General features: G+C 51.5%; 3 protein-coding genes and 1 pseudogene across 4 annotated transcripts in view; 2 read left to right on the top strand and 2 right to left on the bottom strand.

Moving 5' to 3' along the window:
• The first annotated feature begins 15,366 nt into the window (after positions 1–15,366).
• LOC128820906 (olfactory receptor 6M1-like) lies at positions 15,367–22,874 on the top strand (annotated as a pseudogene).
• An 11,550-nt stretch (positions 22,875–34,424) lies between these two features.
• Positions 34,425–37,766, top strand: LOC128820893 (serine/threonine-protein kinase pim-1-like). Of its 2 annotated transcripts, none has more exons than XM_054001734.1 (6): positions 34,425–35,242; positions 35,440–35,490; positions 35,696–36,062; positions 36,706–36,885; positions 37,141–37,290; positions 37,519–37,766. In XM_054001734.1, exons 1-5 carry the CDS (start codon positions 34,679–34,681, stop codon positions 37,245–37,247), a joined length of 1,269 nt encoding a protein of 422 aa, XP_053857709.1. In that variant the 5' UTR covers positions 34,425–34,678; the 3' UTR covers positions 37,248–37,290; positions 37,519–37,766. The 2 variants fall into 2 exon arrangements, with proteins under 2 accessions (XP_053857709.1, XP_053857708.1); XM_054001733.1 differs by having other exon boundaries at positions 37,481–37,766.
• A 2,724-nt stretch (positions 37,767–40,490) lies between these two features.
• Positions 40,491–45,490, bottom strand: LOC128820924 (uncharacterized). The gene is made up of 14 exons (XM_054001765.1): positions 45,370–45,490; positions 45,003–45,067; positions 44,412–44,560; positions 43,942–44,089; positions 43,509–43,696; positions 43,284–43,421; positions 42,894–43,008; positions 42,580–42,720; positions 42,209–42,385; positions 41,920–42,075; positions 41,659–41,760; positions 41,310–41,412; positions 40,981–41,037; positions 40,491–40,690 (listed from the first exon to the last, which is right to left on the bottom strand). Exons 1-14 carry the CDS (start codon positions 45,488–45,490, stop codon positions 40,491–40,493), a joined length of 1,860 nt encoding a protein of 619 aa, XP_053857740.1.
• A 15,020-nt stretch (positions 45,491–60,510) lies between these two features.
• Positions 60,511–69,716, bottom strand: part of LOC128820923 (olfactory receptor 14J1-like) — an 18,003-nt gene continuing 8,797 nt past the window's right edge. Inside the window, exons 2-3 of the mRNA XM_054001764.1 lie at positions 62,913–63,772; positions 60,511–60,555 (exon numbers count right to left, since the gene is read on the bottom strand). Coding sequence (XP_053857739.1) covers positions 60,511–60,555; positions 62,913–63,749 — 882 coding nt within the window. The 5' untranslated portion in view covers positions 63,750–63,772. The remainder of the gene's footprint in view (positions 60,556–62,912; positions 63,773–69,716) is intronic.

The raw sequence follows: 69,716 nt of genomic DNA, 5'->3' as shown, positions 1-69,716 counted from the left end.
ACTGGTGATCTTGATAAAATGGGTTCCTAGGATATGGTCTTGGGAGGGGCAAGATAGGTTGTTGAATTTGTGGCTAGTGGGGACAGTTCACCTGGATGTGACCCAGCTGACCACAGTTAAAACAGCACGTATTTTGTAAGTTTATCATGGCCTCTCCCACCCCTTTGCTGACAGCCAGGGCCGCCGTGTGCTCCATTGACATTGCCTTTGTGCAAGCCTCCACCATCTGAGAGATGGTGGGCATGGGGTCCTGAGGTAGCGCACGGAGAATCTTTTTTGTTTCCAAATTAGAATTAGAAATGGCCATCTTTCGTAGAAGCTCTGCACGAGCTTCTGCGTTGTCTATTTGTCTCTCAATGGCCTCTTTCAGTCTATCAACAAAAGTAATAAAAGTCTCCTCAGGCCCTTGCATGATAGAAGAAAAGTTTTGGAGGGGGGTCTTACTGTCCGGTATCTTCAGGAGTGCCTCCTTTCCTGCTGCTGCTACGTCCTGAAGCAGCTCCTGTGCTAGTAGAATTTGGTCCTCCGGACGGCTGAACTCCCCTTCTCCAGCAAGGGCTTCCATTGCCTCGTCCCCCTCTCCCACCACCTCTGCGAGATCATACTTGCACAGGAGTGGTTTCAACAGTTTTTTCCAATGAATCTCTCAGAGGTCGCATTCGGTGGGAGAAAACAGTGCCTTAGCAATGTACCTTAAATCATGGGGGACTAGCAAACGTCCAGCAAATGTTAAGTCCAGCACATTTTTAAAGAAAGGCGAGTTTCTGCCATAATCTTTGGCAGCCTTCCTTAACTCCTTCACCTCAGCATATGGAATTTGCTCCCACTTTGGCTCCCTCCCCCGCCGGAGGATGACCGGTGCCGCAAAGCTGCCCAAGTCCCATGCCAATTCCAAATCCCCATCCTTAATTGCCTCCTCTCTGATCTTTGCCCAACCCCCCCCCCCGACTTGTTGGAATGCTGGGGGCTGCCACTCTCCTCATCCTCTTCTGAAGATGAAGCAGGCCGGGTTAGGGCACGGTGCCTCTCCCTGGCCGGTGGGTCCCGGAGACAGTGGGCCCGGCAGGCCAGGATGGCCTGCTTCCGGCCAGGCCTCCTCCCGGTTCCGGCAGCATGGGAACTGGCAGTGGCAGGAGAGGAGGAGGCGTGTCCTGACCCACCCACTGGGGCGTGACCTTCTGGTTGGGGGTTCCCACCCACAGGGGCTGGGCCCACTTGGGGGCTGGTCCCAGCCACAGAGGGCCCACCCAGGGGTGTGGTCAGAGGGAAGGAGGGAACGGGTCCTGACGCAGGGGCAGCACTCAACGGAGGCGGGAGAGGAGGCGGGGGCAAGACAGGGGGAATTTTCTGGGGTGAAGGAGAAGGAGGGGCGCCATCTTGGGGCTGGTCTTTTTTCGCCATGAGGCAGGCGCCATTTTGTCCTATTTGTTCAGTTAAGTCCTCTAAAGAGCAACAGGGTTTCAAACTAGGATTAGGGTCTCTGGTATGAAGGGAACAGGAATGACATGTGTTGAGGTGGCCAGTCCCAACACACGAATGGGACAGGGAGGATCGGGAAGCAGCAGAGAGACGGCAGCAGCTCTGTGCCGATGCAAAGCAGGATCTGTCTCCCGATCCGCCCTTAGGGGAAGAGGGAATAGGATTGGGGGGGGAGGAACACGAGGTAGGTGAACTGGGGACCCAACTCTCTCCCTTCTTTTTTAACAAATTAAGAATGGAATGAAAAAGCGGAAAAAAACGACCGACTGAAATCCTCCCCTGAACTTGTAAATCGTAAATCTTTCTCCCAACTCTTCCCCAGAAGTCAGGCACCAAAACATCTTCCCGTGTAGTAGCAGGAAAATGTTCAAAAATAAATTTAACAAAAGGCTTTAAATCTCTCTTATTAAAAGAAATGTTCCCTAAAACAAGGTGGGACTTAATTTTGATATAAAACTCCCGTTGAGCTGGAGACAGGCGGTTGCCCATTATATCAGGTCTCACAGCTAAATCACCCTCTTCGAAAAGGAAAAAAAAACAAAAAAACAAAAAAGGGAGGTGAAGCCTAGTCAGGCGTAAGAAAAAGCGAGATAAGCATACCTCTGAAGGACTCAGGCATAAAATGGGGACATTGAAGAGGGGTCTGGTGGAACTTCTGCTGGTCCGAGGCCGTCGCCGCTGCCACGCAGCTCGAAGGTCCGTCAGTTATCAGCAGAACCCAGGAGACAGAAGCCTTCCGAACTGAAAGGGCGACTGTCCCTGGAACTGGTCCCGAACGCTGCTTGCAATCCTGGAGAAGGCTGGTCACAGAGCAGGCAATCTCCAGGAGACGGTCAAGGACTGGACTCGCTGGTGTCCGTCCCTGTTCGGGGAGCCAGTTGCCAAGTCGTGGGGGCTTTTAGCCACTCGGCACGAAGCTCGGATAGCTGGTACATCTGAGGGTCCACCAGAAGAACGGGAGGGACACTCGGGCTGCTGAGTGTCTACCAGCCCTTGGAATACCCCTGTCTTTGTAATTAGAAAACCTGGCACAGACGGGTGGCGCCTGCTCCAAGACCTGCGAAGGGTTAATGATGTGATAGAAGATATGGGTCCCATTCAACCAGGCCTTCCGTCACCTTCTATGCTCCCCAGAGACTGGCAGCTAGCAGTGATAGACATCAAAGACTGCTTTTTTAACATTCCGCTCTACCCTGGGGATGCTCCCAGGTTCACCTTTTCTGTATCATCATTGAATAGGGCTGAACCTTTTAAAAGATATCATTGGACATCCCTGCCTCAGGGGATGAAAAATTCCCCTGTGCTCTGTCAGACTTTTGCAGCGCAGATTTTATCACCTGTGTGCCGGCTTTTCCCTGAGGCCATCATCCTGCATTACATGGATGATGTGCTAGTTTGTGCTTCTGACTCGACATACCTAAAGGCAACACTGGATAAGGCTATCAAAGCTGCAGGGCTCCAGATAGCGGAAGATCCAATTCTCAGCACCATGGAGGTACCTCGGATTCCTCATCACGGGAAGGACAGTGACGCCACAGACATTGACCATCAGCGAGGATCCGAAAACTCTGCGAGACCTTCAGCAGCTGTGCGGAACGATCACCTGGATCCGCCCCCTCCTGGGACTGACGACTGAGGAGCTGTCACCTCTCTTCTGTCTGCTTCGAGGCGATGGAGACCTCGCCTCACCGCGCGAGCTGACACCTGCCGCGCGGGAAGCCCTGCAACAGGTTGCTGTTGCTCTGAAGTCTCGCCAGGCACACCGCGTGGTCCGGACCCTTCCCGTGAACTTTGCGGTGTTGGGTAAGTGCCCCCACCTCCATGGACTTCTCTTCCAGTGGGATAACAGAGCATCTGATCCCCTGGTCATCTTAGAGTGGCTCTTCCTACCACACCAACCCTCTAGGACGATCACGACCCCTGCAGAATTGCTAGCCACTTTAATAATGAAGGCACGACACCGCCTCCGAACCCTCGCAGGGTGTGACCCTGTGTGCATTTCCTTACCTGTTACATTAGATCAATTGGACTCGTTGTTGCAAACTAATGAAAATTTGCTCATTGCTCTGGAGAGCTTCCCCGGACAAATTTCGGTTCACTATCCTAAGCATAAATTCTTTAAGGATACATTGCATTTGACACCAAGAATGTTAAAAACTAAAACACCAATTCCACGTGCTCGCACGGTGTTCACCGATGGGTCGGGCAGATCCCAAAAATCGGTGATCACTTGGAAGGACCCGGACAGTCAGAAGTTACCGTCCAGAATTAAAGAGACCATTGTGACATCATGGAACCTCGTGGAACCAAGGCCTCATTGTTACACTCAAGAACCAAGGAGACCATTGTGACATCGTGGAACCTTGTGGAACCAAGGCTCAATTGTTACTCTCCAGAACCAAGGAGACCATTGTGACATCATGGAACCTTGTGGAATCACGGCTCCATTGTTACCCACCATAACCAAGGAGACCATTGTGACATCATGGAACCTCGTGGAACCAAGGCTCCATTGCTACTGTCCAGAACCGAGGAGACCGTTGTGACATCATGGAACCTCGTGGAACCAAGGCTCCATTGTTACCTTCCAAAACCTAGGAGACCATTGTGACATCATGGAACATTGTGGAACCAAGGCTCCATTGGTACCATAACTGAGGAGACCATTTTGACATCATGGAACGTCCTGGAACCAAGGCTCTACTGTTACCCTCCAGAACCAAGGAGACCATTGTGACCTCATGGAACCTCGTGGAACCAAGGCTCCATTGTTACCTTCCAAAACCTAGGAGACCATTGTGACATCATGGAACATTGTGGAACCAAGGTTCCATTGTTCCCTTCCAGAACCACGGAGACCATTGTGACATCTCGGAGCCTCGTGGAACAAAGGCTCCATTGTTACCCTCCAGAACCGTGGAAACCCTTGTGACATCACAGAACCTCCTGGAACCAAGGCTCCATTGTTACACTCCAGAAGCAAGGAGAACATTGTGACATCATGGAACCTCATGGAACCAAGGCTCCATTGTCATGTACAGAACCAAGGATAGCATTGTGACATCATGGAACCTCTTGGAACCAAGGCATCCTCGTTAAAGTTCATGTCTGGGGAAACCATTGTGACATCATGGAACATCGTGGAACCCGGGCTCCATCGTTACCCTCCAGAACCGAGAAGACCATTGCGACATCATGGAACTTAGTGGAACCAAGGCTCCATTGGTACCCTCCAGAACCAAGGAGACCATTGTGTCATCATGGAACCTTGTGGAACCAAGGCTCCATTGTTATCGTCCAGAACTAAGAAGACCATTGTGACATCATGGAACCTCGTGGAACCAAGGCTCGAGTGTTACCCTCCAGAAGAAAGGAGACCCTTGTGACACCATGGAACCTCGTGGAAGCAAGGCTCCATTGCTAACGGTCGAGAACCAAGGAGACCATTGTGACATCATGGAACCCCGTGGAACCAAGGTTCCGTTGTTACCGTCCAGAACTAAGGAGACCATTGTGACATCATGGAACCTCGTGGAATCAGGGCTCCATTGCTACCGTCTAAAATCCAGGACACCATTGTGACATCATGGAACCTCGTGGAACCAAGGCTTCTTTGTTACCGTCCATAACCGAGGAGACCATTGTGACATCTTGGAAGCTCATGGAACCAAGTATCCATTGCTACTGTCCAGACCGAGGAGACCATTGTGACATCATGGAAATTAGTGGAACCAAAGCTCCATTGTTACCCTCCAGAACCAAGGAGACCATTGAGACATCATGGAACCTCGTGGAACCAAGGCTCCATTGTTACCATCCAAAACCTAGGAGACCATTATGACATCATGGATCCTCGTGGAACCAAGTTTCCATTGTTACTGTCCAGAACAATGGAGACCATTGTGACGTCATGGAACCTCGTGGACTCAAGGCTCCATTGTTATAGTACAGAACCAAGGAGATCCTTGTGACATCATGGAACCCTGTGGAACCAAGGCTCCATTGTTACCCTCCAGAACCAAGGAGACCATTGTGACGTCATGGAACCTCGTGGAACCAACGCTCCATTGTTACTGTCCAGAAGCAAGGAGATCCTTGTGACAACATGGAACCTCGTAGAACCAAGGCTCCATTTTAACCCTCCAGATCCAAGGAGACAATTGTGACATCATGGAACCTCGTGGAACCAAGGCTCCATAGTTGCCCTCCAAAACCAAGGTGGCCATTGTGACATCATGGAACCTCATGGAACCAAGGCTCCATTGTTATAGTCTAGAACCAAGGAGATCCTTGTGATATCTTGTAACCGCGTGGAACCAAGGCTCCATTTTTAACAGTCGAGAACCAAAGAGACCATTGTGACATCATGGAACCACATGGAACCAAGGCTCCATTGCAACCCTCCAGATCGAAGGAGACAATTGTGACATTATGGAACCTCGTGGAAGCAAGGCTCCATTGTTATCTTTCAGAACCATGGACACCATTGTGACATCATGGAACCTCATTGAACCAGGGCTCCATTGCTACCGTCTAAAATCCAGGAGACCATTGTGCCATCATGGAAACTTCTGGACCCTAGGCTCCATTGTTATCGTCCATATCCGAGGAAACCATTGTGACATCTTGGAACCTCGTGGAACCAAGGCTCCATTATTACTCACCAGTAGCAAGGAGACCATTGTGACATCATGGAACCTCTTGGAACCAAGGCTCCATTTTTACCCTCCAGATCCAAGGAGACCATTGTGACATCATGGAACCTTGTGGAGTCAAGGCTCCATTGTTACCGTCCAGAATCAAGGAGACCTTTGTGACATCATGGAACGTCGTGGAATCAAGGCTCCATTTTCATGTGCAGAAACAAGGAGACCATTGTGACATCACGGAACCTCCTGGAACCAAGGCTCCATTGTTACCCTCCTGAACCAAGGAGACCATTGTGACAGCATGGACCCTCATGTAACCAAGCCTCCATTGTTGCCTTCCAAAACCTAGGAGACCATTGTGACATCATGGAACCTTGTGGAATCACGGCTCCATTGTTACCCACCATAACCGAGGAGACCATTTTGACATCATGGAACCTCGTGGAACCAAGGCTCCATTGCTACTGTCCAGTACCGAGGAGACCGTTGTGACATCATGGAACCTCCTGGAACCAAGGCTCTACTGTTACCCTCCAGAACCAAGGAGACCATTCTGACCTCATGGAACCTCGTGGAACCAAGGCTCAATTGTTACCTTCCAAAACCTAGGAGACCATTGTGACATCATGGAACATTGTGGAACAAAGGCTCCATTGTTACCCTCCAGAACCGTGGAAGCCCTTGTGACATCACGGAACCTCCTGGAACCAAGGCTCCATTGTTACACTCCAGAAGCAAGGAGAACATTGTGACATCATGGAACCGCGTGGAACCAAGGCTCCATTGTCAAGTACAGAACCAAGGAGACCATTGTGACATCATGGAACCTCATGGAACCAAGGCATCCTCGTTAAAGTTCATGTCTGGGGAAACCATTGTGACGTCATGGAACCCTGTGGAAGCCGGGCTCCATCGTTACCCTCCAGAACCGAGGAGACCATTGTGACATCATGGAACCTCGTGGAACCAAGGCTCCATTGGTACCGTTCAGATCTGGGGAAAGCATTGTGACATCATGGAACCTCATGGAACCAGGGCTCCATCGTTACCGTCCAGAACCGAGGAGACTATTGTGACACCATGGAACCTCGTGGAACCAAGGCTCCATTGTTACCGTCCAGAACCAAGGAGACCCTTGTGAGATCATGGAACCTCGTGGAACCAGGACACCATTGCTACCGTCTAAAACCCAGGAGACCATTGTGACATCATGGAACCTTGTGGAACCAAGGCTCTATTCTTTCCATCCAGAACTGAGGTGGCTATTGTGACATCATGGAACATTTTGGAACCAAGGCTCCATTGTTAACGTGAAGAACCAAGAAGACCATTGTGAACATCATGGAACCTCGTGGAACCAAGGCTCCATTGTTTCCCTCCGAAACCAAGGAGACCATTGTGACATCATGGAACCTTGTGGAACCAAGGCTCAATTTTAACCCTCCAGATCCAAGGAGACAATTGCGACATCATGGAACCTCGTGGAAGCAAGGCCCCATTGCTATCATCCAGAACCGAGGAGGCCATTGTGACATCATGGAACCTCGTGGAACCAAGTCTCCATTGTTACCCTCCAGAACCACGGAGACCATTGTGACATCATGGAACCTCGTGGATTTAAGGCTCCATTGTTACCGTCCCGAACTGAGGAGACCATTGTGACATCATGGAACCTCCTGGATTCAAGGCTCCATTTTTACCGTCCCGAACCAAGGCGACCTTTGTGACATCATGGAACCTCGTGGAACCAAGGCTCCATTTTCATGTGCAGAACCAAGGAGACCATTGTGACATCATGGAACCTCGTGGAACCAAGGTTTCATTGCTACTGTCCAGAACCGTGGAGACCATTGTGACATCATGGAACTTAGTGGAACCAAAGATCCATGCTTACTGTCCAGAACCAAGGACACCATTGAGACATCATGGAACCTCGTGGAACCAAGGCTCCATTGTTGCCTTCCAAAACCTAGGAGACCATTGTGACATCATGGAACCTTGTGGAATCACGGCTCCATTGTTACCCACCATAACCGAGGAGACCGTTGTGACATCATGGAACCTCCTGGATACTAGGCTCTATTGTTTCCCTCCAAAGCCAAGGAGACCATTGCGACATTTCGGAAACTCGTGGATCCAAGGCTCAATTTTTTTTCCTCCAGAACCAAGGAGACCATTGTGACATCATGGAACCTCGTGGAACCAAGGCTCCATTGTCAAGTACAGGACCAAGGATACCATTGTGACATCATGGAACCTCATGGAACCAAGGCTCCGTTGTTAAAGTTCATGTCTGGGGAAACCATTGTTACATCATGGAACATTGTGGAACCCGGGCTCCATCGTTACCCTCCAGAACCGAGAAGACCATTGTGACATCATGGAACTTAGTGGAACCAAGGCTCCATTGGTACCCTCCAGAACCAAGGAGACCATTGTGTCATCATGGAACCTTGTGGAACCAAGGCTCCAGTGTTATCGTCCAGAACCAAGAATACCATTCTGACGTCCTGGAACCTCGTGGAACCAAGGCTCCATTTTTACCGTCCAGAACCGAGGAGACCATTGTGACATCATGGAACTTAGTGGAACCAAGCCTCCATTGTTACCGTCCAGAACCAAGGAGACCCTTGTGACATCTTGGAACCTCGTGGAAACAAGGCTCCATTGCTAACGGTCGAGAACCAAGGAGAGCATTGTGACATCATGGAACCCCGTGGAACCAAGGTTCCGTTGTTACCGTCCAGAACTAAGGAGACCATTGTGACATCATGGAACCTCGTGGAATCAGGGCTCCATTGCTACCGTCTAAAATCCAGGACACCATTGTGACATTATGGAACCTTGTGGAACCAAGGCTCCTGTGTTACCGTCCATAACCAAGGAGACCATTGTGACATCTTGGAAGCTCATGGAACCAAGTATCCATTGCTACTGTCCAGAACCGCGGAGACCATTGTGACATCATGGAACTTAGTGGAACCAAAGCTCCATTGTTACCCTCCAGAACCAAGGAGACCATTGAGACATCATGGAACCTCGTGGAACCAAGGCTCCATTGTTACCATCCAAAACCTAGGAGACCATTGTGACATCATGGATCCTCGTGGAACCAAGTTTCCATTGTTACTGTCCAGAACAATGGAGACCATTGTGACGTCATGGAACCTCGTGGAATCAAGGCTCCATTGTTATAGTACAGAACCAAGGAGATCCTTGTGACATCATGGAACCCTGTGGAACCAAGGGTCCATTGTTACCGTCCAGAACCAACGAGACCACTGTGACGTCATGGAACCTCGTGGAACCAAGGCTCCATTGTTACCCACCATAGCCGAGGAGACCGTTGTGACATCATGGAACCTCCTGGAACCAAGGCTCCATTGTTACCGTCCAGAACCAACGAGACCATTGCGACATTATGGAAACTCCAAGGCTCCATTGCTAGTAGTCGAGAACCGAGGAGACCATTGTGACATCATGGAAACTCGTGAACCAAGTCTCCATTGTTACCCTCCAGAACCAAGGAGACCATTGTGACATCATGGAACCTTGTGGAACCCGGGCTCCATCGTTACCGTCCAGAACCGAGGAGACCATTGTGACATCATGGAACCTCGTGGAACCAAGGCTCCATTGTTATCCTCCAGAACCGAGAAGACCATTGTGACATCATGGAACCTCCTTCAACCAGGGCTCCATTTTTACCCTCCAGAACCGAGGAGACCCTTGTGACATCATGGAACTTAGTGGAACCAAGGCTCCATTGTTACCGTCCAGAACCAAGGAGGGCATTGTGACATCATGGAACCTCGTGGAACCAAGGCTCCATTTTTACCGTTCAGAAGCGCGGAGAGCCTTGTGACATCATGGAACCTCTTGGAACCAAGGCTCCATTGTTAACAGTCCAGAACCAAGGAGAGCATTGTGACATCATGGGACCTCGTGGAACCAGGGCTCCATTGCTACCGTTTAAAATCCAGGAGACCATTGTGACATCATGGAACCTTGTGGAACCAAGGCTCTATTCTTTCCGTCCAGAACCGAGGAGGCTATTGTGACATCATGGAACCTCGTGGAACCAAGGCTCCATTGTTACTCGCCAGAACCAAGGAGACCATTGTGAGATCATGGAACCTCGTGGAACCAAGGCTCCATTGTTTCCCTCCAAAACCAAGGAGACCATTGTGACATCATGGAATCTCGTGGAACCAAGGCTCCATTGTTACCGTCCAGAATCAAGGAGACCATTGTGACATCATGGAACCTCGTGGAACCAAGATTCCATTTCTGTGCAGTGAAGCTTCATGGAACCAAGGAACCAATGTGACACAGCAGGGCTGCATGGAACCAACGGTCTACAGAGATAGTGCGGATCCAAGGAGTCCATGGTGATGCTGTGGAACCTCATGGAACCAAGGGGCCATTGTGACACAGCAGAATCTCTTGGAATCAAGGCAACCAGCTTACGCTATGGAACCTCATGGAGCCAAGGGCCACTGTGACATTGTGGGGCCTCATTGGAACAAAGGACATTGTTGATAGGACAGAAGCTCCTGTAAACTATGGGACATTGTGACACTGCAGAGCCTCATGGAACCAAGGAGACCCCTGTGACACTGAGAACCTTATGGAACCAAGCAGCCCTTTTCACCCTACAGAACCAAGGAGACCATTGCTGACAGAACAAAACCTCATGGAACTGAGGGGCCGTTGTTATACAGCGAGGCCTCGTGGAACCAAGGGGCCGTTGTGACACTGTGGGGCCCCATGGAACCAAATATTCATGGTGACACAGCAGGGCTGCTTGTAACCAATTGTCCGTTGTGATACTGCAGATCCAAGAGAGCGGGTGACACGATGGCAGTTCATGGAACCAAGGGGCTGCTGTAACACACCAAGGCCTCGTGGAACCAAGGAGAGCATTGTGGCAGTGCAGAACCAAAGAGGCCATTTTAAGAGTACAGAACCAAGGGTCCATTGTTATACAGCAGGGCCTGATGGAACCAAGGGGCCATTGTGAAACTGTGGGGCATAATGGAGTCAAGGACAGCACTGATACTGAAATGTGCTGGGTAGAAACCTTCTCACACAGTTCTGAGTATTTGAAAGTAGATATTATTCATTACATACAGCATGGCAGTCATTTGGCTGATCCTACATCCATTTGAGTGCAGTGAACATCGCGTGAAGAATTTTTTGCAGACACACTGATTACATAGTCATGAGCTATCCCCACTTCCTTTGACATTATTTGACATAGTTGCACCCCTTATCAGAAGTCTTTATGTGGTTCTTTGGGGTCTGTCTCCAACATCCAGTGTCCTTTTTAGATGGCTGTTCCTCAACTCCTGCTTTTGAGTAAGGGCAATATCATTGCTTTGCATAACTTCTGCTTTGTCAGCCTTGCAGAGCAGAGCTGGCATCCTGCTTGTGCTTTGCATGAGTTACATCCTTTATCTGTTTCTCCAAGGTTGTGCTGTTCTGTTCTACTGCCCTCATCAAGTCCCCCCTTTTCTTGAGACTCAGTTCCTTATGGGCACCGATCTCTCAATATCTCTATTTTGTTTTATAGTGTAGGGCACTATAACACTGAATCGTGATGCAAGCTAAATCCATACAGCAATTATTGTGGTGACCATTATAAACAGATGTTTTAACCAAACCCAGCTGGGTAACCATGAAGGAAATTTGGTCCAGATTTCTTTAAATCCCCAGGAGGTTTCATCTTGAGCTGTGCGTTGAAAGCATTTTTAAACTATAACACTCTGCCCCAAAGTCAGTTCTTTAGCTTTCTGGATGAAGAGAAGAATAGCTGCTACTGCCCTCAGACAGCCCAGCAGCTCTGGCTGACATTGTCTGGTTGCTGTGAAAAGTAGGCACAGCCCTGCTCCAGTCCCCAGGAACTGTGACAGCACTCCCCGTGCTGGGTTTTGTCTCTCACATGGAAAAAACAGATCCAATGGGTCCATGGGGTTTGAGAGTCCCAAAACAGGGCCCGCATGAGGGCTCGCTGGAGCTGTGAAAAGGCAGCCCATGCCACACCAGTCCAGACTATAAAGCCCTGCTGAGCTGCCTGAGCTCACACAGAGGCTTTAGCAGCAGCCCATAATTGCTGATGCACAGCTGACATCATCCCACACCCTGAGAAATGCCTGTGACTCTCTCATTGTTCGTGGCTGTGGGACTTGCCAAATTGCTTCTTTTCCTTCCTGTCCCAACCTCCTTTGTCCCTGGAGGATTTTGAATCCCAGGTAGGGTTCTGTGCTCTGGACTGTTTGTACTCTGTATCCACTTAGTCCCAGAAAATTCCACAATGCCACAGTCTGATCCCTGAACTGCTGCTGAGTTTCAGTTTCAGAGATGAATGCCATCTCCAGACTGGAACAAGACTCCAAAGAGGGTTCTGATGTTTCCATTCCTCCAGTTCTTTTGCCACTTGGTTTCCATATATCATGGGGGTATTTTTAAACTCCTGGGGTAGAACTGGCCAAGTCAGCCGGGCTCTTCTCACTGTGTTTGGACTGTCCCATTCAGAAGTAAATAGTTCTTGACTTTCACTACTCCAAGAGATACAGAAAAAGCCACTTTCAAATTCTACACTCTCAACCATTTTAATTTTTCACTCTAGCTTGTTAGCAAGGTACAAGGATTTGCTACGGACGGGTGTATATCTTCGACTGTCTCATTTATGGCTCTAGGATCCTGTACCAGCCACTAATCCTCTCCATTTGCCTTCTTAACTGCAAAATAAGGCTCTTAAATTTGGATTCATATTCCTTCAACAGGCCTCATTTTATAAACTTTTCTTTTATAAATCTAATCTTTCTTTTCTTTTATAAATCTATCCAAGGGATAATAACCCCTTACAACTTTCTTTTCTCAAAGAGTATTGCTTCTGCCTTACTGGTCCTGCTCAGGGTTTCAATTTGTTTCTCACAGGCTCTGCTTTTCTGGGTCACTGGGGCACCTCTCCAGTCCAGACTAGCAGATTTACTGCATCCTCAAGCGATACAGATGGCAGATGGATCACATCTGAAGATTGGAGTGCAAAAACAGAGGCTTCCACATAATTAGATTTTGGAGTAATAACCTGCATTTTGCCATTTTAATCTTGATTTTAGCATTCAGGTTTTCCAATAAATTGTCCAAGGAGAGGCTTAAGTAAATGGAGTAGATACAAAAACTGGGGAGTCACCCATTGTTTTCCTAATTTAAAATCAATGGGCTGGAAAAATGGCTGAGTTTCATGATTCCCTGTTGCACCAATGATTGTTATAGAATCATTACTCAAGTTTCCTTTTACTGTATTTAGCACAGAGCAACCAGCTCCTGTAGCCACTCAAAATCCTAACTCCTCATTGTCCCAGCTTAGCTGTGACCGGATGTTCTGCTGGGAAAGAATCCTCTGGTCCCCCGCAGTGACCATCGGTGATGGCCCCGAGAGGGGAGTTTCGTGTTGTACCTGCGGACAGTCCCTTTTCAAACGCCTCTCTTTCTTACAGTGTGCACATTGATTAACAGCAAGTCTCTTTTCTTCCTTCCTCTGCTCTTCTTTGATGAGCCCTCAGGGGAAAGATGGACTGAATTGTGGAATAACTCACTTTGGGAGAGTGTCCTTTGCAACAGAGCCTTCAACTGCATCAAATGTGGCTTCACTTACAGCTGTTCCGATTGCTTCTGATAATGCGCCTGCCCTGTGGTCTCTGGAGTGTGGAAGCATCCTATGGAATTGGAATTTGCTCCGTTTTACTCAGCTGTGCGGCAGAAGCTGCTACAGGGGGGTCTCTGAAGCAGTCAGAGCCTCCACCCAGGGTGGGGATCACTGCATTTATGCACAAGAATCAACCTGGGCACAGCAGGATGTGCTCATCTCTAGGGCTGCCCCGAGCCCCCACCTGGAGAGCTCCCAAACATTTCAGTCCCACAGTTCATTTTGAAGGTGACTCATTTGTGCTCATTTTAGAGTTGGTTCATTTTGAGGGCTCTTGACTGAACTCAGTCACTTGGTTTCAAGTTGATGGCCTGTCTCAGACCAGGCTCTCCTCTGCTCTGTGTGGACAATGAGATGGGAGAGCCCTTGGGCCACCCAGGGGACCGATGACTTCAGTGCTCTGGTTGCACATGAACAGAGCTTTGTTTCACTGCTTCAGACCCTCCCTCTCCTCTTCTCCCTTGGCATTTTAAAGAATCCTATTTTCACAGTCATCTGCTCTGCTCTTCTCCATGTTGAAAAGCAAATCAAAAAACCTGAAAAGGAGAACACCAGTCTTTATTGCATATATTTTTTCTCATACATCTTTTCTTAGCTGTGTATTTTGGTTTCAAAACAGAGTAACTTAATTACTTAATTAATCAGGGATTTGAGACTTGAAAAGTGAGTTTCATCTACTCCCCTGCAGGCACCCAGGAGAATTTGTTTTCTCGAGGCTCCCTCTGTAGCCAGTGGAGACAAGAGAACATTTGGAGGCTGGGTACTACCAACTGGCACACAAAACAAAAGTTACAAATCTCTTCCTGGCACTTTTCCCTTGCTCTGCACAGGTTCATTTTGGTGCAGACAGGTGACAGCTCAGATTGTGACACTCTGTGTGGATCCATAATAAATTCCAGTCCTCATTTAGAGTACTAAAAATCCAAGTTCTACTTGGTCCCTATTCTGCCCTCCCCATTCCTTTCCTGAAGAGACAGAGAGGAAAAAGCTGTGGAAGAAAGCAGAGGGTTGCAAAAGAGATACTTGGGATTGCTTCTTTTGGAAGCAACAGTTCCTCAGGGACTCCTGGTCCAAAGGCAAGTACTGAAAAGCAGAAACAAGGAAGTTCAATGCACAGATTTGGTGTAATTTCAGCGTTTAGTGTTTGTGCTGTAGATGAGAGGTGTTTGGCGCATGGGTGTGACAGATGTTGGCAGTAGGTCTGAGTGAGCTGGGAATTTCCCAGGAATGGGGGGAAATAGCCAATAGCTCCTTAGAATCCTCTGTTCTGGTGAAAGAATTCTTTGGGAGTGTTTGGAAAAGGTAGAAAGAACACAAGAAAATCTCAGAGGTCTCTACCTGAAATGGGAAAGAGAACAATCAGGGTGTGAGAATTGTTTGAAGCACAATCTCTGTGCTCTATAGCAAGACTGCAGGAAAAGAAAGCAGCAGAGAAGGAAGGATAGAAATGTTTGTCCAGACTGTGAAATGATCCCACTTGGTTTTGCCATGTTCCTGTCTCAGCAGGATGCGCTGGAATTCAGCATGGGACCAGAAAATGAAACAGCAGTTACTGAGTTCATCCTAGAGGGTTTCCCAGAACTTGATCCGAGACTGCAGCTATTTTTCTCTCGGGTCTGTCACGATCCGCTTATTGCGGGGTGTCGTGATGGTTCTTTTCACCGATCCCAAAAGTGCAACAAAGGCAAACAACAAGGGACTATCAGTTAATCACAACAAATGCACCTTTATTAGGGGCCAAAACAGTAAATGCGATAGTGGGGATCAGAAAGGAGATAGAAGAATAGAGAGAGAGAAGAGGGGTATGGGAAATAGCTACCAACACAGGCGAGATCCTCAGTGGTCCGGACGATGGGGATCCGTCTGTCGTGTCGGGGAAGTCTTCGAAGTTCTGGTCGACTCGGGGGTCCAATTATAGTCCACAGAAGAAAGAGGGGGGAACAAGTGTAACAATGAAAGTCCATTGTAATCGCCCTGAGGGAACAGGTGAGTCCACAGAAACCACCAAAGCAAGATGAATACAATGAAGAATAAGTCCATTTGAATCACTGAAGGGAAACAGGTCATGTCATTTGTGGTCAGACCACCAATTTCCCCTCCTCCCTATAGCAGGGGTCTCAGTCCTTGGGAGGAGGGTTCTCATTCTTTGTTTGTCACAGTGGTAACGAGGCAGATGAGGGGTCTTCAATGAAGGACCACGGGAGTCACCCCAAAAGTTCATTTGGCTTAAGGACGGAGATTAGAAGCAGGCCGCGCATCAGGCTGTCCCGTGCTGGGTCCATGTCAGGTCTTTGCCAAGTCCTTGCCAAGTCCTTGCCAAGTTCTTGCCAGGCCTTGTTGGGAACAGCCAGCATGACGGTTCAGTGGTTGCACCTGTGCTGTGTCCTGTTCTAAGCCGGAACTGCAGTGGAGGAAGGGATTCTTTCTCGTGGCAATCGGAAGGCAGAATGGAGAATGAGGGGCTTCAGACGGGCTCTTACACCACCCCGTGACTGACGATTGCCCTCGAAAGATCTTCATCAGTAGGATTTCATGGGGTCGTTGTGGAGTCTTCAGGACTCGTCAAGTGTTGGCAGCACGTCCCAGGGAAAAGAGAAGAGGAAAAGGGAAAGAAAGAGAAAACAGGAAAACTAAAACAATCACAACATATTAGTAATTAAATAATAAGCAGAAATACAATAAGTATTAATTAAATAATAATCAATATTAATCAATTAAACAATAAATTGATCAAATAATAAACCAGTATAATCAGCATTAAACAATAATCTATATTACTCAGTACAATTTTATAATCAATAAACAAAAAATAATTAAAACAATGATTAAAACATATCTTCTAAGCTTATAATCTTCTTGTGTCTACAGTTTTGGGAACATCTATAGTGTAAAGGATGTCGGCCAAGTGGTGTGCATTAATTATAGATGTTAATTTTGTTAATCGTTTCATCATTCTCCAATTTACAATAAGCAAGATTACTGATAAAACAAAACCAATCATAACTAAAATCAGAAGAACAACAATGGGATGGCACAATTTGTTCAGGATACCGGTGGCGGTGGGTGACCACCCGAAAAGGGTATCCCACCACTTGTGCTCGGCATCACTTTTCACCCTTTCTACAACACGATGTATTTCTTGCACATCATGATGAACAGTTACCAGAGTTTTCTGTCCATTCCCCTTGATTTTTCCTAGGATCTCTATTAGATCTTGATGAAGTAATAATTGCTTTACCAGAGTAAGGTTCATCCCAATTGGAGTAGGCAATAGCTTGTGAATCAACGCGAGATTGGATTCTAAAAGTTCATGTGAAGTAACTGGAGCTACAAAAGAAAAATCACATCCTGCAATTTTAGTAAAGTTGCAAGCACAATAATTTGAATGATTTTTAGTATCTACTACTGTACTTTCTATAAATACAGTATCACAAGCGGTTCTGAAGCAGGCACACCCATTGCCTGTATATACAAGGACTGTTTCAGAAGTCATGTTAGGATGGATGTCAAAATGACAGATATTTTGTTCTGTGTCTAAACAGATATCTTGAGCTATAATTGCATTACCTTCACAGATAAACCCTAGTTGTTCTCAGATGGTACAGGACTCTAAATTGACAGTTTGCCATTTGTCATTAATTTGATGGGCCCATTCTCTATGTTCAGAGGGATAGAAAATGGCTCCGTCATGATTTAATCCTAGTGCAATGATAGGGAATATCAAATGCACCGAGGCATTTCTTATGGTCAACACAAATGCTGTGGCTGTGTTTGTGCTGGGGTCATAGGTAAAATTCACTAAATTCCACCAGGATTGGAAATCTCTTTCAAAGTCAGTGGCACTGTCCCAGACTATTTTCCTAATTTCAGTAGGAAAAGTGCCTTCTTCACCTTCTCTTATAATTGAGGCAGCAGCTGACTGCATCCATAATCGAGCCTGGATACAGCTAAGAGCTAAGGTATCTTTTCCCAATTTGGTAGCAACCACTGATGTGTTCTCAAGGCTGATAAGGACGATTGCAGTGGTTGTTGTATTTTGGTTAAATCTTTAGTCATAGAAGCCAATTTATTCATTAATATGTCTGAATTGATTCCCAATCCTGTTCCCACAACACCAGTTATGTCTCTTGGCACCCGTTTTTTAGGAGGGTTCCACTGTCGCAGCCAGGTTGTCCAACCCTGAAAAGAGGTTTGCAAAAAGGGTGAACAAGCTGGTTGTATTTCTGAGACATTGTTTTGCATCAGCAATTTGACTTGTTTAAGAGACCATAACAGATTAAACAATATCTGTTGTTGGCCAGTTTTCCTGATTATATATGGTCCAACTTCAAAAATTTTCGGGGTAAGCATAACTGGTGGCTGGGCTCGAGTGGTGGTAGTGGTGGTGGTATAAACCGTAGTAGATTGGGCTACAGCATTTATTATAAACTTAAAAGAAAGCCCTTTGGTGTTTTTTTCCCCATAAGCAAACCCCTTCTGCAGTCTGTGTTAGTGTAAAATTGTGCCAACAATCCTGTACGCTTGGGTGCGTGCAGACCTTTTTGTGCTTAAAGAGATCCTTTCACTTTTTCTGCATGCTACCACAATTATTTCAGACCACGGCCACTCAGCTGGTTTCTGGCCATGGGGTTGTGGTAGGATGCAGAAAAATATTACCAGTTTTATCATGGATTAGGTGGTCTTCATGTCCCTCGGAGTTCTTCTGGAAAAGTAAACACAACAGAATTCTGCCGCCGAGAGGCAGAAAAGTTAGAATGATGGAATTATCCAGCATGTATTTGTCCAATGCTCTTTCCCTAGAGCACCAGAGGCTTCCCATGCATATTTATTCAGAGGGGGTTTTAGCACAAGTGGTACTAGTCCTATAGTAAGAGAGGTCCACCAGAACAGGTTGGCCAGGGTAATGAGCTGGATTATTAGGATCATTTGGTACAGAGCATAGGAGTCAGTGTAGATGCAGACCAAAGAGGAATTCTGTGCTTCTTGTTGAAAAATACTCCAGACAGCTATCAGCTCCCCACTGTGTGTACTACCTTCTCCCTCTGTAATCATTTGCTCACCAGAGGAAAAGTGGAGGGCTTCTGCCCTATATTTCCATCCTTTTCCTTCCCCTTTAGCAGAAGCATCAGTAAACCAAGAGTTTGCTGATTGTTCGGGGCAGAAAGGAGGGGTTACTTTGATTACAGAGGCAAGTTTGTCCAAGCTCTCAGTTTCTTGGACTGCTAAAGTTTTTACAGGTCCTTCTGTCATTGAGAAGAAGTTACAGTAATGTTCAACCTGAGCATACCACTTTCTCACTGAGGCCCTCTGGGCCACCCCGTCAGGAGGGGGAGTCCCACTAGTGACTGTCTTAATAACCTTGAAGGGGCCTCTCAATACAATTGGTTGTTTTTGTGCAATTTTTTCTACTTCTAGGAAAGCTAAGATACCCATAAACAATCCTTTTTCCCGAGTAGTGTATCTTTTCTCAGCATCTTTGGAACCACGGGAATAAAAACCAACAGGTCTTGTCAGACCCTCAGGACCCCGCTGCCATATGTGTACTGACAGCCCTGAGGAGGCAAATCCCCATTCCACCTGGAAAGGATCTGTAGGATGGATAGGGGTCACTGCTTGATGAGCTGTTGCTTCAAAAATCAGCAATTGCAATGCTGACTCCTGAGAAAGACTCCAATCCCATTTCACCCCTTTCCTCAACAAGTCATAAAGGGGAACAAATGGGTCGTTCTGGTTACTAGGAAATCTATCTGGTCTTTCTACAGGAGATACAGCTGCTATAGTTTTTTGAAGGAGAATTGCTGTAGGTTTGAGTGATTCTGGAAGCCCACAAATTAAAGGGGTCATTATCTTGGGCTTCACAGATAATTGCATCAGGGATTCAAAGTCAGGAATTAATTTCTTTTTGTGAGTCATTTGCAGGCAAGCAGCTTTGTGCACATTTTCCAAGAGTTGATCGGGGGTACTGATTATAGCTATGGGATCTCCCCTTTCCAAGGGGCTTGTTCCCCTGGCCCAAAAAGCCGCACGCTCTGTCAGGGACCATGTGTCACCTTTCTCTCCTGTTGTTAAGAAGACACCATGTCCCCAATACCCACTGGCTTCCTGTTCAGTTAATTGAATTTGATCACCACCAGTGAGGGACACCCAGAAAACATATTCTGTTTCTGATTCATGTGGAAGGTGTCCATATTCCCTTTTAAGCTTAGCTAGCTCGGTGGCAGTGTTTACTTGTGATGGTATGTGTTTGGTTGTGATGTGAGGTTGGAGATCATCATCACTGAGATAGTTATACACTGAGATAGTTTTAATCAAGGGTCTCAAGTGATGGCAGCAATGTTCCCCACAATTACTTGCTGCTTCAAGTTCTTGATGAGGATAGATTTGTTTAATGTGAGGAGTTTCCTTCTCCTCAGGCTCTGTAGAGGAATCAGCATTATGTGATTTGTTAACATGTTCCTCTGTTAAGGCAGCTCGCAATGCATAGATCACATTTTTTGCTTCATAGAACTGTTTTTGCAAAATTTCAACTAGATTTTGAAGGGAGTCTATTATAGCATGTTCCTCACTTCTTCGCTCAAAGCGATTTTCTATAGCTGCCATAAGACAAGCTCCTAAAACTGAGCATAAGATAGTTTTATTTTTGCCCAGTTTGAATTTTGTTTCATGTTGTAATGAACACACTCTATCAATAACATTTTCTAAGTTAAACCAATTACTCTGTGCCCATTTTTCTCCTTCCGTAGAAGGTTTGGCATTGTGTTTGGCTAGTAGTGCATAAAATTCAGCTTTAATTTCAACGCTAAGATTGTCACTCATTTTGTGAAGGGACCAAAACCACGACAGGGAGGTACAACTTAAGTTCCACAAAATTACACAGCCCTCGCTGTGTCGCCCTTCGCTTCCCTGGGTGGGTGAAAGGACAATAATCTGCCTGGGAGGCTCTGCTTAGTTTCTTCAAGTTGTCCCTTCCTTCCCAGACCAGATACACACAACAACAACAAAACAACAGTGTCCCGCCTTTTGCACTAAGGGATCCTTTATGAATTTCCAAAGACAGTATGGGTGCCTTTTCAGCTGCAACCCTTCTGTCTAGACAGAAATCCTGTCCGTGACGCCAATTTTAATGTCACGATCCGCTTATTGCGGGGTGTCGTGATGGTTCTTTTCACCGATCCCAAAAGCGCAACAAAGGCAAACAACAAGGGACTATCAGTTAATCACAACAAATGCACCTTTATTAGGGGCCAAAACAGTAAATGCGATAGTGGGGATCAGAAAGGAGATAGAAGAATAGAGAGAGAGAAGAGGGGTATGGGAAATAGCTACCAACACAGGCGAGATCCTCAGTGGTCCGGACGATGGGGATCCGTCTGTCGTGTCGGGGAAGTCTTCGAAGTTCTGGTCGACTCGGGGGTCCAATTATAGTCCACAGAAGAAAGAGGGGGGAACAAGTGTAACAATGAAAGTCCATTGTAATCGCCCTGAGGGAACAGGTGAGTCCACAGAAACCACCAAAGCAAGATGAATACAATGAAGAATAAGTCCATTTGAATCACTGAAGGGAAACAGGTCATGTCATTTGTGGTCAGACCACCAATTTCCCCTCCTCCCTATAGCAGGGGTCTCAGTCCTTGGGAGGAGGGTTCTCATTCTTTGTTTGTCACAGTGGTAACGAGGCAGATGAGGGGTCTTCAATGAAGGACCACGGGAGTCACCCCAAAAGTTCATTTGGCTTAAGGACGGAGATTAGAAGCAGGCCGCGCATCAGGCTGTCCCGTGCTGGGTCCATGTCAGGTCTTTGCCAAGTCCTTGCCAAGTCCTTGCCAAGTTCTTGCCAGGCCTTGTTCGGAACAGCTAGCATGACGGTTCAGTGGTTGCACCTGCACTGTGTCCTGTTCTAAGCCGGAACTGCAGTGGAGGAAGGGATTCTTTCTCGTGGCAATCGGAAGGCAGAATGGAGAATGAGGGGCTTCAGACGGGCTCTTACAGGGTCCTTCTGCTCATGTACCTGACAACAGTGATGGGGAATGCAACCATCATTTTCCTCGTGTGTGTGGATCACCAGCTGCAAAGCCCCATGTACTTTTTCATCAGCAACCTGGCCTTCCTGGAGATCTGCTTTACATCCTCCACAAGCATCAAATTGTTTGTGATGCTGAGAACACTCTCTCACTAAGCAGCTGCTTTGCCCAAAACTATTTCTATTTTGCCCTGGGCTGCACAGAGTTCATGCTGCTCGTTGTCATGTCCTTTGACCGCTATGTTGCCATCTGCCAACCTTTGCTCCATGCTGTCATCATGAAGCCTCAGCTCTGTGTCCACCTGGTTGTTGCTGCTTGGGTCCTCGGCTTTGCCCTGCTGAGCTACCGGCTGTTCTTCCTCTCGGAGCTGTCTTTCTGTGGCTCCAAGATCCCCCATTTCCTTTGTGACAACTCCCCCTTGTTCAGACTGTCCTGCTCTGACACCAGCCTGCTTTGGAAAATAGACTCTGTCTTCTTAGCGTGTGTCGTGCTGGGTTCCTTATGTTTGACTCTGGCATTTTACACCTGCATCCTTTTCTGTGTTCTGCATCTTCCAGCAGCCTCTGTGAGGAAGAAAGCTTTGACTGCGTGTTCTTCCCATCTCATCACCTTCTCCATTGCCTATGGGAGCTGCATTGCTCTCTACACGTGTCCTGCAGAAGATGTTTCCTTGAGGACCAACAGAATTGTAGCTCTGCTCAACACAGTCCTGTACCCATTCTTAAATCCATTCATCTACAGCCTTCGCAACAAATCTGTGATCCTGGCCCTGAACAAATCCATTGCCAGGGCAAGAACAAAGCTTTTCCCCTAACCATGGTGCATTTCTGGAAAGCCATCCCAAGAATCTGATGTCATCTGTTGCACACTACCAGTGCCTGTGAGTGCAGCCTCCAAACAGGGCTGCCTCAGGAGACTGATGCTCCTGCCGGCTTGTGTCAGGTTAAGAGATAAGAGACTCATCTGCACACCCAGACAGGGCACCAACAATGGCAGGAGGAGAAACTCAGTTCATTCTCTGCCCTGGCTACTCCCAAGCCCATCACTGGAGAGCCCCCAGCTCATTAAGAGCCCATCTCCAAAACAGAAAAGAGCTCAGCGGAACAGTGGCAAGTGACAATCCAAATTACAGCTCCTGAGCAATGGACACCTTGTCCCAGCTCCTTTCCTGGGACAGCCATCAGCCCTCGTGTCCACCTTTGAAACCCCAAAGTCACTGAGAGCAGGTCACCATTTGGACTAAGGGGATTACTGCCCTGGCATGTAGGACACGTTTTGGGATGAAGGGGAGGAGCAGTTTTGGATAGCACAGGACTTGTGGGAAGGTGAGGGGAGGACCCCAACCAGAGCAGTCTGTCCTGTCTTCTCATTAAACTTGAATTCTCCCCCTGTGTGAGCAAATCTCTGTTCTGCCTGAGCATGGGAGCCTGGGGGTGTGAGGGCAGCAGTTGGGGGAGGGCACCAAAGAGCCCACCTGCCAACAGTGCTGGCCACGGAGTGACCGGAGGGACTGGACTTAGGGGTCTGGGGGTGTGGGGTGTGTCTGGTCTGCACCAGCACCTGGAATGGGGCTGTGGGCTCAGGGCTCAGATGCCCAAATGCCTCAGCTGTGAGACTGGAATCCAGGGGAAGCTGCTGAGCAGACGAGTGTCCGAGCACAGCTGTGCAGGGATCCGTGCACAGGTATGACTATGGAATGGGACAGACTGGACCAGGATAGTCCCGCTGGGAATGATCTGCAGTTCAGACCAGAATGAGGGTCTGGTCCAACTGCCCGACCCCTCCAGGGTCACCAAAAGTTAAAGCAGGCATTAGGGGACTGTCCAAATGCCTCTTAAACACGGACAGGCTTGGGGCATCAGCCACCTCTCCAGGGAGCCTGTTCCAGTGCTTGACCACCCTCTCAGTAAAGAAACCCTTTCTCCTGTCCAGTCTAAAGCATCCCGGTACAGCTTTGAACCCTTCTCAGATGTTCCAACACTAGATATCAGGGAGAAGAGAAAGGGAAATGCAGGGCAGAGCCGGGGGCAGCGAGATGGGAGTGTGCAGCCTGCAGGGACACAGCAGCAGCTGTGGGACATGCAGGACAAGCTGTGCTGGACATGGCCAAGGGCCCTGGCAGGGCTGGCAGTGCCCAGGAGAAGCCCAGTCTGGGTGCCCCGGGGCACAGCAGTGTCTGTGCCACCGAGGGCTGTGAGGAGACACCTTGTCCTGAGGCACTGGGGCCTCCTGGCACAGCCCCAGCCAGGCTGGCCACTGTCAGCCCCTTGTCCTGCCCTCAGCATCCCCCCCTAGCCCACATCCCAGTGGCCTCAAGGATCTGCTGGAAGGAGTCCCTGGGGAGCCTTGCTCAGGAATGGCCCTGGGGGCTCCACAATGCTCCCAGGGACTGCAGGTTTTCCAAAGGACTTTGGCTTTGGCTTTTGCCTTGGAGTCTCTGAGAGCTTTGTGCAATCATGGCCTCCAATTATCTGATGTAATTAGTCCCTGGAGAGGTTTTGTCAGGAACAACACTCAGTGGGGCTCATGAATGCTTCAAGGTACTTCAGTTCTCTTAAGGTACTTGGTGTTTCCCTTTAGATGCAGACTCTGTGAGAGGTTTGTGCAATCATGGCCCCAATTATCTGCTTTAACGAGTCCCTTGAGAGCTTTGTATTGACTCTCAGTGGGGCTCAATAATGCTTTGAGATACTCAAGATTTTTAAGGTACCTTGGATTTTCCTTTCCACACTGAGAGGTTTTTGTGCCATTTTGAATCTCTTGAGAGGTTTTTGTGCCATCCTGGCCTCCAGTTCTCTCCTCCAAGGGGTCCATCAGGAGCCTGTGTTAGGGATGGACCTCAGTGGATCCCATTTATGCTTTGAGACCCTTTGGGATTTTCATCTGACTTGGACTCCTGGAAAGGTTTTGCAATCTCCTCTCGGGCCCTGAGGTTCCAGGGCTCAGCTCCAAATGCACCACGGGGCTCATAAGGATCAAGCAAGTCCTGACAAACCTTGGCTGTGCCTAGATTTCCCTCTGGCCTAGGGCAGTTCATCAGTAAGCTTTCCTACTGCAATTATGGAGAAATGTTTCAAAGAGCTTCTAAAAAAGCCACATTCCTCTTATAAAGGATGCAGTTTATTCCTGTTCTTTTGTGAGAAGATATGACTACAGTATTCTGTGACTGATATTGATCCAGGGTCTTTCCTAACGAGGTCTGGCCTGCTCAGAGAAGCTGTGCCTTGAGATGTGACCCAGTGGGGACAACTTTGCTCCACATTCCCCAAGCCCATCCTGTCTCTCCTCACTCACCTGAGACCTGCTTTGCTCAGAGAAGTGGCTGTGCACAGCCAAAGAGGGGTTTTCTTCTTCTTTTTCAAGCAATAGAAAACTCCTGAGTTTCCCCACTGAAAACAGACACCCTCCTCCAAGGCTGTGCCAAGCCCGAGGTGCCTCCAAGGTGGTTCCCCTTCCCCAAGGCAGAACCATGCAAGGAATGATTTAGACACGCAGGAATTTCTGCAATAAACACAAATGCAGAGTTGACTCAGGGCAGAATTTGATCAGCTCCTGGAGGCCAGAGTAGCTTGGAACTCCAAAGCATCCAGTGGGTTGTTGGGAGGTGTGGGAGTGACCCAAGAGTGAGGAAAGGGAAGTGCAGAGAGCCCTGGAAGTGCTTCTGTGCAGACAGGCTGTGGGGAAGGGCACTGCAGAGCTGCCCTGGGCCAGCTGTGAGGGTGGATCATCATGCCAACCTGCCCTGGGCCATTGCAAGGGGCTGTGGCCATGGTCACTGCACTGACCCCACGGTGCCAGCACATTGCTCAGGGCTGCTCTCACTGCCCAGAGCCAGAGGGGATCCCGTGCTGGGGCCTTGTGCCACGGCCACCTGCCCTGTGCCGCGCTGGCCGCTCAGGCGCCGCGGAACCAGCAGCAAAGGGCAGTGCCAGGGCCAAAGGCCAGGTCAGCCAGACAGAAAGGGGCCGTGCTGGGCACTGTTTCCATGGCAGCCCTCACTGGCTGTGACACCTGGGTCACCTGTCCTGGCACTTGCCATGGAAACCCCTGGCAGGCACTGATGGCACAGACACTGGCACTCAGACACTGCTGGGCCGGGTGCTGAGCACAGGGCTGAGCACACAGAGATGGTTTTGTTCTTGCTGAGCTCCCACTGAGCCAAGGCCTGTCCTGCCCCTCGTCCGGCCATGCTGGGGAGGGGCTGGGGCTGTGGGGAGCTTGGCAGGGAACACAGCCAGCACAGGTGACCCCAACTGAGCCCGGGGATACCCCAGACCATCGGACATCCTGCTCTGTGTATAAAGTGGGGGAACAAGGAGGAAGGGGGGACATTTGGAGTGAGGGTTTTTGTCATCCCAGGTAACACTTGGCAGGATGGGGCCATGTTTCACCAGAGAGCAGGGTCAGCAACAAAGACACAGACACCAACCTAAGAAATTGTGTCATTTATGTTATGCAAAATAGCAAAGAATCACAAAAGGATAAGCTCAGCAAAGCACATTGTCATTAGCAAAGTATTACAAAAGGAGCAGCTCAGCAATGCACCCACCCATCACTACCCAAGATTGCCTGCAGTGATGAAGAAAGATCCAGCCCCAGTCACCCTCAGGCTTTGCCATCCCCCAGATCCAACCTCTCTGTAAGAGGGCCCAGCTTTTACACTGTTAAACAAACAAGCTGACATCACTGCTAGTGTGGGAACTTGTGGTTTCATTCTCCCGTTTGCTTTCTCCCAAAGCCTGGCCAGGACTCAAGGAGGAACCAAGGGAGGTGACTTTGATCCTACAGCCCCAAACAAAGCCAGATGGGGCCTTGTCCTGCTTCTAAATACAGGAAGAAAAATACGTCTTTCAGAAAGGAACAGATACATAGATCCTATTGCTAATAAGACTTTGTTAATTGAAATGAACAGGGCTAATGCCTTTATTAATGTTCAGCTCTTTATTAAAAAGATCAGCTGGGCAGGGGGCTCGACGCAGAGCTCGCCCCCGCAGTCGTAGCTTTCCCAGGCAGCCAGAAGGAAGGCGGCGTGCAGAGTCGGTCACTGGAATCCCGAGCAGCAGCTGTCCTTTCTCCTTTCCTTGTGGCACACCGGTGGCCCGAGGATGAGAAGGCGTGGTGTGCAGAGTCTGTTGCTGAAGTCCAGAACAACAGCTGTCCCCGCCCCTTCCTTGGTGGCAGCACCAGGGCTCTCTGTCTCTCTATCACCCTACTTCTCAGAGCCTAATCTAGTCTGTTCCTTCTTAGGTGATGGCGACAGTTAAAAGTCAATCAGGGGATGTGTTTCCCTCTTCCTCAGCTAGGGCATTTGCCTGGATTTCTCTACTGTGTTCAGTTTCTGATTTATATTCTTTTTTTCCCTCCTAAAAATACTCCCATGATCCTAAGGGGTTTCTATTTGCATGTTAGTCTCAGAGTGGCAGTGTGGAGGGGTGGGGGGCCGGTTGTTCCCAGGTAGTTTAAAGAAAACAAACAGAGCAATTAGCTAATTAGCATTTCAATATCGGTCTTTTAGTGTTGCCATGGGAACTAGGAAAGCCCTGACCACTTTTCTGGGGAATACCTGGAAACTGTTCATAACATTAATGAGCGGGCACAAATATAGCATTTGGTTTGAAGGCTCATGTGGAGCTCAGCTTTGGCCCAGGGCCTGTTCTTCAGGCCTCAGTCAGGGCCTGGTGCTCAGGCCTTGGAACTTCAATCAGTGCTTTGATCTATACAGGAGGTACAAGGTTCATAACAACTCTTTGGATAAGAGAGCTTAGATTTAGGTGTTATGCATAAAGGCAGTCCTCTTCTTCTTCAATTAAGTGCTGTTCAAATTCATTACTCAGAGCTATCATTTGATTCCTTTTAAAACATGCCTAGTTAGATGCTATTCTCTCTTCTTTATCAAATGCCCCTTTCTTTCTTTAGCCTGTGTCTCTTTTTAGACAAGTCTCCATTTCCAGCATGAAGTGTCACAACAACTCGAATACAGAATCATAACACACCAAGTGCTCACACTGCAAGGATCACAGGGACTGCATGAATTCATTTCACAGCAGCCTCCAACTTAGAAGCCAATCCCAGCATGAAGAATTTTCTTCTTGCTGCCACTCTTCTACTGATTGTTCTATCGAGGCGATTCCTGATTGTTGGACCTCAAACCCAGCACTTATAGACATTCCTGCAACATTCCTGTCCCATGGTAGCACAGGTTCCTCCTTGGCCAGCAAGCAGATAGTCCAAGGCCATGCACTTCTGTAGAGCCCTATTCGTGTTTGTTGGAGCTCACGGGATGTGCTCTTGGATATTTTCACAGGAGCATCTGCTATTTCTTCTAATAGTTGATTTAGCTCATTCATGCAAACTCCACAGGACGAGGCAGTGCACGTGGGGCACAGGGTGAACCAGATCCTTTTGCTTTCTGAAACCCACGGCACTCCCTGGGGGGAGAGTATTCTCTTGGCGCCAGCTCTTCCTGGTGGTTGTTGCTGAAGGACCCGAAATGGTGGCCCTGCAGCTGGGAGTGGTGTGACACTGACACTGACCAGCTCCAGCACTCCGAGTTCTACTGGCATTGGGAGTGATGGTAAAGCAGAGAAATACTCTTACACCGTGGCCTCTAGAACTAGAACAGGGTTTGGTTTCTCCGGAAGGGAAATCCAAGTGAATCCTGTCAAACTGATCCTTGTATCCCTGTGTTCCACAGCAGTTTTCTATAACTGTCCCTGCTCTGATTCCATTACGAGGCAGAGCCCATGGACAGAGTTCTGGCCACCCCACAGGGTGGGCCCTCTAAGGGAACCCCATTCCTCCCAACTGCAGCTGAGACCACACCCAGCCATCAGTGACATTGAGTACTTTGGCTACTTTGAGCTTTAAATTTTCAAAACAGTTTCCATGACTAATCCTTGGTGAACCTCTAGAGGTGTTTGTGGCAAAGATTCTGGCTGACTCTCAACGTACAACTTACAGATATCAGCAGTACTTCAGTGACAAGGTTAATCATTCTTTTTCCTCAATCTCATGCAGGATAAGGACAATAATTCTGTTGTCCATGAAGCTGGCACCTTTTTAATTCCAGAATAATGCCCCCGAGGTCCTTTGCTTGTCCATTGGGGCAAACAGAGAGATTTGGTCTGGCAGCATGTGTAAAACAATCTCCTGTAATATCTACTTGTTCTCACACAGAGCACTTGGCTGCAGGGACACATTCCCATCGTTCCTGCCCAGGTTTCAGGATTCAACCAGTGCTGTCTTTCCCAGGAGCTGTCCCTTCAGCTGCCTCGGGAGGGCCTTTTGGCCTCTGGACCCACACTCTGGTTCCATTCTTAGCACTGCTGGATCCAAACCCTTTATCTCCACCAGCAGCAGTGATTTGAGGTGGATCTCCTTTTTCCCAATTGTTTTTAAAACTGACAATATCAATAATTGTGCTACCCTGTCGTGGGTTTGAATAATCCAATCTTGTTCACTATTGTTTAACCAATTTCCTTCAATTTCTCCTTGAAAATCTGCATCAGTTCCTCCTCTCATGACATGAGCACTTTGCAAGGCCAAGCTCCAGTGAACAGTTATGGAACCAAAGTGTCCTGGAGGAATCTGGATTCCTGTTCCGGTCTTGTTAACTCTCATTTGCTTCTGATTTATCCTAACTAATTCCAATGCATGAAGGTCCAGCCCTGCAGCCTCTGGGCTGGCCCTGCCAGGGCCATCACAGCCAGAACAATTTCCCAGGCACTCCAAGTCTCACTGTCCATGGCTGTATTTGCAAATTGGGAGCAGCTGTGCACAGCCAGGGGGTTTCCATTTCCCCAGGGGGCCATTGCTAAGGGCATGGAGCACATCTGGGAGATGGCTTCTCCATGGGGACAGGTTCCCATCTCCTGCTTTTGTCAACTGCTCTTTTAGCAATCCCTTCACCCGTTCAACCAATCCTGCAGCTTGGGGATTGTCTGGGACATGAAAAACCCAGCAGTCTTAATCACTTTATTTCTCACAGTAATAGAAAAAGCATTCTGCATCACAGTATCAGCAAATCCTATAAAAACAGCCAATTTCATCCCTTCCTCCTTTCTTCATTGTACACAATTCACAAAGTTTACCACTGACAGCTGGGTCTTGGCCAGTCCTTTTCTGTGGGGTATTCAGTGTCACAGGGAGCAGTCAAAGCTGTCAAATTAGTATTGTCAGCATTATTTCACATTATCAATTTTAAATTATACAGATATCAATACAGATCATTGGGTTATATTATATATAGCTATTATTATTATTATATCATTTGAACAAATGAACCTGAGTTCATGATTTAAACCTTCTTCTGTCACTCCATGTGGGAGTATTCTAACAACAGTTTTTCCTTCTGTTGGTGCTGTTTCCAATGTGCTGTTAACAAAATCCATCTCTGTCTTCCCAAACCCACAAGATCTTTTCCTTTTCCCATATGCAATTTTTGGATGCATTTTAAGACATCCAGGAGTTTAGCCTCTTTTAACCGACTGCCCCACTGCTCACACGGTGCTCTGACCTCAGCCCACTCCAGAGCCAGGGAACTCCAGGGAAGGGCTTCCCATCTGGGAATTCCTGATGGGACTGATTCCTCACATCTACATTTAAAAAGTGACATTTTGTTGTGATCTGGCCAGACTGTGCCAGTTTTGTTTTACCAGTGGGCAGGGTCAGCACCAAAGACACAGACACCAACTGAAGGAATCAGTATCAGTTACTGTAGCTCAAAGCAGCAAAGAATCACAAAAGGAGCAGCTGAGCAATGCACCCAGCCATCACCACCAAAGATTGCAGCAGTGATTAAGAAAGATCCAGCCCCAGTTACCCTCAGGCTTTACCTTCCCCCAGATCCACACAGCAGCTGGGGAAGCTGTCACAGCCAAGGGCTGCAGAGCCACTCCCAGACTCTGGGAATTCCTGCAGGTGCCTCCAGCCACAGGTGAGGCTCCAGCCTCGCTGTGAGAGGGCCCAGCTCTGACAGTGCCGAATGAACAAACTGACAGCACTTCTGGTGTGGGAACATCTGGTTTCATTCTCCTCTTGGGTTCCTCCCAAAGCCTGGCCAGGGCCCAAGAGGAACCAAGGGAGGTGACTTTGACCATACAGCCCCAGACAAGGCCAGATGTCAGATTTCATGGCCTTGTCCTGCTTCTAAATACAGAAAGGTCAATACATGTTTCACTAATGAGTGGATACATCTATCACAGCACTAATGACCATGCATATTTCATTAATGAGCAGATACAAAGACAACCTTTGGCTGGAAGGTTCATCCAGAGGCCACCTTTGGCTCAGGGCCTGTTGTTCAGGCCTCACTCAGGGCTGTTGTCCAGGCCTTGGCACTTCAGGGACGTGGTTTAGTGCTGGGCTTGACAGTGCTGCGTGACCGGCTGGACTGGATGAGCTCAGAGGACTTTCCCAACAGAAAGGATTCTATAATTCCATGATTCCATCTGCTGCATTCAGCCAGCTCCATGTTAGCAGCATTAAATTGGTCAGAAAGTTTCTTCTTGCTCATCCCTTGAGGCCTGAGGCTTCAGCCCCTTCAGCTCCTGCTGCTCAGCTGCTCATGCTGAACCAGATGAGTCGGAGAGAAGAACACAGTCCATCCAATTCCTTCTGGGACACGGAGAGGGGAGGCTGTGGAAACAGGAGCATTGTTTGCTGTGGCCTCCTCTCTGCCCTTCACGCCTTTCAGCGCTTTGAACCAGCCCAGAGCTTTCTCCAAGAGTGCAATGGAGCAGCTGTTCCTGCTCCCCGCTCTGGCTCTCTCCAGTCTCTGACCTTGCCTGCTTTTGTCCCTCTTGCTGTGCCCTCTGCTCCCCCAGGGCTTGGTGGCTGCTGCCCAGGACTGTGGGACTGGCACAGATCCAGTGGGCGAGACCCTCCTTTCTCTGCCCTTGGAGCTGCCTGGGCACAGCAGCCTTTTCCATCTGGAAGCTCCCCATGGACAGCTGTCCCCAGCTCTGTTCCTTGAACAACCTCCAGGAGCCCAGGGCTGCCACCTCAAGTCCCTGCTGGCCCTGGGGGCTCCCAGGTGCCTCAGGCTGCTGTGACACCGCTGCACAGGGGAGGGAAGAGTGGCAGGGGCTGTGCTGAAAGTCAGCTCCATGTGCTGCTGCTGCTGGGGGGTCATTTGTCCAGCCCTGCCCCAGAGTCAGGGGTCAGATCCAGGCCCTGCTGCTGCTCCCTGGGGATCAGCCCCAGTTTGGGTGCTGCTGTCAGGGCCAGCAGGAGCAGTGGCTGCAGCAGCGGGTGCTGACAGTGCCCCAAGCCCCAAGGCCAGAGGGGTCCCTGGGCTGGGGCTGGGAGGGAGCTGCCCCTTGTTCTCCCCCTGCCTCACCCAGAGCTGGGCCGGGCACAAGGGGGGCAGCAGAGCCAGCGGGGAGCCTGCGAGTCTCTTCCAGCCCTGTCTGCTCCGAGTTTGGGCCTTGGAGCCTCAGGTGGCCAAAGGCAGCTGCTGCTGGTCCCTCTGTGTGCCCGTGTTCAGCAGTGCTGCTCCATCAGTCTGTGCCCAGCAACGGGGAAAAGCCTCAGCCCTGCAGGGCCAGGAGCTGCCGGGCTCTGCCTGAGCAGCTCAGCCAGGTTGAAGGGAGCTGCTCCCCACAGGAACCAGGAGCAAAGGACAGTCCTTTTATAGGACATGTTTTCTATTTAAAGGGAAAAAAAAAAAAAAAAAGAAAAAGCAATAAAAAACTATATAAATGTGAAAGATAAAAACAAAACCTAAGTGTGTTGTGAAAAAACTTCTTTAGCTTAGGATTAAGTGGTAACTGATCTTATGAAAAAGAGAACTCAGTTATTTACTTTATGAATGAGCTGATGGCATGGATCCATCTAACTGACCTCAGCAGCCTTTTTAAAAGTTTTAGGGGTTTGTTTCCAACATTGTTATTTTAAATTGTGGTTGAAGCAAGAGGAAATTGCTTTGTGCCCTTCCAGCTCCAAGCAGGACTGGGAATTTAAACTCTGTCAAATCACAAACCCTTCAGAAGATGCCCTTCCTTCTCACCCTATGAATGAGCTGCACATTCCCTTTGAAACTGTCAGGGGTTTCTTATAGACACAAAGTCCCACTTAGAGCTTTTTGCTCTGGTTTGGAAGTGGGAAGGGCAATTCTCCATCCATCAGCTCCAGCCTGCACTGCCTCAGGAACACAGCCCACTCGCCAGGTTTGGCCCACTCATGGCACTTCTAGAGGAGGAAGAAAGTGCAACTGCACCATTCCAGCCAAAAAGGAATGAAGAGTGGGACAGACAAAACATCCTGGGGAGATGCAGGCATTCAGCTGGGACTGTGGAGAGTTTAGTCCTTGCCAATGGGATGTGTGTCCCCAAGCGCAATCTCCTGGCCTGCAGGAGAGTCTCGCTCACCTGCCAAAGCAGAAAGCTCAGGGCTGTGCTCAGAAGGGGCTCGTCTGATGCAAAGCTGTCAGAGCAATGTGAGGGCAGAGCCAGCCCAGCTGTGCCCAGGGCTGAGCCCAGCAGAGCCCTGGCAGAGCCCAGAGCAGCCTCAGCACCCGCAGAGCCCGGCTGCAAGGAGAGAATCCAGAAAGCGCCCCTCAGCTGAAGGCTCCTGTCCCCTTGTCCCAGCCGCCCGCGGTGCCCAGGCCATGCTGGCCGTGCCTGGAGCGGTGCCCAGAGCTGCCCATCACTGCTGCCTTTGGCAGCAGAGCAGGAGGGCAGGACATGTGCCCAGCCTGCAGCCAGCCACGGCACATCCAGCCCTCAGCAGCTGCCCAGAGCAGGATGCTCCTGTGCTCGCTGCCATCTCCCCAAAGCTCTGATCCCACCATGCCAAGCAGACGGGACCCACCTCATGCCATCCCCCTGTAAGAGACGGTCCAAACTTTCCTTCATTTGCCTCATGGCCGTGACAAGGACCCTGCAGACCCCTGACAGGAGTTCTGGCCTGGCTGGGGTGGACTCGCGTTGAGGAATTGGCACAGCTCCCCAGCCCACAAGGAAGAGAAAGAACAAGCTGTCAAGTTTCGCAAACATTTGTCCTGCTTTGCTGCAAAAGTTGTGCTGCACACACAGTGTGGAAAGCCAAGAGAAGCTGCAGTTGGTGGCACATCTTGTGACAGAAGCTGCACCTCATTCCCCAGGAAAAGTTCTTGGAAAGAGCAAACAGGACTCCCAGGAGTAGAGTCTGGGAAAACTGAAACAGCTTTTAGGAAATGAAATGAAAATGGAAAGAAACAATCCAAGATGTTTTTCTCTATTTATTTTCATGCTCCCCTTTTCCATCTTGCACTACTTCTCTATGCCATGAATTCCAAATGCATCTCACCTCTAAGATCCATGACATGGCAAGGTCTAGACACTGGAAAATACCATGAGCTAGACACAGTGTGCCTTCCCCTGGTTTTCTTGGAAAGCAACGCTGTAAACTAAATGCAGTGCTTGGGTCAGGTACAAATTCTGCATTCAGGGAATGTGCCCCGACAGGGTTTGATCCTCAGCAGGGACAATGCACAGCAGCGACCGAGGGGATCCCTGTGCCCCTGTGCAGGAGTCCAGACTCTGGGTCTGGCCTGAACAGCGCAAAGTTCCCGTGTTTGGACAGGCTCAGGGGCTGCCCCCGGGGAGCGCGGGGCTGGCCGCGGGGGCGAGCGGGCAACGGACAAACGGACACGGGGACAAACGGCCCCGGAGCTTCAGTTGCAGCGGCAGCAGCGGCAGCAGCAGCAGACAGAGCAGCGAAAGCAGCAACTTTGTGGAGTCCCTCTTGCTCCTCCTCTCCCTCTCCCGCTGTCCCGCAGCCTCTCCCGCTCTCCCGTTCCCGCTGTCCCCTCCTCTCTCGGTCTCTCTCTCCCCATGCCCGGCCGGGCCATGCCCCCGGCCCGCCCCCGGCCCCGGGCGGGGCTGTCCCGTCCCCGGCCCCGGCCGTCCCGCCGCCATCTCGCCCCCGCCCGGCTCTGGCCGTGCTGGCGCTGGCGCTGCTGGGCGGGCATCAGTGCCTGGGGCTGGGGCGGCATCGCCTCCCTTTGGCTCCGCCTGGCCCGAGCCCGGCCCCGGCCCCGGCCCCGGCCCCGGCGCCGGCTCCTCCCGGGCCCCGCGGAGGTCACAGGCGGCGCGGCCGCTGTCGCCGCCTCCGCTGCGGCTTCCCCGGCCCGAGCTCCGCCGCTCGGCAGCGCGGCCGCCGGCCCCGAGCCGCCGCTGTCCCGTTGCCAGGAGCGAACGCCTGGGGATGGCCGGCCCGGGGCGCTTGAGGGGCGCTCGGGGGCCGCTCCTGGCCCCGGGCCGAGCGCTGACAGCCGCGTCCCGCCGGCAGGGAAGGCGCAGCAGGGCCTGAAGGAGCAGTACCGGCTGGGTTCGCTGCTGGGCCGCGGCGGCTTCGGCAGCGTCTTCGCGGCCACGCGGCTCTCGGACGGCGCCCCGGTGAGCGGCGGGGGCGGCGGCTGGCGCAGGAGGAGGGGGCGAAGGAGGAACAGGAGGAGGAGGAGGAGAATGAGGAGGAGGAGGAGGAGGAGGAGGAGGAGGAGGAGGAACGGGAGGAGGAGGAGGAGGAGGAGGAGGAGGATGGGGCTGGGCAGGGCGGGCGGCGAGCTGAGCCCGCTGCTTCTCTTGGCTTGCAGGTGGCCATCAAAAGGGTGCCACGGAACCGCGTCCTGCACTGGGGCGAGCTGGTGAGTGAGCGGGGCCAGCGGCAGAAGCCGGGGCGTGCCGGGCGGGGATGAGCCGGGGCCCGGCAGGGTGGAAGCCGCCGGGACGCCTCGAGGGAGAGCGGGGCGTGGGGCCAGCGCAGGGCGCAGAGCATCCCGGGCTGGGCTAGGGCTTCCCGAGCCCCGGCACAGCCTCAGCCCCACTGACGGCATCGCGCTCCTCCCGCAGCCCGACGGCACCAGCGCACCCCTGGAGGTGGTGCTGCTGGCCAAGGTGTCCACTGGCTTCCCCGGTGTTGTCCAGCTGCTGGAGTGGCTTGAGCTCCCCAACGACATCTTGATGGTGCTGGAGCGCCCAAAGCGGTCTCAGGACCTGCACCATTTCATTCGGGCACGGGGGTTCCTGTCCGAGGAGGTGGCGCGGGAGCTGTTCCGCCAGGTGCTGGAGGCCGTGCGGCACTGCACCAGCTGCGGGGTCCTCCACAGGGACATCAAACCAGGGAACATCCTGGTTGACCTGGCCACCGGGGAGGCTAAATTGATCGACTTTGGCTGTGGCACCTACCTGGAAGACACAGCCTACACTCACTTTGCAGGTGAGTCCACACAGGGGTGTGCTCCCAGTCCCAGCATCTCACGGCCCAACATCTCCTAGCCCAAGCTGGCTGTGGCATCGGGGATTGTCCCTTTTGCTGCCCTTGATGGCACTGAGATTTCAGCCGAGTTGCGTTTCAGCAGGGCTGGGTGGGGAGCCAGCTTCCAGCCCTGCTGGCAGCCTTTGCCCACCACTCTGCCCAGGGCTGGGGCTGGGGCTGGGGCAGCCAGCCCAACAAAAACACCCGTGGGTGGGGGTAGCAGAGAGGGGGGGCCAGAACCTGTGCCCCAGACGGTTTGGTGTGCAGGTGAGAAAGGGCTTGGACTGCTCCACTCACCTGGTTTGCTTTGGATTCATAATGTTTCTTGGGGCAATGCAGGCAGGGAGGATGAAGGCATGGTTTTCCCCAGCACTGAGTGGGTTTTTCCTTGTCATGGTTGGGCCTTGCCAGGGCTTCAGCTGCCCTCTTCCAGCACCTGTGGCTTCTTTTCCAACCCCAAGTCTGTACACAAGTCCCAGGTGCTGGCAAGAGGGCAGCGGTCACCCCGTGTGCCACTGGGGCAGCCCCCGCATGCCCAGGGATGCTGGGGCCAGGCTCTGGGAGCAGCAGCATCCCCCTGCTGAAGCCCATCTCTATTCCATAGGAACACGGTCATACAGCCCCCCGGAATGGATGCATTTTGGCTGGTACTATGGCAAGCCAGCTACTGTCTGGTCCCTGGGCATCGTGCTGCACCAGATGGTCTGCGGGGAGCACCCTTTCAGGGGCTGCCAGAACATCAGCTGGGACCATCAGCTCTCGCTGCCACAAAGGCTCTCTCCAGGTGGATCCTCATCTCTGGCCACAGGGGCAATACCAGTGCTGGGAGACAGCAGCAGCTCGTGAGCATCCCGCTCTGGCAGCTGCTGAGGAGGGGGCACATGTCCTGCTCTCCTGCTCTCCTCCACAACTGGGAATTGATGGGAAAGTTTAGGCCCAGCTCTGAGCACATCCAGCATGGCCTGGGCACGGGAATAGTGGGGCAAAGCCAACAGGAGCCTTCTCCAACTGACCGGCGGGTTCTGGTTTCTCTGCCCAGAGTGCCAAGATCTGATCAGGAGGTGTTTATCCATGCTGGACATGGAAAGGCCTTCGTTAGAAGAGCTGTTGTGTGATCCCTGGATGCAGGACGTTCATCTGCCCTAGAAGAAGGGAGAGAGCCACAGGCACACTTTGATGCAAGGCCCTGGTAAGTTACAGCCCCACACACGCCTTGGCAATCAGAAGCACAGGAACCCAGACTTTTTTGTGCTGCCTGTGTCACTGCCCAGGGGTCATCAGATGGGAACATGCAGCCCTTGTGCTGGAGCGGAGCTGCTCTGCCCAGCACTGGTGGCCGCCATCTGAGCTGGTTTTGCTTGTCCTTGGTTCCCTGACAGCTGGGGCCCTGGGCAGAACCCTGACAGCCTGGTCTCAGCCCCAGGGAAGGAGAAGGAGCCCCTGGAGAAGCTGTACCAGGTGGGGCTGCTGCTGCTGGAGACAGCGAGGACAACATCAAGGATGACAACCTCTTGCTCCACCTGGTCACCGGCAGGCTGAAGATGACGTCACTTTGATTCTGGCACCTTCTCCAAAGCCAGGCTCCACAGGGAATTTGCAGATGAGTCCACACACAGGGGATGCTCCCAGATTTGGGCATTGCACAGCCTGGCCGGGAACAGAAGGTTCCCCTTTTGCTGGGATCCTTCAGTTGGCTGCCCAGTTGCTTTTGGCAGGGCTCGGGGCATGGGCTGGGGTGGGTACGAAATGGGAGTGGGCTCCTGGTCCTGCCAACAGCCCCCACCACCCACCGTGTCCCAGGCTGGGGCTGGGGCTGGGGCAGCCAGCCCAACACAAACCAACCCCCATGGTGGGAGCAGAGGTGGGACTCCAGAACCTGTGCAGGGGCTGCTTTGCTTTGCAGGCAAGGAAGGGCTTGGGCTGCTCCCCTGCCCTTGTTTGCTTTGGGATCACTGTTATTTTGGGGGGCAGTGCAGGGGGAAGGGAGAAAGCCTGGGCTTCCTTCACCCGTGGGTGGGTTTTTCCCTGGCATGCAGGGGTTGGGCCTTCCTCAAGCCCAAGACAGAGATATGATTTTTGACCTTTTTTCTTGTTTCTTTTTTCTTTTTTTGTCTGTAATCTACTTTCAATAATTTGTTGTGTATTTTTCTAGAGGAAGCGTTCTAGGTGGGGTCCAGTCTGGATGGGGAAGTGCTTGGGAGCAGCTGCGGCGTGGATGGGCCGTGCCCTTGGAGAAGGCTGAGGACATCGTTTGGGACCAGCTTTTCTTCCGGCGGTGGATGGCGTCAGGTGGGTCCTGTCTGCTTGGCATGGTGGGATCAGAGCTTTGGGGAGATGGCAGCAAGCACAGGAGCATCCTGCTCTGGGCAGCTGCTGAGGGCTGGATGTGCCGTGGCTGGCTGCAGGCTGGGCACATGTCCTGCCCTCCTGCTCTGCTGCCAAAGGCAGCAGTGATGGGCAGCTCTGGGCACCGCTCTGGGCACGGCCAGCATGGCCTGGGCACCGCGGGCGGCTGGGACAAGGGGACAGGAGCCTTCAGCTGAGGGGCACTTTCTGGTTTCTCTCCTTGCAGACGGGCTCTGCGGGTGCTGAGGCTGCTCTGGGCTCTGCCAGGGCTCTGCTGGAGCTCAGCACCGGGACAGAATCAGCCCAAGAAGAAATGGTGTGACCTGCAGCACAGACTTGCTTGAGCATTTCAGCAACACAGCTCAAGTTTGCAGAGTGCACACCTCCAAGGGAAAACATGCCACCACCCAAAAATTAAACTTGCTCAATAGCTTCTGAAATGAAATCAATCTGGGATGACCCCAAATGCCATTTTTCAGCTTGCTCAAGCTGTAGCTCAGGCCTTTGCTGAACAATTCTCTCCCCCACCTGCCTTTTACTTCCCAACTGCTCCCTCTTTTCCCCCAGTGAGTTCCCAGCCCGTGGCAGTCTCCATCACACTTCTGCCTTCCTTGATGCCCCTCACCACGAGGAAGGCCGAGCCCCCAGCTTAGGGACTCATCCTGTCACTGGCTGAGGAGCTGCAATGTCTCAGAGGTCTGGTTGGATTTTAGTGGCATTCAGAGCTGCTCTCCAGCCCTCAGCTCTCCTCACTGCTGAGCTCCCACTCCCTTTTCCTTGTCCTTTCAGCAGGATGAGCTCTGTGAATCCCCTTGGGCCTCCCCACTCTTCCCAGCCCATGCACCCACCTCAGTTAGGCTGAAGCTGCAGCTTCTCTGTCTCCTCTGGCACACCAGTCCAGTCCCCTGTGCGGGGAGCCCCAGCCCCAGAGCGCAGCACCCAACAGTGCCGTCCGGGCTGGAGCAGCTGCCCTGCAGCCCTGGCTTGGCTCTTGGTGGCAAGGGAATGCTCCCTGTTTGCAGCTGTCCCTGCAGGATAGCCCCAGGGCAGAGACCAGCTCCCACTGCAGCCCTGAAGCTTGGGGCAGACAGTGGTCCCAGAGCTGAGGTTCATGGGGAGCACCCGCAGCTGTGCCTGGCACTCTGTTGCCGTGTGTCACAGTGCAGGCTGCCTTGTACTGGGTGAATGGACCAGCCCCTGCTTTGACTGACAGGGGCCTCGCCCATCACATCTCTCCCAAGGCTGCAGACATTTCACAGGCCAGAATCTGAAGGGGCGCAGAGGTCAGACCAGTGAAATTATCCAGACTGGCTTTTTCAAAGGCCCCTTAGAAGGAAGGGCTTGAGCACAAACCCTCTCTGATTGCCCCATGAACATCGGGCTGAGTGGCTTCTTTGGCTCCAACCCACTTTCCTTCTCGAGCCAACGTTACCCACTGCCTCCCACATCCCCCCCGTGCCTTCCCACTGCCTTGTCCTGTCAGGGCTTTCACAGCCCCTCATCCCTTGGTGGCCCCATCCCCTCAGGGTCTCCCTCAGCCCGGCCAACCTGCCCGGCAGCAGCGCCGCAGCCCCACAGGAGCTCCCGAGGAGCCCCATCCAGAGGCACCTCGGAGCCCTCAGCAATGCAGCCAGCAACACACGGGCAGGAGGACACAGATGGCAGTTCCTGCCTGGGACAGGGCTTGTGGCCATCTCCAGGCACCGGTCTCACAGGGATCCCTGGAACTCCGGCCCCTGCCCACCGGCTCTGTTGGCAGCACAAAGGCTTCAGCAGAACCACCAAAGGCCAAGGGGCTTCTGGCCATTTTCCCTGCAAGCCTGCACGTGCCTGGGCAGCTTGCTGAGCCCAGGCACCCTTTGCTCCCTCTTCCCCTATGCCCTGCAGAGCCTGGGCAGCAAAAGAAAGATCCTGGGAGTCTGTCTATTATAACACATCCTATATTTAAATGCTAAAGAAAAGCCAAAACAACGAAAGAACAATCTTGAAGAAATTAAACACTCCTGCTGGCTCAGGTGGCCCCAGCAGACAGAGCCTCTGGGATCAGCACTCTGCACAGCTCCGGCAGCGCAGCCAGCCGAGCCCCAAGAGACGAGGCCGTGTCCTCCATGCCCTGCGGAGCTGATCATGCAGGCTGTCCAAGAGGGAATATCCACCTCTCTCTACTGCCTGGAGGATGTACAACGTTTGAATTGCCAGGCTTCCAACGGCGACGCTGATGTCATTTGCCGTGCCTTCAAGGGCTGAAAGAGAGAGCAACAGAGCCATGGTCAGATCCCGGATCTGAGGGGACCCGAGGAGACCTCCCTGCCAGGGCCATCCCAGCCGGCTCCGGCCATGGCCAGCAGGGAATAAGGGACAAATGGGATCAGCCCGAAGCTGCTGGCCACGAATCCCCCAGGTGGCCCTGAAATCTCCGTGTGCTCTGCCCACGCCGCCCCTCGTCCGCGCAGGGAGCAGAGCCCTGCGCAGCCGGGGCACGGCTTGCAGCTCCCCCGCCAGCCCCCGCTGACAGCTCGCTGCCCTCACTCACCCTCACAGATGAGCTGGAGCTCTTCCTTCTTCCCCCTCAGCTGCCGCCCGGCCATCCCTGCCAACACAGAGCCCGTCACGGCCCAGCGGCACAGCTCCCTGCCAGCGGCGCTGCCAGCCCTGTGGCCACACGGCCTCCTGGCCCGGCAGGGCTCAGCCGGGCCCTTGCCGCACGCTGCCGCCCAAGGGCACGGCTGCGAGAGGGCGGCAGCAGCGCCCAGGCCAGCCGGGGCTCCACCCCGCCGGGCCCGGATGGCGCTGCCGGGGCAGCAGGCGGGGCTGGGGCCGAGCTGCGGCGGGGCGGGGAGGGAGCCCGGCCTCGCGGCTCACCCAGGAACCTGATGGCGGCCTCTCGCAGGGGCTCCTCTGGGCTCTCCAGGTAGGGCATGGCCTGGCGCAGGTGCTCGGCCGCTCTGCTGCTGTCGTCTGCCAGCTGGAGAGAGCGGCAGGAGGGAAGGCTTGGTGCAGGCTCAGCCCCTGGACCGGGCACTCCCTGCGCCCAGCCCCAGCCTCCCCTGCCCGCACCGCCGTGAGCTCGGGCCCACAGGAGCCTGGAGAAGAGCCCGCGCCGCCTCTGGCTGCAGCAGCGGGCAGGGGCACAGCTGCAAGCCCCGCACACTGAGCACCGCGCTCAGGGGGATTCTCCAGCCTGAGGCTGGCACTTCCAGACCATCCTTACCAGGCACTCGGTGAACTTCCACAGCTTCTTCTTCTTCACCACTTTTTCCAGATCCCTCCTCTTCAGGAACTGGGCCACACAAAGCAGCGTTTCCTGAGAAGCCTGGAGAGCAGCAGAGACGTGGAGATGGCCCCACAGCCCAGGGCGCAGGACCTGTGTCCCTGTGCCAAGGCCTGGAGGAGGCTGCAGCCCAGCAGGCGCCAGGGCAGGAGGCAGCTGAGCCGCCTCCCAGGGGGACAGCAGCAGCCCACGAGTCCTCACCTGTGCCACACGCCCATCCTCATCATGGCAGTGGAAGAAGAGTGGCAACAGGCTCTGGAGCGCGTGTGTCTTCAGGGCCTTTTTGTCCTTTTCCAGTGGAAGAGACACCAATATTTGGAAGAGCAGGATGGAGAGCAGCTGCACCTGGCTATTGTCCTGTATGAAAGGAAGATAAAAAGACCTGAGCATCGGCTGCATGGGGCTCAGCTTGGCTCAGGCCTGGAAATCCACAGGGCACAAGGTGTCCGGGCAGCAGCCAGTGGCTGTGGCTGGAGGCAGCGAGCCTTACGTGGTGAAAGAGTGGCAGGAGCGCCTGAACCAGCCGCAGTGCAATGGAGCTGCCTATCAGCATGTCCTTGTCCCGGGAGATAAAGCTGAGGAGCGTGACTGTCATGCTAACTATCTCTCCATCTGCGTCGCACAGGAGCTCCACAAGACTTTCAGTCAGGCTCCCCATTTTTTCACTCTGTGCGGAACACAAGTTTGTGAAACGCCATCCTGCTGCCGCAGGGCCTAGAGGCCAAAGGGCTGTTGCGGAGCACTTGGGCAGCTGAAGCAGGAGGCAGGAGAGCTGGGAGCAGCTGCCCCAGTGCCTAAAGCCCAGCAAAGCCCAAGCGACTGCATTCCCGAGCGCAGCCTCAGCCGCTGCCCCCTTCTCACCATCGAGGGATTGTCAATGAGCTTGAGAAGGGCCCTGAGCGCCAGGCGACGCCTGTCCCTGCACTTGCTGTGCAGGTGCCTTGACAAGATTTGCAGGACTCTGTTAGCACTGCCTCCACTCAAGTTCAGGCACTCGAGGACCTGAAAGGCACAGGGCAGTGACAGGGGACCCGGCCGGCAGGAGCCCGGAACCGCACAGGGCTGGGCCCAGGCAGCAGCACAGGGCGCGGGCACCCGTCCCAGGCAGCTGCGGCTACGAGAGGGCAGAGAGCTGGGAGGCAGCTGAGCGAGGCAGCGCTGGCCATCAGGCTCACCTCCACAAGGAACGCCAGGGCGGGCAGCTCCCAGCGTGGCTCCAGTGTGTTGAGCAGCTGGAGCAGGTAGCGAGCGATCCGGGAGCACAAGGGGATGGAGACACGGGATATCTCCCTGGCAGGAGAAAAAGTAACCAAGACTTTGGGCCGGGGGACAAACCTCTCCCAGGACGGACTCACAGAGGTCTGGTCTTTCCCCAGCATCCTGCAAGGGGCCCTGGGCTATTTGGGAGGCAGCTCCTTGTGGGTACCCTCCTCTGCCAGCCTTTTCCAGTCTGCTTGGCTGTGCCTCGGTGACAAGGCCCTCTGGCCCACGACCACTGGGACTGTGTGGGGCACCCTGGGCACAGAGCACAAATGTCAGAGGCAGCGGGGAGAAGAGGGTCTCACCTGGCCAGCAGACCCACGGCATAGTGGTGGGTGTCAGCACACAGCAGCGTGTCCCAGCCACGCTTGCGTTCCATTGCCAGCACCACATCCTCGTGCTCCATTTGGCAGAGCAGGGACTTCAGGGTCCGCACTGCAAACCTGCGTGCAGAGCAAAGCCCAGGTCACGCTGGGAGCACTGGCTCCTGCCCAGGGATGTGGCAGGGACAGAGGAGTGGGATGGAGTACCTGTTGGGGCTGGTGGCAAGGCCGTATTGCTGCTGGCATCCCTTCCAGAAGGTATTGACCTCCTCTGGCATATCCAGAGTGCTGAAGAACACTTGGAAGAGCAGATGCACAAGTAGGTGGGGGAAATACACCGTCACCATCTGTGGGACACAGGGCACCTGGAGGATCTTCCACATCACCAGAGTTGCCTGCAAAGGACAAAGCCCCCCTAGACAGCGCTCAGTGCCGAGGTGTCCGTGTGGCAGGGCCCGAGCACGGGAGGGAGAGGCCCGGAGAGACGCAGGGGGAGCAGCGGGCCTGGTGCCCCTGAAGCTGCCCCGAGGCCAGGTTTCAGCCCAGCGCCTGAGGCAGGGAGATGCAGTGGGGCAAGGAGGATGGAGAACTGCTGGGCAGGTGGCCTTGGGACCAGCAAAGGCCAGTTGCAGAAACTCACAGCCAGGACAAAGACACCCGTTTTGTCCCCATCAGAGGTGAACGTGCTGTGCTCTGGCCAACTCCCCAGCACATCGAGGAGTATCAGCTGCACTGGCTCGGCAGTCCTGGGCGAGCACATGATGCTCTTCCACATGGTGAAAGCAGCTCTGTGGGGTTAGAGCTGTGTCTCAGGGGGGTCTGGGACACAGCACCGTGGCCTGGGCAGCAGCAGGGACCTGAGCTGGCTGCCGGCTCTGCCTCTGCCCACTGCCCCTCGCCAGCAGCGCCCAGGCAGCCCAGGCCTGTGGGGACAGGCCCCTGAGGGGCAGCGAGGGAGCATGGCAGCAGGCTCGGGGGCTGAGGTGCCAGGGCTGGCAAAGGGAGCAGCCAGAGGGCCCCGGGGACTCTCTGTTGGTCAGACACCTGGCACAGGCTGTACAGGCTGATGGGCTGGGGAGCCCTGAGCCCTCTGGGCAGGTGGCCCCATACCTGTCACAGGATGGGGCCACACACAGGAGCGTCATTACTACATCAGCAGGCTGTTCTTCGGTGAGATCCAGCAGGGCCCTCTTCAGCCTCTGCTCAGCAAACTGATTGTCCATGAGCCACTGGTGGATGTACCTCACCATGGCGGGCACCTGGAGAAGGCATGGGGAAACTTGGAAAGCTGCCAGAGGGAGGAATGTCCCCAGCTTCCCCAGAGAAGTGCTTCCCTTCCCACCACACTGCCATGGCCTCAAAGGCTTCCAGTGACCAGCGGGCGTGGCTTGGGAGGCCAAGCAATTCCTGGGAGGATCAAACCCTGGCCACAGGCTGCTTATTTGCTTTGGATTGCAAAACCCGCCCTCTACGAGCATATCCAGCAGGGCAGCACAGGTCTTGGTTTTGAAGGTGTGTGAATATGCTCTGAGCCCTTTGCCCATGGTGCTGGGCTCTTCCTCCTGAATCCTCTTGATGAATTTGCAAACCAAGTGTAGGAGAAGGGCAGGAAGCCAGGGATGTTCCACGGAATGCTCCAAGCGCGGTGCTCGGCTGAGCGGTGACAGCAGGCCCAGCCCAGGTGGGGATGGCTGCAGGTACCTCCACTGTTCTGCGGAAGAGGCCACGGGCGGGGTCCTGCTCTTGTGTGCGGTCCACGGCTGCATCTGGCAAAGAGCGAGCGCAGCCAGAGCTGAGGGGCTGCGGGAGAGGCCGGAGAACACAGCCCAGCCCTGAGCTCCCCAGGCAGGGACAGCCCCGGGATGCCCCAGGGGATGGAGCACGGCCGCTGCGGGGTGTCTGCCCGGCCCCTCTTCTGTCCTGTCCGTGGGCATGTCCCCAGGGGATGGGATGGGATGGAATGGGATGGGATGGGATGGAATGGGATGGGATGGGATGCAGTGGGATGGGATGGAATGGTGCCAAGCTGGCTGCAGGCACCAACCCTAAGCCCAGCTCTGCCACTCACCCTCCTGTAGAGTCTTGAACCGCACCACCTCTTTGATCTCCTCTACTGCGGCAGCTCCAGGGCCTTCTTCCTCCTCCTGCACCCAGGCCAGCTTGGGCCCTCTCAGGGATCTCTGCTCCATGGCAGTGACTGGATTTGAGGCGAGTTGCAGGAGAGATGCCTCGGAAAAGCTCCGAGTCAGCAAGTCCTGCAGTCGTGCCTGGAAGGCACCTTCAAGACAGAAGCCTCAGGAAGGCTACAGGACAGCAAGTCCTGCACTCTGGTCTTGAGGGCTCCTGCCACAAGGACAGGAGACTCCTGTCAAGGATTGATTGTGGTCAGGCCTCGAGGGCACCGGTGGCAGGGATGGGAGATGCCTCCGGGGCACCGAGTCCCACGGTCTGCCCTCAAGGGCACCTGCAGAAGAGAAGCCTCGGGAAGGCCGCAGGTCACCAAGTCCTGTGGTCTGGCCTCGAGGTCAGCTGCAGGAATAACGCCTGGGAAAAGCTCCGGGTCAGACACGAACGAGTGCGCTGTGCGGGGGCTCCTCACGGCACCGCTCTGTCCCGTCCTGTCCCGTCGCGTGCTCCAAGCACTCTGGCGTGGTCTTGTCACCGCCAGCTCCTATGTCACCCCGTGTCACAAAGGGCCCTTGGACACGCTGTCCCGTTCCATGACACGGTGACCACGCTGCACCGTGTCACAAAGGGCCCCTGCACACACTGCCCCCTGCCCTGGGGCTGCCCCTGACCCACCCAAAGTGGCTCAGGTTGGAAGGAATTCCTCACCCCAAGTGTCTAAGAGAGCCCAACAGGGTCTTTAGGAACGGCTGAAACCACCAGCAAACGCTGCCCTGCTCTGTGGGCTCAGGGCAGCAGAAGGAGCCCCCAGGGCTGCCGACGCAGCTGTGCTGGGAAGGGCACGGGGCCTTCCACAGAAGCTGGCACGGCCTCCTTGGGACACGTCCCGGCTGGTGGCCATCCTAAACCCGCGGGTGTGACACAGACAAGGAACGTGTGGGCCAGGGCACCAATGCTGCTCGGAGCCCTGGGGCCCGGGGAGCGCTGACATCAGCAGGTGTGGCAGAGTCCCTGCCCAAGCAGACCTGCCACCCCCCGGGCCCTGGCAGCTCTGGTGCCCTTCTCCTGCCCCAGAGACCTGTGCCCGTTGGGGGCTTCTGTGCCAGAGGGAGCCAAAGCCCACGTGCATTGGGGGCTGCGCTCCTGCCTGCAGGGGCTCTTGGCAGGAGCACCTGGAGCAACTGCTGGCAACACTTGGTCTCTGTCAGAAGCTCTTACTCCATGCTGAAATTATTTTCTCATTGAAGTTCTTGCCTTCTGCACAAAAACACCTTAGTGGCCAAGGCACGGAAGAATCTGGCAAGTAAGAATCCTCACTTCAGGAAAGCTTTCCTTCCTGTTGTTCAACTCAAGTAGTTCCAAAAATTTGCAAGCTTCCCAAATTAATTGGGATGGCCTGAGGAGGTGAAGATTTGGAATTTTGCTTCCCATCTCAAAGCAGCAACTCATTTGCCTTAACCTCATCCACTGAGGGTCACTTCACAGAACCTAACACTACACAAAAAAAGGGCAAAAACAAGGGCCATTCTTTGGTTTTCTATGAAGGGATGATAATATCCTAATTCTCTTAAGGAATAAAAGCTCTCAAGAAATCAAAGTCCACTCAGTGGTACAAAATTAGCCCAGAGAAATGAGTAGATGGCAAAAGGGCGAATCCTCCCCCTGGTACAGATATCAAAGTGGCCAGTAAAGTGCAGCTCTCTCCTCTTGTTCCCTGCAGCAGAATCAGGAGCATGAAGAGGAAAAGTCACAGATATTCTTTCTGCCCTCCCTAACCAAAGCTGTGCCAAAGCACAGATGCTGCCTTCCAAATGACTCCAATTCCAGCCTAGACCTCTCCCCTTCCACACAACTCCTTCTCCAACACCCCACCAGCACCAACCCCCCCAAACTCCCGCACAGAAGCCCTCAACACCCTGCCAGGAGCCCCAGCTGTCCCCGTCCCTCCACAGAGCTTTCCCAGCCTCCAGCAGATGCCCTGGTTCCCTGCAGGTGCCGTGGGATGGCACTCAGGAGGATCTGCTCCAAGGCCTTCCCCTGGAGCAAGCTCAGGCTGCCAGGCCTATGGTTCCTGGATCATCCTTCCCACCGAGCCTTCCTGTGCACGGCTGTTCCATTTGCACCTTTGTGCTCAGCTCGGACTTCTCCACTGAACCACGAGTGCTGGGGAAGGATGGAGAGCAGCCTGGCAAGCTCTTTCTCCAGCTCCCTCTTTACTCTCGGGGAGGTAGAACATTCCACAGGAAAGCAACTGCTGCCACAAGGAGCGGGTGGCCTCAGGTACCTTTGGCAAGGAAACAAGGCCTTTGTTTGACAGAAGGAAGCACAAGCAATTCACAGGAGTAAACAAGTAATGAGCACAGACATACTGAAGTACTTAGCAGCAGTTAGCATAAGAAAAACCTGGCAGGCCTAACTTGACCTGAGAGTGACTTGACAAAAAGCTTTAGCCATAGTCTAGCAGAAGAACTAAGGGCAAGTGTGGAGTCAGCCCTGTGCAGGGAAGCCGTGAGGAAGACTGTGCTGCTTTGGGACATGGAGACGGCTCCTGGCCAGGGCCTGGACATCAGCTTCAAGTACAGCAATCTGACACAATGTATTTCTAACCCCCTGCCTATCGAATCACCTCAGCAGTGTAAAGATGGATGGTATGTTTGATACAATTCCTACATCAACCCCCTGAAATTTATAAGTGGTGGAGAAACATTTCGGTGGGTGCAAACCCCTGCCCTCTTGCCAGGTCAGTAAAAGGGCTTTTGGCAGACAGTGCATTTGTCTGCCGATTTCTTTGAATAAGGGAGACCCCTCAGGACTGCTGTATCCTGAGGGAACACCGTTGACCTTGACCTGTAGGCACCTGCACCAGCTTAAAATCAGCTGCCTCAGCTTCCAGGACCTCTCTTGGCCAGCATCCTGACGTGGATGCAGGACTGCTGCGAGGCACTGCTGGGACCCAGCGGGATGGGACCGGCTGTCTCGTGTCCACGTAGCACCCCCTGACACAGCCAGGGTCATCCCGAAACCAGAGAAACGCTCACGTGTCAGCACAGGGGAGCAAGGAGCACTGGGCTCCTCTCAGGGTATCTCAGCTGGGCTCGCTCCACAACACAGCCCCATTTTAAGGCCTGCTGATGCCCAGCTGCCAGAAATGCCTACCTTGCTCTCTCCAAGATGCACAGGGAGAGCCAATGAGCAGGACGCCTTGGGAGGCAAACCTTCCCTGCCTTTTCTGAGGCCAGGGACACACCAAGATGAAACAAGACTCTCCACGCTGCGTGGTCCACACAGCCCAGCTCTGTGCTGGCCCTGGGCCACAGCAGCATCCCCCAAGCAAGAGGCAAATGCATATTGCCAAGAGTTGAAACGCAGCAGACAGGGAAGATGTGAAAAGTGTGTGCATAAAGGCCTTTTAATTCACAGCTCTCAAAGAGAGCTTTGGGACTCGTGGCTGGACAGAGGTGCTCCTGCTCACACCTCTGTCCAAAGGGGGGAACACACCCTGCTGCAGGTGCTTGGGTTGGTCTGCATAGGTCCAGGCGGATGCCAAACCTGCTCTTCACAGCCTTCTCCCTTGCCCTGCCCCTCTGCCAAGTGCAATGAGCCTCAAAGACTGAAAGGACCACAGAGAGACAAAGGGGGACACTTGCACCTGCCTCCCTGGGAAGCACTTCCCTTGAGAAGCAAGCCCCTTTCCTCCAAAGGCATTTCCCCAAACGTGTAGCTTTCCTGGGGAACACCAACACACTCTTAAGAAAAGCTGGCAAGGCTGAATGACTTCAGGTCCTTTCAGGACAGGCAGTCCAGCTGTAGCTCCTATTCCCCCAAGTGTGTTTCCAGGTGGAGGTTCAGAGGTGCAGCCCCAGGCCCTCTACAAACACAAGCTGCCCGCTGCCTCTTCACCTGCCTCAACTCGTGCCTCAGGTCAGGGCAGCAAAACCAGGCTGTTCCAGCCAGAGCCCAGAGCCCTGTTCCCGCAGGATGCTCTTGCCAGTACCTTCCTGCAAATGAATATCATCTAGGATATCATGCCCTGGTTCCACGAGAAATTCCTCTACCCATTCCCCTTTTTCTTTCTGGACAACCCAGTCTCTATTTGTAATAGATTCTAAAGTTTTCTTTACACAAAAAAATACTGCCAAAGATAATAAGCACAGCAAAAGTGACAAGAAGGATTCTACTTCCTTCCATCAAGAAGGTTTTCAGCCATCCACTAATTCCACATTCCTTGAGCCATTTGTCCAAAGGATTTTCAACAATAGTAAGCTTTTTCATATTCTCTTGAAGTAGGGAAAGTCTCTTGTGAATGGAAGCAGAGTGATCAGAAAGATTCATGCAACACATTCCTTCAAAATCCTCACAGCGATGTCCTTGAGCCAGTAACAAGAAATCAGTTGCGGCACGATTCTGTAATCCAGCGTGTCCTCTACTGCCAACGTCAGTGGTGAGCTCACTTAATATTTTGGAGGTGATATTACTTTGTTTCCCTGTCCAAGAAGCCAGTGGTCTTATTAGTTCAAAAGCTCGGGCAGAAGCAAAATTTGGTGCAAAATTTGGTGCAAAAATTGATGCTAAAATGACAGATGGTCGTCCCCACAATTGAACATCATCTCTACAGTCAGGTCCTAATTCTAATTGGTGTACGCTACGCTTAACACATTGAGACTTGTGACTTATGTTGAGTACCTGTTGGATGCTGGGGGCAAATGATGTTAATTTGCCAAAGTAACACGGTCCTCCTGCTGCTTTGCAGGTATGGCAGGCCAGGCACGATCCCCACAAATGAGGAATACTCCTGGAGGTTACATCTGTGCCGTGGCCCTAAACCATGGAACAGGCCAAATCCAATTGTCACAAACAGCAGGAATGTTGTTGTACCAAGGGGATCCAGGGGCAATGCAAGTACTATTACTTCTTGGTTTGAATGCCTGAAGGTTTTTGGAGCTAATGTCCTTTCTCTGAAATCCAAAAACTAGACAGTAATTTCCTGGAACAGACCCTAACATGTCAAGCTCCTGAGGTTCTTTTTATACCTGTAACATTCAGTCCTTTTTGCAATTAAGAATGCTCGGGACCCTAGGGGATTTGGTCGAAATGTTGAGTTGTTTGCAGCAATTAATTGGAACGCCTTTTGTTTCATTTCATTGTTGTGGATATTCTCAGTTCAGTCCGAGAGAAAAAGAGAGATTTCTACCAGGCTGGACCTGGGAGAGAGTTGGAAAAGAATGTAAAGAATTCACTATGTCTCTTGTTGTTCATATTGTTTATAGATATATTCTGCCACCGTGCATCATTCAGAGCGCACCAATGGTGTGAGATGATTTTACTTTAAGTCCAATGAAATTTGTCTGCACAATTTTCTCTCTAAAGAGAGTGGTGCATTTGAAATAAATCAGTTTTCCTTCTCGCCTTCTGAACTGGAGTTCTTTGTTCCTGTCCTGCCACAACAACAACAACAGGTGGTAGTACAAAACTCATCTGCTGCTTGTTCAGGCTTGGGATATACTTTACTTTTTGTCCAAGGCCTGAATTCTGTGAGATTGTTCAAAGGAACTCTGATTAAAGAAGTACAAAAGGGATCAGAGGGGGGTAGCTAGTGATAAACAGAGTGATTTTTGCCCTGTCTGATTGGCCCAGGTAACCCACATATTTGTTCATGATTGGATGTTAATCCATGCTGTCTTCTCCAAGGACAGTTTTGTCAGTCCTAACAGCCCTATAATCAAATGAAACAAGAATTTTGTAATTCTTGTTCCTAACTGGCAAAATGAACACCACAGGCTAAGAGCTTGCGTTCTTTTTGTGGCTAAGACAACAGTGTAAGCCTTGGTTAAAAGATGCCAAAAGAAAGCTTCGTATAGGCCTTCAATATTTTCTGGTATCCATGTTTGTGGAAAAGGCTGATCTGGCTCAAGGTTCAGAAATGCCCTACCAGGTTCTTCAAAGGTAATACTAACAATGACATCTCAGCAGTCTGAGCACAAAGCATGATCATTTTGCAAGTGGTTCCACTGTATAACAAAATTCTTTCTACAACTACTGCAATGTAACACTATGTCACCTTGCTTTCCACAATTCTCACAAGCAGAATTTTTATAGCACTTCCTTAACACAGCATTACAAGCTAGCAGACCAAATGATTATCCTGCTGTGACTTTTGACACGACGTCTTCTGTGGAAGGTGGGATTGGTCCGAGTTCTTTGTGGAGTCTCTTGAAGATTGGGAAGAAGTAGAGTTGATATTGATATTCCGTTTGTTCTTCTGAGGTTGACATGCAGGGCAGACAAATCTGCCAGGGACCCACAAAGGTTCTTTACCTTTATTTCTGTGGAAATACAGAAATATCCTTGACCGATAAAGAACACTGGACTGGGTCCTTCCCAGTTGCCCATAGTCACATGTTTTTAGAATGAACTTGCATCCCAGGAATGGTTTGATTTTGACTGTTTTGAATAGCCTGATGATGTATAACAACAGGAGGCCCCTCTCTTCCTTCTGTTAGAGACAAGTAATTCCATGTAAAAATTACTTTATTTAACCATTTATTTGCATCAATCTCAGTTGTCTTTTGTTTCCTCAAGTATTCTTTTATTGTGCGATTTGCTCTCTCGACTATGGCCTGTCCTGTAGGGGAGTGTGGAATTCCCCTGACATGTTTCACCCCCCATGTTATCATAAATCTAGCAACCCATAAACTACTGTAAGCAGGGCCATTATCTGTTTTGATTTCTGCAGGCACTCCCATAACTGCAAAACAGGCTGTTAAATGTCTTTCAACATGAACTGCCTTTTCTCCAGCCTGGGCAGTGGCCCAAATGAAGTGAGAGTATGTATCAATTGTTACATGGACACATCTAGACTTTCTAAATTCAGGAACATGTGTTACATCCATTTCCCAAATTTGGAATGCTTTTAAACCTTTTGGGTTTAAACCCTATACTAGGCCCATGATGACTACACTGAGGACAGGAACGAACAATTCCTTTTGCATCTGCCAAAGGGATTCTGTTCTGTCGATGCAATGATTTTGCATTTGGATGAAACATTTTGTGAAAAATGCCAATCACTTCTTTTTAGAATTTTTAAAAGTTTAATAATAATAATAATAAAATGGTTATAAAAATAGCAATACAATTAGAGCAATAAAAATTTAGGGTTGGGACAATTACAAGACAATTAAAAGCAAAGAATTACAGACGTCTGGATGTTCTTGGGCACTAAGCTGCCAAAAACATGCCTTGCGAACAAAGAAATAACCCTTAAAAGCAACAGCCTGTTGCATATTCATCTATCTCATATATGATGCATAAATTCCTTGCTAATTAAGAACTTTTCTGGTTTTTGTCAACTTCTTCCCCTTCATCCTGGTGCTTCCATAAAGATGGAGAGAAGGTAGAAAGATCTTTGTCGTTTCCAATAAGGAGGCCGTAACTCTTTGTGTCCTGTCACTGTTATCTCTCTGCGGAGAGTTTCTTGAATATCTTATCCCTTTCTTGAGCTAGTAAAAAATCCTACATCGCAGAGTTTCTATGTTAACATTATGTTATAACCTAAAACTAAAACACACCACCCAAGAGAATTAATACAGCATAACTTTCTAATATTACACATATCATATTCATTTTAATATTTGTGAAAAGCCAGTCATAAAAGATGCATTTTCACAATTTCATGGCTGTTTTGGGCTTCTTCCAATTTGTTTCTTGGAGATGTTATTGCAAAACAACTGACTGCTTCATCTGCTTGTGCATTGCCTTCGCCTAATCTAATGTTCCACTGATGGCTTCGGATATGCATCATGCAGAATTCTTGCTCTCTTTGCTGAAGCGTGGTATTTAACTGTACAAACAGTTCACCAAGCTGCTGCCTTTTTCTTTCTCGTAGCAAAGCATCTTCAATGCGCTGCACTACGCCGACTACACACAATGACTCTGATGCTATGTTTACAGGCGTATCTTTCCAGTTTCCAAAAGCCCAGCACATGGCTTTCAGTTCTAAGGTTTGGAGGCTGTCTCTCTGTTGCCCAAGGATGATGTGCTTCTGCCAGTGATTTTCTGATTGCCACACACATGCAGCCTTCTTCATTTTTCGCCCTGCATCTGTAAACACCGTTGGCCCTTTAACTGGCCTTTCAGGACAGAGCGGCCTTTTGACCCGTATCGTTCAAGCATCTTCCAAAGAGGCCCTTTTGGTCGATTATTATGTACAGTTCCTGTAGAGCCTATCAAGGCTTCTTGCACTTCAATCGAATGCCACAGGAGCCATTCCAAATCATCTCCACGGACCGGGATGCTGATGTCTGCAGCCTCAGCTCCATCTAGTTCAATGATTCTGTCCCTCCCTTTCCTTACCAAAGCTGCTAATGCTTCTGACTGACACGAAATAGATGCCATAGTTGCATTGGCAAAAACACCCACTCAAGAATGATGGCCGTGTCCTCCCCCTTTTTCTTTTGCCATTGTAGGATAATGGCAAGGGGAGAAGTGGTGGCGTTGCAGATCAGAAGAGATAATGGCTGATCTGGCAATCGGCGATTACTCCATCCTGTTTGAATCTTACGAGCTACTGCATCCAGGGCAGCCTGTTGTTCTGGTGAGCAGGTGTGGGGACTATGTGCCTCGGTGCCATGCAGCCAAGACTGGAAGGGGAGGAGGTCGTCATTGGTGATGCCAACTAGATTACGAACCCATTGTAAGTCTCCCAAAAGCCTTTGAGCATCATGCAGGGTACCGATCTGTGCAGTGATGGTTACCTTTTGTGGCCTGATCTGAGCGTCTGAGATGAGCCAACCCAGGTATTTCCATGGTACAGAACGCTGGACCTTTTCAGGGGCGACAGTCAGTCCACAGGAGTGCAAATGGTTGATGATCCACTCGAATTCACTATCTGTTAAAGCAGATTCGGCAGCAAACAAAATGTCATCCATGTGGTGATAAATGAGCATGTGAGACCATCGCTTTCGCACAGGCTGAAGTGCCCAATCCACAAAGATTTGACACATACTTGGACTCTTTCTGGACCCCTGGGGTAAAACTACCTATTCATAGTGTTTTGCAGGGGCTGCCCGGTTGAAAGATGTGTATCATCAGGGTGTAAAGGAATTGTGAAAAAACAGTCCTTTAAGTCTATTATTACTTGCCAATTTTGTGGGATCGTTGTAGGAGCAGGAAGGCCACTTTGTAGTGCACCCATACCTAACACTTGATCATTAACTTTTCGTAAATCATGCAAAAGTCTCCACTTGCCAGATTTTTTTCAGGATGACAAATATAGGAGTGTTCCATGGGCTTGTGGAAGGTTGAATGTGACCTGCTTTTAGCTGTTCCTGCACTAACTCTTCTGCAATGCGCAGCCTTTCTGAGGTCATCGGCCACTGGTCTACCCACTCTGGCTTTTCAGTTAACCACGTAATTTTTAGAATGGGCGGCTGCCGCCCAGTGGCCGTGGCACAAAATGCTGATCTGTTGTCAGCACCAGTCCCGGTTGTGACAAAACATCCCGTCCAATCAATCCTGGTAAAGTGTGTGGAAGTTGCATTACATAAGGTTTAATTACAATTGTTTGGCCGTCTTCAAACTGCAAAGTAATTAAGCCTTTACTTTGTTTTGGTGCTTTTGCTCCTCCCACCCCCACTGCTTGGGCAACTGGAGATTGTATTTCCCATGTCCGAGGCCACATATGTTGATTAATGATGGTGACATCTGCTCCAGAGTCTAGTAATGGTTCTAAACTAATTTGTTGACTGCCCTTTTTCAGTTGAATTTTCACATATGGCCTTTGATTAAGGTCCAATGTGAAAAACACACCATATCCAGAGGATCCAAAACCTTTATTTCCTCTTACTTTTGCTACTTGGCCTTGTTTTCAGAGTTTTTCATAATATTCTCGATGTGTAAGAAAGTTTTCATAGAGAAGTATTTGTGCAGTCTTGCTGCCTTTAGGAATTGTTACAGGTGGTTGTAAAGCACAGGCCATGATTTGTACTTGCCCTATGAAATCTGCATCTATTACATTGGGTAATGCAATTACTTCTTGTTTGCTTGTTGACGACCTGCCAAGTAAAAGCCCTTGGGCTGGAGACTCAGCCCTGAGCACAGGGCCTTTTACTTCAGCTGGAATCAATGTTACCTCTTTGTTGCTCAGGGTTACCTCTACTGTGGTTGCCACGTCCACTCCGAGACTCCCTCGGATGGCTGGGACGCGCTGGTATAGGAAACCGAATTTTTCATCTGTGTCAAAGGGGTGTGTTGGGTTGAAGGGGTCTGTACTTGTGTCTTTGTGCGGAGACAGGTCGCGCTGCTCTGCATGTTTCTTGACGGTTTGTGAGTACAGGCAGCGGTGGCATGAGTGTCAGAGTTACACACATGACACCAAACGGTTTTGGAACAGGTTCGCCGCATATGCCCAAATTCACCGCATCGGAAGCAGGTAGCAGTTTTAATCTTTCTGTTATTTTGACCTTTTATTTTAGCTTGCTTGCCTCTGTTTCCAGACAGAGCAGCTGCAATTACATGACCTTGTTCCTTTAATGTTTCTTTCATCGCTGCCGTGAAGGCGGCTGTCTGATTATTCTGTTCTGCCCGAGTGGCTCTCATAAGCATTTTTTCAACTGGGCTCCCTTGTGGTAATGTTGCCAGGATTGCTCTCGTTCTGGCATTTGCTCCTTCAAAAGCGAGAGTGCGGAACATATGTTCCTGGAGTTCAGGAGGCAAATCTGCATTATCTTTTATTGCTGCTGACAGACAGTCTAGGAATAGTCCACAGGGTTCTGTTCTTCCTTGGCGGACAGCGGTCTAAGGTGCAGGATTTTTCTTATCAGGTACAGACAGAAGAGCTCAGTGGGCTAAAGTCTGGGCAATTTGGTGCATTTGAATAGGATATGGTAGCTGAACTTGTGTGTTAGAATAGGGTCCTTGCCCAGTTAGCATGTCTGCCTGTATACCATACAGAGGGTCTCCTACTATTAAATGTTTATTTGCTTCTTCAACTGCTAATCTTCTCCATTCTCTTTCAAACAACAAATACTGAGACAGAGTGAGGAGAAGGGAAGCAACTCTTGCATAGTCAGCAGGGGCAAGGACATCTGCTGTAGAAATAAACGGTATAATTTGTCGGGTAGCTTCTGATCAAATACCATGGGTAGTAACTGCTTGTTTTGCTGGTTGCAATATTTTCCAATCATGAGGTTCCCAGTTTGCTTAATTATTACTGACTATTACAGGGCAAGCAAGAGAACTGGCAGCCTGTGTCATGGTTTGACATGTTATCAGGAACAGAGCAGAGCAGGCCCAAGCTTAATTACAAAGGAAAAAAAACTCTATTAATCTTCTACTACTATAGAAGACACACACGCTAAATCCAGGATGAGGGCCCTCTAAAACACCCCTCCTCCTCCCAGTTTCTTAAACAACCACCATGAAACATCACCTGGGATTCCTGATCAAATTACCACCCTTCAGATAATCAATACTTAGTCTATCAAGGGAGAGAGGAGTCTCTCTTGCGCCATAGACCCCACACCCCCCCCCCCCTCCCCGGTCCCAGGAAACACAATTGCCACCTCCTGTGTTTCCATGTCACACATGGCAACCGCCTGGAGAAAATCTGCCAGTGTGACACTCTCCTTTCCATGTCACAGTGCTCTCACCATCGTGCATGGACAGACTGCCCATAGGGCTCCTTTAAGGATGCTTTGCTATGGAGCAAAAGAGACAACAGTTCAGCTTCTCATCTTGGGACTACAGTCCCCCCCATTTTCCCCTGGGGCCAAGGGTCTAGGAACAGAGATCATCTTCTTCCTGAAGACAGAGGGTATCACCATTCCCTCCTCAGCTTTCCTCTGTTCTTGCCATTCCTGTGCTGTTGGTTGCTGAAGGAGGTCTCCTTGGGTCACCACTGCATCCTCCTAAAATGCAGTCTCTATTGCAGGAGTGTTTGGCTCAGTCTATGGCTAACAAGAAAAGTCCAGCCAAAAGCTACTCCATCATCTCCTCCTACCTAAAAATTTCTTCTAACATCTCAGGTCCCGGACTGTCTCTCTTCCACTACAAATTGAGGAGGAGTAATATTTTACAAAGCCCTCATTTCTTGGAAAGGGTTAAAAGTTCAGACTCCCTGGACAGCTGAAATCTCTGCCCAGAACTCGCAGCTCCCACACTGGGCATCATTCCCCCCCTTTCTCCTTCTCCTCTGCCGGCAAATTTCCAGGTGCCGTCAGGCTCTCTGTCTCTTTCCCTCTGTGGGGGGGGAACAAAGGCATCTCCGCTTCTCTCCACCCTTCCGTCCAGGAGCTGGCTCGGTTCCAGACCCTCAGCCCCTCGGCCTACCTGGACAAGGCCGCGTGGCTTCCCCTCCCGCACCCAGCCTAAGGCTGGGCAGGGGAGAGTCTGCACTCTCTGACAACCGGAACCAAAGAGACAGTTCCCCTGGGAGTTCTTGCTTTTAACCCCCTGTGTTCTACAGAGGCGTGTCCATACCTTCAGTGGTCACTCCAGGTGTCAATATCCAAACCAGACCATTGACTGGTTTGACCCAACTTCTTGAAAAAATTCACTTCCATGTCAAACCACGACACCTGCCATTCACCTTCTATGATAGCATCTCGAATCACACCCGACCATTGCTGTTGAATTGGATCTTTTTCCGGCCTTGGTGCCTGCGGGGGTATTGCAAGGCATCCGGGCATCGGTGGAGCAGTCGGCTCCACAGGGGGTGTCACAGGGACTGGGACGGAAAGGGGTGTCGGAATAGTCTTTAGCACTGACACAGTCTCTGTTTGTTTTTCCAGTTGTTCCTGCCATATGGATAATTCTGCTAATTTCTTTAACACTTCTTGAATTGAGTCATTAGAATCCGATTTTTTAGCTTTGTACTTAGATTCAGAGCGCTTTGACCTTCTAACTCTATCTTTTTCCTCTCCCTCGGACTCAGCCGACAGCATAGATTGGTCTGATGCTATGTCAGGCAAAGGAGGGCACAGGGAAGGGCAGCATTCTTTTCTTCTCCTTTCTGCCCGCAAGCTGAAGCTGCCTTTTTCGGCCTTGCATCACCCACCGCCTCAGGAATTTCTTCTATTTCTGCTGCTTCAGGCACTGCTTCCATATCTCTGGCTTCTCTTGAAGGGGGATCAGTTACTTTTTCTCATTTTTGACCAGCTGCAGCAGACTCTGATGGGGCAACCTCCTCTTTTTGTGATGGATTATTTAGCAACTCTTGCAAATTAGAGCAAGCAGGGGCAGAGATTCCTTTCATGGGGACCTTTCCAACTCCAAAAAAGTTAGCGAGACGTGATGGCTTGAAAGGAACTTGTTGCTTTGTTCCATTCACATTGCCTCCCAAATCCTCAATGGCTGCGGCAGCTACCTTTTTCTCAGCTTTCATAGTCTCTGAAGTATTGGTGATAGATTTCCAAGTAACTCCTAACTCCCTTGCTTCTTTTCCATATTTTCCACCTTCTATCCTGATGTCCCGGAGGTAGTTTCCTACCTCTTGCACTCAGATTCACTAAAGAGCAAGGCAGGTTCAGAAAGCTTTCCTTTTTTACATGCCCATTTTATTAGGGCTATTACTACTTCTTCTATGGTGTCCTCACCTCTCTTTGAGAGGATAGTTGTCAGTAATTTAACTGCCGCGTCTAATTCCATCGTGGTCTCACCTTGGCAGGGGCTTGATCGGCCGCTCAAGCTCTGGACTCTGCTCTTGCGTTTGCCTACCAGGCCTCTCCTGCCTCCAGCTCTCCAGCTCCCAAATCAGGTGCTTACGTGATGCTTGGGAGCCTTCTGCATTTAAGTGATCCGCATTTAAGCAAAGGAGTCCCTGTTCATGGTGCCAGTATGAAGAGGGTCCCACGGAGAGCCGGCCGGAGTAATGACACTCAAACCACTATGGCTGCATGTCCTCCTCCTTTATGGTCTAATTTATCCATATTTTATACCCTACTGCCTTACATCATACAATAGCTAATTAACATTCATTGGTTAAGGTCATATGATTACATCTACAAGTCACTTATTGATTGGCTGTTATACTACAAGCATCTGATCAGGTTATAGTACGTGACAATTTTCAGCATCCAGCATAGACTATTGTATTCATACAAAGCTTATTGTCTTTCCAAGGATGTCCTAAATTCTTCTAAAGTAACTAAAGTATCTCCGTAATCTGCAGGCCAGGGTTGTCCAGTTCCTGCAAAGAAATGCCATCAAGGATATCATGCCCTAGTTCCATGAGAAATTCCTCTACATTTCTCTAATGTCACACAGCTGGTCTCTAATGTCACAGCCTGTTCTGTGATGTCATAGCCTGCTCTGTGATGTCATGCCTCTGGCCTGTGATGTCACAGCTGACTCTGTGATGTCACAGAGACAGCCTATGATACCATAGTTGTGTGATGACCTCACATAACCCACTCTGTGATGTCATATCCCACTCTGTGACCTCATGTTCCCAGATGATAAATTGTCTCCACCTGCTGAGCACACACAATGCTCGTTCTGCAAAACCCCGGGCCTATGGAAACCACACAATGCCCATTGTGTGAGGAGGGGAACTGAAATTCACCAGCCTCAGTGTCCTGCCAGCTCAGCCAGGCTGACGGGAACATTGGGGTCCACGACCACCAGGGACCACCAGAGAGACCCCCCAGGACAGAAAAATGCATGCAAAAGGGGAGGGGAAATGTGTTCATGATTTTGGGGAAATGATTATCATCTGTGTGTTTAGTCCCAGACAATCAATGAATATGTGTGCAAAATACAGAATATGAACAGAAACTTTCCTGCACTCAGCATGCTTGGCTTTGGGAGGAGCTCTCCCCCGTGCATCCAGCTGAATAAAGAATGCTGCTTCCTAATGTTACATTGGGGTTAAGGAGTTTTCTGTTTTACCGAATTTTTGGTAACTCCCACTCCCAAGGAAAGCTCTGTCTCCTGCTGTTCACAAACAGAGAAGGGCTGGTGGCAAATGTGGTGCTCAGAGGCTGCCTGGGGCAGTGACCATGAAATAATCAAGTTTTCAATGTTCTGTGAAAGAAGGAGGGGCATCAACCAAACTTCTACACAGGAATTACGGAGGGCAGACCTGGGCTTACTCAGGATGCAGATTTGGAGAGTAGCGAATCAAGTACTGATTCTTTCAGGGAAACAGCCCTTAAAAACAAAGAGGTCCAGGAAGGATGGACACATCTCAAGAAAGAAATCCTAAGGGGGAAGGAGCAGCCTGTCCCTCTGTGCCGAAGTTGAGCCAGCGAGGAAAATGGACTGTTCTGTCTGTGCATGGAGCTTTTGTGGGAACTCAGGAAAAAAGAGGGTGCATCAACTTTGGACAGAAGATCAGGCATGTCAGGAAATCTTTCAGGATGTTGTTAGGTCGTGCAGAAAGCAGAGTGGTGAAAGGTCAATTAGAGCTTAAGCTGGCCACTTCTGTGAAAAAGAATAACAAGTGTTTTAAAAATAAAGATAAGGAAAAGCTGAGCTGCTTAACGCCTTCTTTGCCCCAGTTTTCAACATTAGGACAGGTCATGCTCAGGACAAGTGTTCTCCTGAGCTGGTGGATGGGGACAGGGAGCAGAACAGCTCCCTGGAATCCAGGAGGGAGCAGCTGGGGACCTGCTGAGCCACTCAGATGCTCACAGGTGTCTCTGGCACCAGATGGGATCCATCCTAGGGGCATGAGGGAGCTGGTGGATGAGCTCCGCAAGCTGCTCTCCATCATTTCTCATCAGTCCTGGCTCACCAGGGAGGCCCCAGAGGACTGGAGGTGCCAGTGTGAGCCCATCCCCAAGAAGGGCTGGAAGGAGGATCTGGGGAACTGCAGGCCTGTCAGCCTGACCTTGGTGCCCGGCAAGGTTCTGGAACAGAGCACCCTGAGTGCCATCACAGGGCACCCACAGGATGGCCGAGGGATCAGAGCCAGCCAGCGTGGATTTCAATGTCTGCATTGATGATCTGCATGAGGGGACTGAATCCACCATCAGGAAATTTGCAGATGACACCAAGCTGGGTGTGAGTGTGGATGTGCTGGAGGGTAGGAGGGCTCTGCAGAGGGACCTGGACAGGCTGGATCCAGGTCCAACAAGGTGAGGTTTAACAAGACCAAGTGCCAGGTCCTGCACTTTGGCCACAAAAACCCCTGCAGAGCTACAGGCTGGGGACAGAGCAGCTGGACAGCAGCCAGGCAGAAAGGGACCTGGGGGCACTGATGGACAGCAGGCTGGACATGATCCAGCAGTGTGCCCAGGTGGCCAAGAAGGCCAACGGCTCCTGGCCTGGATCAGGAATGGTGTGGCCAGCAGGAGCAGGGCAGTGATTCTTCCCCTGTACTGGGCACTGGTTGGGCAGCACCTCGAGTGCTGTGTCCAGTTCTGGGCCCCCAATTTAGTGGTTTCCCTGGCATCCCCCAGCCCTTCCTGGCCCCAGGGGCTGATGGCATTTGTGCTCTCTCAGGTTCATGTCCCCACAGCAGCAGCACGGGGGTGCTCCCACCTGCTGTGTGCAGTGCAAACAAGGGCTCCTGAGCCAGTGCTGCCGTGTCTGTGCCTGCAAGGATGGGGCACCTGTGTGAGCTGGGGGAGAGGCCAGGGCTGCAGAGGGGGGATGTTGTTGGCAGCTCCATGAGGACGCTCTGGGACGCTGCCCTGGGCTGTCCAGCGCACTGGGGATGGATCAGCCCCTGCTCTGCTGCTCCTTCCCGTCTCCCCCAGGGCCCTGGCAGAGCACCAGCCGTGCTGTTTGCCCCCAGCCTGCCCACGGCCAGCCTGGGGCTGCTGACGGGGGTTTTCTATGCTGAGCATTGGCCTGGCCGTGTTCTTGAGAGAGCCTGGGCAAGGAGCCTGGAGCCCCCAGGCCCTGGCCTGAGGCGTCAGCGCTGCCCCAGCAGTGCCCATGGCCTGTCCCTGCTGCAGCCCCGGCACTGCCACCCCCAGGACTGTGCCCGGCCCCGAGAGCACTCAGGCCCTGCAGCAACACCAGGGCCACCAGGGCAGCGGGGCAGGGCCACGGGAGCAGCACTGGCAACACCAAGTGCTGCTGCTGCTGCTGGGCACAGCTGCTGTGCCAGCACTGATCTGCCCCCAGCTCTGCACACAGACATTGCTGCTGCAGCTCCAGAGAAGGCAACAAAAGCTGGATCTCCAGTGAAAACTCTGGAAAACTCTGCTGGGAGATGCTTTCGTTCATTTAAAGTGGCTGAGGGCACAGCTCCTCATTGACACAATCTGAAGCCTCAGCAAAGGTGGAGAGAAACAAAATGAAAAATGGCACAAGCAATGGCATTTCTTTGTGGACAACGTTAAAAAACCAAATCAGAGGAATAAAAAGAAGAAACCAACCTCAAAACCCAACATGAAATATCAAAGATGAATTTTATTACAAATGATTTGCAGAAATAGGCCATAAGTCTACTGTTTCTGAATTGGTCCAGTGATCAGTCTCCACAGTTGCAGCCTTGAGCTCCCGGTTCCTCAGGCTGTAGATGAGGGGGTTCAGGGCTGGAGGCACCACTGAGTACAGAACTGACACTGCCAGATCCAGGGATGGGGAGGAAATGGAGAGGGGCTTCAGGTAGGTAAATGTGCCAGTGCTGAGAAAGAGGACGGCCAGGTGAGGGAGGCAGATGGAAAAGGATTTGGGCTGTCCCTGCTCAGAGGGGATCCTCAGCACAGCCCTGAAGATCTGCACATAGGAGAAAACAATGAACACCAAACAGCCAAAAGCTAAGAAGGTAGTGAAAACAGAAACGCCGAGTTCCCTGAGGTAGAAGTATGAGCAGGAGAGCTTGAGGATCTGGGGGATTTCACAGAAGAACTGGCCCAGGGCATTGCCATGGCACAGGGGCAGGGAAAATGTATTGGCCGTGTGCATGAGAGCATTGAGAAAGGCACTGGCCCAGGCAGCTGCTGCCATGTGGGCACAAGCTCTGCTGCCCAGGAGGGTCCCGTAGTGCAGGGGTTTGCAGATGGACACGTAGCAGTCATAGCACATGATGGTCAGGAGGGCAAGCTCTGCTGAGATGAAGAACATAATGTAAAAGAGCTGAGCAGCACATCCTGTGTAGGAGATGGTGCTGGTGTCCCAGAGGGAATTGTGCATGGCTTTGGGGACAGTGGTGCAGATGGAGCCCAGGTGGCTGAGGGCCAGGTTGAGCAGGAAGAAGAACATGGGCGTGTGCAGGTGGTGGCCGCAGGCTCCGGCGCTGATGATGAGGCCGTTGCCCAGGAGGGCAGCCAGGGAGATGCCCAGCAAGAGGCAGAAGTGCAGGAGCTGCAGCTGCCGCGTGTCTGCCAGTGCCAGCAGGAGGAAGTGGCTGATGGAGCTGCTGTTGGACATTTGCTGTGGCTGCACAGGGGGACCTGTTCATGGTGAAAGGACAGGGAAGAGTTAGAGGAGATACCTGTAACCAAAATCAAAGCCATTTCCCATACACCCTCCCCAGGAATACAGAGACACACTTCTGTGTTCAAGAGTTCTGGGGTTTTCTTCATAAGCTCCCCTATATTTGTCCTGGTGTTCTTGGATATCAGAAACCCTCAGCATTTCTGCTGCTGTCAGGGAGAACAGAGCAAGTTCTGTGAAAGTGGAGAGTGGAGAGTGAGGGGAGATGGTCTGTCCTTCTCACCTGTTCCGAGTTTCTCTGGGCTTTAACCTTTCTCTGGGGGAGGTTGATCAGTTTCCCACATTTTCCCTAAAAAAAAACCCAGGTACAGTGGAGAGCAGATGGAGCCCAGCCCACAGCCACAGCCCAGCTCCACATTTGTAGCCAAGGACTCACATTGCTCATTTCACCAACCCAGCAGCATTTTCAGTGTCACAACACCTCTGTCTTTCCCCATCAATCTTATAATTCAGAGATGCTCTAGGACAGGTTTGCATCCTGGATTGGAGTTCCCATCTTGGACTGAAATCTCAGGGAGACTTCCAAGAATCCTTCTGATGGCATTGGATGAAGGGAGATGTAGCTCCTTCCCTGGCTGCACTGCCAGCATTGCCCAGAGCCGGGCCCTGGGGACAGCTGTGTCACCCTGAGCCAGCTGTGCCCCCTGCCAGAGCCCCCAGTGCCGGGCAGCTGCTCCCAGCCCTGTGCCCTGCAGAGGGAACTGGGCCCGGGGCTGCAGAGCTGCCCCATGGCTCTGCTGCAGCTCTGCCTGCACAGGAGGGGCTGCATGCCTTGGAGCCCCGGCCCTGAGGGCAGAGGCTTGGCTGGGGGCACAGGAGGGAGGGGGCTTGTGCAGAGGGAGGGGCTGCACTGGAGGGGATCCTCTGCACATCTCTAAACTCTGCCTGCCACAGCACTAATCGGTTTTGTTCTCTCTCCTTGCCTGATCTCCTCTCTGCTTCCTGGAGATTTTCCTCCTGCAGGTGTTTCCCTGTACCTGATCTCTCCGTGCCAGCACTCAGAGACCCCAAATCTCTGTGCACTCTCCTTGGCCTGACAGAACCCTGCCTGTTTGCAGGGCACTGGCTGGGGGCAGCTTCTGTTTGCAGCTTGGAGAAAGGACAGCTCAGACTGAGCCTGATGGCTCCAGCAGAGGTGATGCTGCTGCTGTCCATGGGCAGAGTGGCTGAAAGCACATTAGGGATCTCCTGTGAACCTATTGATCACTAAAAGTAACAGTTCAGATGTCTCAGGTGCTTTTCAAAATGCATAATTAATAATTCATAATCAATGTTTAATATTTATCCCCCCTCCTTGCCATTCTGCAACACTAGGAAATTGAATGCCAAAACTTTAGAAATTTCCTCATTTTTATCAAAATCCTTGTCTTGGAAATATTTTATGAGAGATCCAAACCCCTCAGCATGTCAGAGCTTCATGAGCATTTCACCTGGCCTGCACCAGAAAGAGTCAGAGTTGTACTCACAGGGTCTGTGGGCATTGGGATGTTCCAGCTTGAGGAGATCACTGCAGGAGCTGCAGCTGCCTTGTCCTGCAGCCAGAGGTTCCTGTGCCAAGGGCTGGCAGTGATTCTGCCCCAGGCACTTCTCAGCACCTTCCCAGCCCTGACTGATTGAAGCTCTCTGTGCCTCTGGGCTGTGCCCGGGCTGGCTGCAGGCAGTGCCCCAGCCCTGCTGGGCTGGGAGAAGAGCTGCTCATCCAGAGAAATGTGCTTTTGAAGCTCTGCTTGGTTGCCAGGCTCACCCTCTGTGCCAGGAGCCTGGCCCAGCTCAGCAGCACAGACACAGCACAAGGACTTGAATGACCCTCTGGGGCTTTGTGCTCAGGCCCTGAACATCAGGCCCTGAGAGGGAGCTGCAGAAACCTCTCCAGAAGTCCAAGTCAGAATCCAACTCCAAAGTTTCTTTGACTTTTAATGGCTCCCACTGAGGGACACAACTGAGAAAGTGTCCCCAGGCTCCAGCCAGAGCAGAGAACTGGAGGCACTGATGACAGGTGGGGACAAAGAGAAGCCAAGTCCTGGTGGCCTGGGGCACAGCAGGGTCTGTGCCACCAAGGGCTGTGAGGAGACACCTTGTCCTGAGGCACTGGGGCCTCCTGGCACAGCCCCAGCCAGGCTGGCCACTGTCAGCCCCTTGTCCTGCCCTCAGCATCCCCCCCTAGCCCACATCCCAGTGGCCTCAAGGATCTGCTGGAATGAGTCCCTGGGGAGCCTTGCTCAGGAATGGCCCTGGGGGCTCCACAATGCTCCCTGGGACTGCAGGTTTTCCAAAGGACTTTGGCTTTGGCTTTTGCCTTGGAGTCTCTGAGAGCTTTGTGCAATTGTGGCCTCCAATTATCTGATGTAATAAGTCCCTGGAGAGGCTTTGTCAGGAACAGCACTCAGTGGGGCTCATTAATGCTTCAAAGTACTCAGTTATTTTAAGTTACTTGGTGTTTCCCTTTAGATGCAGACTCTGTGAGAGGTTTGTGCAATCATGGCCCCAATTATCTACTTTAACGAGTCCCTTGAGAGTTTTGCATTGACTCTCAGTGGGGCTCAGTAATGCTTTGAGATACTCAAGATTTTTAAGGTACTTTGGATTTTCCTTTCCATACTGAGAGTTTTTTTGTGCTATTTTGAGTGTCTGAGAGGTTTTTGTGCCATCCTGGCCTCCAGTTCTCTCCTCCAAGGGGTCCATGAGGAGCCTGTGTTAGGGATGGACCTCAGTGGGTCCCATTAATGCTTTGAGACCCTTTGGGATTTTCATCTGACTTGGACTCTTGGAAAGGTTTGTGCAATCTCCTCTCGGGCCCTGAGGTGCCAGGGCTCAGCTCCAAATGAGGGCTCCATGGGGCTCATAAGGATCAAGCAAGTCCGGGTAAGCTATGGCTCTGCCTTGATTTCCCTCTGGCCTGGTGCAGTTCATCAATAAACTTTCCTACTACAGTTATGGAGAACTATTTCAAAGAGCTTCTAAGAAATATTTATTCCTATTTTAAAGGGTATATTTCATTACTGTTCTCTTTCTAGCAGAGGTGATTGCAGTATTCAGTGATTCATAGTGATCCAGGGATTCTCTTAAGAAGGTCTGGCCTGCTCAGAGAAGCTGTGCCTTGAGATGTGACCCAGTGGGGACAACCTTGCGCCACATTCCCCAACCCATCTTGCCTCTCCTTCCTCATCTGGGGCCTGCTTTGCTTGGAGAACTCATTGCACACAGCCAAAGAAGGGTTTTCTTCTTCTTTTTTTAAGCAATCTAAATCTCCCAAGTTTCCCACTAAAAACAAACACCCTCCTCAAGGGTGTGCCAAGACCAAGCTGCCTCCAAGGAGGTACAATTGCAGTGACACTCGTTGGTGCCGCCAGGTGCCACGGCCACGGCCACAGGGATCCGTTCCTTAGTTTGGTGCCATGGAAACCTGCCCTGGGCCCCTTGCTCAGGGCTGCTGTCAGTGCCCAGAGCCAGAGGGGATCCCGTGCTGGGGCCTTGTGCCACGGCCACCTGCCCTGTGCCGCGCTGGCCGCTCAGGCGCCGCGGAACCAGCAGCAAAGGGCAGTGCCAGGGCCAAAGGCCAGGTCAGCCAGACAGAAAGGGGCCGTGCTGGGCACTGTTTCCATGGCAACCCTCACTGGCTGTGACACCTGGGTCACCTGTCCTGGCAGTTGCCATGGCAACCTGGCTCATTGGAAATACAAGGGTGGACAAAGGTTTTAGTAGGGCCTGTCACAACAGGACAAAGGGGAGGGGTTTTAAACTAAAGGAAGGGAGGTTAAGATAAGAACAGATAATTTTTGATGATGAGGTTGGTGATAAAGCAGTACAGGTTCCCATGGAGGTGGTCAATGCCCCATCCCTGGAAACATTCAAGTCCAGCTGGGACAGGGCTCTGAACAACCTGATCTGCTGAAAGATGTCCCTGCTCATCGCAGGGTTTGGATGAGATGAGCACTGCAGAACTCTTCCCATCTAAACCATTCCAGGATTGCATGGGCAGAAGGGGATTCTCAGTGGACTTTGCTGGCTGGTCCTGGTACTTGATCTCCACAGTCTCTCCTATCCTACTCAATCTTCTGCATCCATGTTTGTTTCCTGCCTATTCTAAATTTCTGTTTGTGTGTCTGTGTGTGACTGCTGAGCAGGGACAAGGAGGCAATGAGGCCCCAGGCCTGCAAGGGTCACTTGTCCCCTCCTGGAGCCAGGGCCAGCAGCCACGGCCAAAGTGCTGCACAGGTTGGCTCTGTCAGGGCCTTGCAGCTGCTGCACATGCCTGTGCCCTCTGCAGCCCAGGCTGTCCTACGGTGTCCCTGCCCTGCGCCTCTGTCCCTGCAGGCTGTCCTCATCCCCCGGCTGCCCCACCTGGCTGGCCCCTTCCTTTGCTGACAGCTCTGCCTCCTGCCTGCCCCTGCCTGGCCACACAAAGCCTTGGGCTGCTCCAGGCTCCTTCTGGGGACGTGTTGCACCACAGCCCTGCCCTGGGAGGGAAATTCCTTTCTCCTGGTGTCCAGTCTGGGCCTCCCCAGCTGTACTTGGAGTCTTTATTTCCTTCTCATGCTTATGTCCTCTATGAAGAAAAGCTCCAGCCTCTCTGAAACCACCCTTCAATCCCTCCCAGGCTTCTCCTGTTCTGTCCTCAGTCTCCACACCACTGAGCCCAGAGCCCGCAGCCTCTACCTGCTGATTATGTGATGAGGCCTCCAAACCCCATCTTGGGAGATTTTTGGGTCCTCTCCAAGGTCTATGAAAATGGAAACTGTGATCAAAGTTATTTTCTCCCAAAACTTGCAGTGACAGAAGAAGGGTCAATCTCTCTAAACTGAATGAAGGTTGATTTTCATTTGTTAGAAGGAGGAAATATTTTACAATGATGAGAGTGGCAGAAAACTGCAACTGTTTTTCCAGAGAAGTGGATGCCTCATCCCAGGAATGCTCCAAGAGCAGGAGCTTTGTGCAGCCTGACCCAGGGAAACCCCGTCCCCTCCCCAAGGATGGAATTCCTGTTGTGTGGGTTCTCTGATGTGCTGGGTGCCCTCACAGCACTTCTGGCCAGAATGTCTGCTGAGGGCAGCCAGGCTGCTGCAGGGGCTGTGACCTCACAGCCATCACCATTGCAGCCCTGTCCCCTGGGCCTGGCTCTCCCCTTTCCTCTGCCCCTGCTTTGTCTCTGCTGCCATGTAGAGTTTTGTCATTAAGATCTTGTCCCCAAGGTGCTGGGGCCAATGGCTTCCCTGTCAGGCTCCTGGAGCAGAAGAGGCTTTCCAGAGCCCAGCCAGAAATGAGCCCTGAGGCAGCAGCTCTGCAGTGCTGGCCACCAGGCCGGCTTGCCAAGGGAGGCTTCTGGCCATGCCCTGCAAGCAGCTGCTGCTGCCAAGGTGCCTTTGGTGCCTCAGGCTCTCCCTGGCACAGCTCCCAGCACGGCACTCTGCCCTTGTGCCCGAGGCCTTCCCTGGGCTGGGGCTGGCCTGGGGCTTTTCCTGCAGCGGGACCTGCCCTGCTCCTGGCACAGGAAAGGCAGTTCCTGCTGGAGCAGGAGGCTCTGCCTGCACTGGGCTCAAAGAACTCCAGCAAGGCCCTGTTGACTTCAAAATTGGTTCCCAGAGCACAATATTAGAATAATTGTTATAGCTTCTGGACTGTGGAGTAAATAACTATGGTTAAGATCCTTCTGTCTAATCATGATCAGAATCAACAGAGCTGTATTTATATAAATATTTCTGGTATTCCATCATTAATGGAATAATGGAATTAATTCCAGTAATCCTGTGGGACAAATTGCATTAAGGTCCTATTCCACCTGTCCAATCTTTTACACCTTTGACAAATTTTGGGGCCGGGATTGGATCCAGTCACTCCCAGTCTCCTCTCTCGGGTCCTGCAGTGGTTTGAGGCTACATGGCGGCTGCTGGGTGTCATTTCTCC

The sequence above is a fragment of the Vidua macroura genome, chromosome 32 (genome assembly GCF_024509145.1).
Source record: "Vidua macroura isolate BioBank_ID:100142 chromosome 32, ASM2450914v1, whole genome shotgun sequence".
NCBI classification, from domain to species: domain Eukaryota; kingdom Metazoa; phylum Chordata; class Aves; order Passeriformes; family Viduidae; genus Vidua; species Vidua macroura.
The sequence above is the reverse complement of the archived record's forward strand: the minus strand, read 5'-3'. Positions and strand labels throughout refer to the sequence as shown.

Bases quoted from the DNA above. Each gene is read 5' to 3' on its own strand.
- LOC128820893 (XM_054001734.1), top strand. From the start codon at position 34,679: ATGCCCGGCCGGGCCATGCCCCCGGCCCGCCCCCGGCCCCGGGCGGGG. The intron at 35,243-35,439 runs GTGAGCGGCGGG...CTTGGCTTGCAG, and splicing joins GGCTCTCGGACGGCGCCCCG to GTGGCCATCAAAAGGGTGCC. The intron at 36,063-36,705 runs GTGAGTCCACAC...TCTATTCCATAG, and splicing joins AGCCTACACTCACTTTGCAG to GAACACGGTCATACAGCCCC.
- LOC128820924 (XM_054001765.1), bottom strand. From the start codon at position 45,490: ATGGAGCAGAGATCCCTGAGAGGGCCCAAGCTGGCCTGGGTGCAGGAG. The intron at 42,386-42,579 runs GTGAGAAGGGGG...TGTTCCGCACAG, and splicing joins TCATTGACAATCCCTCGATG to AGTGAAAAAATGGGGAGCCT. The intron at 41,413-41,658 runs GTAAGGATGGTC...CGCTCTCTCCAG, and splicing joins GGAAGTTCACCGAGTGCCTG to CTGGCAGACGACAGCAGCAG.